Raw genomic sequence first — 72,089 nt, 5'->3', positions numbered from 1 at the left:
TGGGAAAAGAATACCAGAGAATGAGTTCAAAAGGAAAATACAAAACTTTGGTAAACAAAAAATTCAAATACAATACTTTACAAACATATAGAATAGAAAAAACTATTGGGAGATAGAGTGCATAAAGTTTTGTCATGGCAATTAAAGGCACTAGAGACATCAAGGATGATAAATACAATTCAAACAGAGCCTGACAAATTAAAATATTTTAATATTTTTAAACAAAGCTGTATGAATCAGATTTCAGAGGGGACTCTACTGAAATAGATGAATTTCTCTTGGTGATTGAACTGCCAAAATTGGAAGACAGAGATCAGATGCCCTCTTTACTAGAGAAGAGATCGAAAAAGCTTTGAATACATTACAGGCAAACAAGTCACCGGGAGAGGATGGTTTCCCACCCAAGTTTTATAGAAATTTAAAGATCTTTTGATACCTCTCATTGTGAAGGTATTGGGTCGAGCAGTGGAAACTAAGACTCTTCTGGAATCCTTCTCAACAGATATCATTACAGTACTACCAATAAAAAAAAACCGCATTAACTGTCTTCATACAGACCTATCTTGTTAAATGCAGATAACAATTTTGGCAAAAACGCTAGCCAAAAGACTAGAGGGATATCTACCTAAACTGATAAATTCGGACCAGGTGACCTTTGCTTAAAAAAAAGACAATCTGCCGATATTCTGAGAAGACTATTGAATATAATTCATTTGGATAAGTCTAAAGAAAATCAAAGTATAACTGCATCATTAAAGTAGAAAAGGGATTTGATTGATTACAGTGGCCATTCTTATTCAATGTACTAGAAGAGTTTGGAATGGGCTAAACACTCCATATCATAAACCACAAGCCAAAATTATAACTAATGGTCAAATGTATATCCAGTAGACAGGAGTGCCCACTGTCTCCAGGCCTCTTTGTCTTGGCAATTGAACCATTACCAGAAATTATAGGAGAGATCTGGATAGAAAGGGATTCCAAGTTGACCAGGAAGAACATAAAATTAATTTATTTGCAGATGACGTGCTGCTACACTTATCAGACCCAGCTGAGGCTTTGATCAAACTAAAGATCACACTGGAAAAATATGGGAGAGTTTCAGGATATAATTTGGACAAAAGTGAAATTATGCCATTAACAAATTATGACAATGAAAGATACCAAAAAGGAAGCCAGTTCAAATGGAAAATGGATGGTGTTAAATATTTAGGAATAATGGTAGATAATAATATACAAAATTTATACAAATGTAACTATCTCTCCTTGCTTGGTAAAAGTAGAGGAGGACTTACAAAGATGGAGAGATCTGCCTATTACTTTAATTGGAAGGGTTAATTTTGTGAAAATGAAAGTGATGTCAAGACAGCAAAACCTCTCTCAATCATTGCCGATTTCTTTGCCTGAAAACTTTTAAAAAAGATACTTAATGGTCACATAAGACAATTTAATTGGAATAACAAAGTGCCTAGGATTGCCATGGAAAATTTGATATAGTAATATAGGATGGGAGGATTAAGATTACCAGATTTTAAAAAAATATTATTTAGCACCCAGGGAAGGTTCCTCTCATCCTTTTTGGAGAACTCTCCCTCATGGATCCAAATGCAACCACGTACAATGAGAGAGGGGGTAGCGAAGGATTTCATTTATAAATGAAATGTCAAATTAATAACAAAAAACCCAGATAACTCCATTTTAATACATATGATTAAAATTTGGTATGAAATTAATTGGGAAAAAAGTGGGGATATAACCAAAGGAACCACTGTTCCAAAATGAACTATTGCCCAAGAACTTGGGCAATATAATTTTAATTATTTGGCATGAGAAAGGAATTAAATCTATTGACGATTGCTATAAAGAAGGGATTCTTATGCCCTTTGAACAATTAAAACAGAAATATAATGGGTCAAATAGAACCTTCCACTGCTTTATTCAGTTGAGGTTCTTCCTGTCAGAAATGGGGTTCCACAATAACCCCACCTTCAAGTAACTAAGTGGAGGGGATGCATCGACTGGGAAACACACATAAATTCATAACCAGGACGTATTCTGTTCTCCAAGGCGAAAGTGTTAAACCAGGCCTACAAAGGTCGAGGGAGAGGTGGGAGTCGGATCTAATGTTACAATACCAGAGGAATGCTGGTCTGACTGGTGTTTAATGTGAGATATGGATTGGTTCAATACAAATTTTACATCAAGTATATCTTATGCCACAAAAATTACATGAATCAAAATTTGAAATATCTGAAATGTGCTTTAGATGTGGCATTGCAATTGGAACCTATATTCATTCTACATGGTCATGTGTGAAGGTAAGACCATTCTGGCATGATATCACTGAAACACTAACAAGAATAACAGGGGTGACCTCCACATATGACCCAGATCTGTACCTTTTGGGCAACCTTATGGTCGTGAGCAACAAACTGACTACATTTCAAATCTGTTTTGTTAAGGTGCCCCTGGCTGTGGCCAAGATGTGTATAACAATCACCTGGAGATCTGACTCTCCCCTATTTATTGGGTTGGGAGATGCATAGTTGTATATCCATGGAGAAAATTACATATAACTTAAAAAATAAATACGACACTTTTAATAAGATATGGCTACCACACCTAGATTATATCCAAATGTAAACCTGACCCTTCAAGGTATGTAAAGATGTGATATCCTAGAAAAAAGGATTATGAAAGAAATGAGAGCTCTGACAGTGCCCAATGTTATATTCTTATATTGGGGGGTAGGGGGAGGGAAAAAGAGGGGAAATGTTTCTGTTTTCTCGTGATTGTAAATATTTTATATATATTTGAAATGTATAAAAGTTTAAAGACTATTTATGGGAAAATAATGAAAAAAAAGTACCTAAAAAAAATACAGGGAAAGGTTAAACAGGTTCGGACTTTATTCCCTGGAGCATAGAAGAATGAGGGGAGATTTGATAGAGGTGTTTAAAATTATGAGGGCGATTGACAGAGTAAATGTAGATAAGCTTTTTCCACTGAGGTTTGGTGAGATACAAACCAGAGGACATGGGTTAAAAGTGAAAGGGGAAAAGTTTAGGGGTAACTTCTTCACATAAAGGGTGGTGAGAGTGTGGAACGAGCTGCCAGGTGAAGTTGTGAATGCAAGCTCATTTTTAACATTTAAGAAGAATTTGGACAGGGGGATGGGTGGGAGAGGCATGGAAGGCTATGGACTGGGTGAAGGTCAGAGGGACGACACAAAAAAATGGTTTGGCACAGACTAGAAGAGCGGAAGGTGCCTGATTCTGTGCTATAATGTTCTAGGAGGACCTCTTCCACCCTGCACACAGCATCTTTCAGCCGTTCCCATCAGGGAAGAGATACAGGAGGATCAGAGCCAGCACCACCAGACTGAGGAACAGTTTCTTCCCACGGACAATGAGAACGCTGAACGACCAAAAGAACTGCTCTCACTAACCATCTGAGACTCTCCTATGTACAAAACAAATATTTATGAATTTATTTGTATTGATAAAATGGTTTTGTATTGTGTTTTGTGTGTGTGTTCATTTTTAATTTTTTAATTTAATTTTCATTTAGACATATAGCACATTTACAGGCCATTTTGGCCCACGAGTCCGTGCTGTCAATTTATACCCCATTAACCTAAGCCCCCCCCCCCAAGTACATTTTGAACAGAGGGAGGAAATGGGAGCCTCCTGAGAAAACCTATGCAGACACAGGGAGACAGTACAAACTCCTTACAGCGCAGGATTTGAACCCGTCTGGTCCCGATTGGTGTAAAGGCATTGGGCTAACTGCTACACCAATTGAGCTGCCCACGGTCCTGTCTGGTTGTGTGTCTGCATGTTTTGCATTGAGGACTGAACAGATAACGCTGTTTTGTCGGGTTGTACGTGTACAATGCAATAACACATCTACCACCCTACCTTCATCAATTTCTTTTGTTACCTCCAGAAAAACACTCAATCAGGCTTGGGAAGTACAACCTTCCCCTCATAAAGCTCTGCTGACTGTCCCGGAAAAAACGACTGTTCTCTAAATACTCATAAATGCTGTCCTTTAGAATCCTCTCCAATGGTTTGCACACACCCCTATTACCTTTTCTAAACAAGAGGACCACGTTTTCCATTCTCCAGTCGTCTGACACTTCCCGTGGCCAAGGAGGATGCATAGATCATTACCAATGCCCCAGCCATCCCTCCCTTTGAAGGGAAAACTGGGGTATATCACATTCGGCCCCAGGGACTTATTAATCTTAATGTTCTTAAGCAGATGCAGCACTTCCTCTTTCCTAATCTCAACGTGGTCCAGCACACAAGCTTGTTCTATTCCAACCTCACCTTGATCAAGGCCCATTCCTCTGGTGAATACTGAAACAAAGTATTCATTTAGTCCCAGCATGCCAAGGCCCACTAGTGGCAATGACTAAGCAATATTTTCAAGTCACAGGCGGCTCTGTAAGAAACACATCTTTATCTGATATATTTTATTTAACATTTTTAAAGACCCACATGAAAAACATTTGAGGCCCACTGCTGAAACTCAGTTATCTAGGACCCACCTCCCACCCCACCATTCGGGTTCCCAAACAATCCTTTCAAGAGAAGTAACACTTCCAGTGGCCAAACGCTTCCATTCCACGCCACACTCTCATGCTGACATGTCCGTTCATGGCCTCATGTACTGTCTCACCAAGACCATCTGTAAATTGGAGGTGCAACACAATTTTCTGTCTGGGCATTCTTCAAACAGATAGCATTTATATCAACTTCTCCAGTTTATCCCAGCCTTCTGCTCCCCTTCCCTTTCCATCCCCTTTATCTTCTTTCCTCCAGCTCTCCATTCACAGGCCATCCCTCCTCCCCCTGCTTCCTGGTGTGCCCTCCCTCCCTTACCATCTGCCTCTGGGACTGTGCTCCTTCCTTACCCCTCCTCCCACCATTTTGTTCAGGCCCTTGTCTACATTACAACCTATATTATTATTGAATAATTGTATCAAAATTGTTAGCTAAAAGATTAATTGGATTGTTGCCAAAATTAATATATTTATATCAAACTGATTTTATTAAAAATAGAAAAGCAGCAGATAATAGTTAAATTTTTAAGTTTGATAAATATAGAACAAAATAGGAAGATTCCCGTGGTAGCGGTAGCATTAGATGCAGAGAAAGCATTTGATCGATTGGAATTGGATTTTCTATTTGAGACACAATGCTTTTGGGATTCCAAATACTTTTATAAATTGGATAAAGACATTGTATGATCAACCAAAAGCAAAAGTGATTATGAATAAACAAATCTCACAACCCTTTTTGCTTGAAAGGTCTTCTAGACAAGGATGCCCCTTTTTATTTGCATTAGTGATTGAGCCATTGGCAGAAGTAATTAGAACTGACAATGAAATTTTAGGATTTTTAAAAAACTTTTGATCAATTAAAAGATTTACATATTTCTTCTTCTTTGGCTTTGCTTCGCGGATGAAGATTTATGGAGGGGTATGTCCACGTCTGCTGCAGGCTCGTTGGTGACTGACAAGTCCGATGCGGGACAGGCAGGCACAGTTGTAGCGGTTGCAAGGGAAAATTGGTTGGTTGGGGTTGGGTGTTGGGTTTTTCCCTCCTTTGTCTTTTGTCAGTGAGGTGGGCTCTGCGGTCTTCTTCAAAGGAGGTTGCTGCCTGCCGAACTGAGAGGCGCCAAGATGCACAGTTGGAGGTGATATCAGCCCACTGGCGGTGGTCAATGTGGCAGGCACCAAGAGATTTCTTTAAGCAGTCCTTGTACCTCTTCTTTGGTGCACCTCTGTCTCGGTGGCCAGTGGAGAGCTCGCCATATAACACAATCTTAGGAAGGCGATGGTCCTCCATTCTAGAGACATGACCCACCCAGTGCAGTTGGGTCTTCAGCAGCGTGGATTCGATGCTTGCGGACTCTGTCAGCTCGAGTACTTCGATGTTGGTGATGAAGTCATTCCAATGAATGTTGAGGATGGAGCGGAGACAACACTGATGGAAGCGTTCTAGGAGCCGTAGGTGATGCCAGTAGAGGACCCAAGATTCGGCGCCGAACAGGAGCGTGGGTATGACAATGGCTCTGTACACGCTGATCTTTGTGTGTTTCTTCAGGTGGTTGTTTTTCCAGACTCTTTTGCGTAGTCTTCCAAAGGCGCTATTTGCCTTGGCGAGTCTGTTGTCTATCTCTTTGTCGATCCTTGCATCAGATGAAATGGTGCAGCCGAGGTAGGTAAACTGGTTGACTGTTTTGAGTTCTGTGTACCCGATGGAGATGTGGGAGGGCTGGTAGTCATGGTAGGGAGCTGGCTGATGGAGGACCTCAGTTTTCTTCAGGCTGACTTCCAGGCCAAACATTTTGGCAGTTTCCGCAAAACAGGACGTCATGCGCTGGAGAGCTGGCTCTGAATGGGCAACTGAAGCGGCATCATCTGCAAAGAGTAGTTCACGGACAAGTTGCTCTTGTGTCTTGGTGTGAGCTTGCAGGCGCCTCAGATTGAGGTACCGGATGTAAACAGCGTCTTCATTGTTCAGGTCTTTCATGGCTTGTTTCAGCATCATGCTGAAGAAGATAGTAAAGAGGGTTGGTGCGAGGACGCAGCCTTGCTTCACACCGTTGTCAATGGAGAAGGGTTCGGAGAGCTCATTGCTGTATCTGACCCGACCTTGTTAGTTTTCGTGCAGTTGGATAACCATGTTGAGGAACTTGGGGGGGCATCCGAGGTGCTCTAGTATTTGCCAAAGCCCTTTCCTGCTCACGGTGTCAAAGGCTTTGGTGAGGTCAACAAAGGTGATGTAAAGTCCTTTGTTTTGTTCTCTGCTCTTTTCTTGGAGCTGTCTGAGGGCAAAGACCATGTCAGTAGTTCCTCTGTTTGCGCAAAAGCCACACTGATTCTGGAAGGACATTTTCAGTGACACTAGGTATTAGTCTATGAAGGAGAATCCTAGCGAAGATTTTGCCTGCAATGGAGAGCAGCGTGATTCCCCTGTAGTTTGAGCAGTCTGATTTTTCGCCTTTGTTTTTGTACAGTTGTACAGGGTGATGATGATTTACATATATATATATACACACATAATAATACAATTTTTGCTTATTATCAATTAAAATGTATTTGAAAAAGAGACTGGGAACAGATTTGAGACTCGCTAAACAAATCAATTTGAAGATATAATGACAGATACATTTGTTGTTAAGAAATTTATTACGAACATGTATATAAAATTACAAGAAACTACAAAGAAAAAAGATTTGTATAAATCAAAAATGTGAAGGGAGAAAGATTTAAATATTCAAATTCAGGAGAAGATTTGGTCAAAATTATATCATGAAAGTGTTACAAATACAGTGAATGTTAGATATCAAATGGTTCAATATAATTCTCTTCATCAATTATATTAAACTCCATACAAGTTAAATATTCAAATAAGTGTTTTCGATGTGTGAAAGAAATAGGGACTTTTTTTGCATTCAGTGTGGTCTTGTGAAAAAGTGGAAATGTTTTGGAATGAACTGAGTTTATTATTATGGCAAATTATGAAGATAAAGAGACCAAAGGATCCAAAAATATTTTTACTTGGGAATATTTATGAAAAGGATACAAAATCAAAATTGGATAAATATCAAGAAAAATTTTTAAGTACTGCAATAGCAACTGCAAAGAAATGTATAGCGAAAACATGCAAAGGTGATGGAGAAGTGTTATTAACTAGATGGTATAATGAGATGTGAAATTGTAGACCTTTGAAAAAAAATACGCATAGTTTAAAGAATCGAGTTGAAAATTTTTGTAGTATTTGGAAACCATATATGAATTTTATGAATAATTTTCCATCCACCTCTTCTACCTTATTGACTCCTCATAATCAGTAATTTTAATAATAATTAATGACTGTATATGCTCGCATTATTGTGTATTAAATGGTAGGTGTTTTCTTCTTTTCTTCCTATTGGGTGGGAAGGGGGTTGGGGAGAAAAAAATATAAAAGTTCTTTTGTATCATTGGATTTAGATATTTGATTAATGTTTGATTTATTAGGTTTTTTTCTGTAATAATAAAATTACAGTGGGCGTACACCGCCACCATCAGTTCACAGAGTTACCTGGCACATCGCGGGCTAGCAGTGCAGCGAGTCGATCAGAAGAAGCCCCTGCCCAAAGGCGCGGGGCGCTAATGGCTCATAGCTTTAACCTGCTGGTCCACAGCTCTTCACTAACGAGCTCATTAACAGGCAGGGAATAAAAGGTCTGTGTACGTCTGCAATAGACCAGTCTTGAGTTGACCACCTTTGTGTGTGTTTGCCTTTATTTAGTAGCATCTACCGTAGTAGCCGCTACAAAATTAAAAAAGTTTAGTTGGTTTCTTCTGTACTTCTCTCCTAGTGATCACATAAAATATATTTTATGATTTCAATTGATGGACCCCCTGAAATGTGTTATGACCCCTGCTGAGAATGGCTGGCTCCCTAAATCCCTGCCCTCTTTTTGCCGAGCTTTTCTTGCCGGTTTTGGCTGCGATATCTGCCCCTGCACCCTCTCCCTTCAGAAAGCCCTGCCACTGGTCCTCTAAACAGCTCTGGCCCTGGTCTCAGGGAGGGGAAACAGGCGACGCTGGGTTCTCATCAATGGCCATCACACTCAGTAACCAGAAATGCTCTTCATCTCTGGCTTCTCACCACAGTGCCCCCCCCCCCCCCCCCCCACCCCAAGTTCCGAGCTGCGGCGTCTGGTAGCACTGAGAATGCTTGTGCGCATGCGGGGAGCCAGCAGCACGCCCACATGCTCGGCGCAGACACGGGCCGAAAGGGGCTGTTCCACTCCCACCCTATTGGCCGAGCCGGAGGGGGGGGGGGGGGGGCTGCGCTGGCGGGCACGCGGCCGCCACTCAGTTCCGTGATCCCCGGTGGCCAGTCTACCTGATACTTCAGCTTGGCCCAGTGGTTGGTCGTCGGGTGCGGGTACACGGCGGGCTCGCTCCTCTCCCACACCGATATGCTGCAAGTGAATTGAAACAAGGACAGGGATGAGCGACGGTCAGCGGGCGGGCGAGGCCGGGCCGGGGCCGGGGGGAGGCCGTCGCAACTTGCCATGTCCTCGGAGACGGGCCGCCACGGCGATCCCTCCTCTGCATCGCTAACTTCAGTGACGCCGCTGGCCGGACCGTCTCAGCCCCGGCCGCGGGAACCAGGGCCATAGTGACGCGGGCCGACGTCAGGGAAGAGCCTGAGAGGCGAGGGGGCCAAGGCGGAACAGAGCCGCGACACCCTCCCCAACCCAGGCATCCAGCCCGCTCGGTGGTCCACGCTGAGTCAGAATGTCATTGCCCTTAACGTGTCCCGAAATTCCTTGCATTGAGGCCAGCATCACAGGGGCAAACGTTGCACCAAATGGCACTAAAAATGAGTGCAAAGAGAGAGTGAAATAATGTCTGTGGTTCATTGTCCATTCAGAAACCTGATGGCAGAGCTCTCCTGTCCCTCCTTCCTGATGGTGGTGGTGAGAAGAGGGGGTGAGGGTCCTTGAGTATGCAGGCCTGTTGGTCTTCTTAATGGAGTGATTCACAACTGTCGTCTCTTCCTGTCCTGTGCGTTGGCCCCTCCAGACCAGACAGCGATGCGACCAGTCAGAATGCTTTCCACGGTTCGCCTGCGGAAAGTTGCCAACTAAACCTGAAATATGGCCACTGATTCATGATTGCATCCTCAGAAGTCCCAGGAGAGATCTTCAGTTGGCACAGATTCTCGTTGGTCTTAGAACTTCCTAATTATTCATATTGGGCTTTAATAGGTGCACGAGAAATGTTTGACTGAACAAGATGAATGTATTTACATCACTGGGAAGGGGGAGAGCTTGCAGCTTGCGTCCCTACTAACTAACCAGGTACCCCGCATATGCACGGTACACCGCTATAAATATGGAGGCTGCAGCGTGATTGCAGCAGGAGTAGAACAGCCGTAACGACAGCTGCTTGCATCCTCTTTCTTCAGCTGGCCCCACACATATCGTACTCCACATCTACATATATCAAACCAACAGCAATTAATCAAAATATATATACACTTCCTGCTCAGTCCTGATATCATGGATTAGGCCTGCAAACACGCATCTTACAGAATCCTTCAGAAGTTGAGGCTTGCGGCAGCTTCATCGGAAAATCACCCTCGTTTGCAGTTGTTGGGATGCTGTCTGCGTCGCTCATGACTTCCTCTGGAACATATTCCTCTCTATATTCATCCGAAAATATTGGTTCTTTGACCAGGAGGATGTGCCTTCTAATCCTCTGCTATGTTTCTCCCCCTGACTTAATGAAGAATGACCTCGGCTCATCGCAACTCGGTTGCACAACGTCTTGGCAGTCGTACCCTTCTGGAGTCTGGAGTCGAACCACCTGGCCTTCAGCAAGGGGTGTCAGTGGCCTGGTAGACCTATCGTAACATTTTTTCTGTGTGAGGCATTTGCAGAGCATTAATATCCTGAGGGTCCTTGACGTGAGGCTCCATGTGCTTCTTAGCTACCGGAAGAGTCATCCTGGTCTGGTGGGACATCAAACGCTGCGCCAGTGAGTCCAAGGTGTTATTCCGAGGGACATTTCTCAGGTTCAGCAAACAGGAAGATATCTGCTTTGTCTCCGTAACAGTGCTCCATGAGTTGCTTGGCGCTTCTTATAGCTCTTTCGGCAAGCCCATTGGACTGAGGATATTCCTGGCTGCTGGTATCGTCCTTAAAATCGCATGAGGCAAAATTGCGGAACTTCTGACTAGCGAACTGGCCACCGTTGTCGGACAGGAGTACGTGTGGAGCTCCATGTACTGAGAAATGGTGACTCAGTTTTGCAATGACAGAGTATGAGTCGGTCAATATCAGGTAGTGCTGTCCATGCCACTCGAAAATATCTGTTGCCACTGTGGACCATGATAAGGTGGGCACTGGGTGCAGTTGCAGTGGCTCCTTTTGCTGGTGTGGCCTGGTACAGTGGCAAACCACACATGACTGGACTTCCTCATCTATCTGGTCGGACATTCCTGGCCAAAAAGCTGTCCCTCACCCAGCGTTTTGTTGCATCCATGCCTGGGTGTCCTCTATGTAAGATTTCCACATACAATTTTTGTAGTGCAGCGGGGAGATATGGTTTGTCATGACATTAAAGGTGTCCTCTTCCTCAGCATGTTGGGAAGTGCACTTTCTAGGGGCTCGTGGAAGGGCATCAGCTAAGTGCATCTCTTTGCCAGATCTGTGGATCAGAGTGATGCTGTACTTTTGCTGAAGTCTCACTGGTGTGCATGGATAGGTTTGTTGATGATTGTTACCAAGGGCAAATGGTCAGTTCCGACAGTAATCGGATTTCCATATGTATAGTCATTAAATTTGGAGCAGGAAACACTATTGCTAAAAGCTCATTCTCATCACTCAGTGTGCCAAAGTCGCAGGTTTTGGCTTTAATTTTTAGGTCGCTCATGAATGAACTCACCAGGGTTCTGGTCCTTTATTTGTGTCTCTCCAATATACTCTTCTGAGGGTTGCACATCTCCCTGAACTTTCGTTTTAAGGCATTTGGGGTCCTCCCTCGTTTCGGCTGCACGGATCGAGATTCCCCTCACGCACTTCACCTGCGTAGACAAAGGACCTCTCCCTTTCAATGGCTTCCATCCCCACCAAGTTTAACAAGACGTGTGCTCTGATACTTGCAGGCTTATCACTGCGTGCTGCTGCTATAAAAATATAATATTCCTGTTCGAATATGCGCCAGTTCTCGGCCACGTTTCCTTTGAATACCATGGGGTCGGGCCGTCTAAACACGCCGGCCATTTTGAGGTTTCACAAATGTGGTTTGAATTACTCACTGTGGTACTTCTTCAGTTGTGAGGCTTTACTTCTGACACCATGTTCAATATTGTGCTTAATGAGAAGAGTCAGTAGATGCAGTGATCCACAAGATAAATGTGTTTACATTACTGGGAAGGGGGGAGAACTTGCAGCTTGTTTCCACAGCCTTCCGTATACTCCCTATTAACCAACCAGGTACCCCGCACATGCGCAGTACCCCACTGTAAATACGGAGGCTGCAGCAGGAGTAGAACAGCCATTATAACAGCTGCCTCCACTAACCTAGCAAGTAATCAGTGCTAGGTGCCAGGAGACTCAAGCTGACCAGATTGAATACAGAATCTGGTCAGAGCAATGTTGGATTCATTGCCGTTTCCATCCTCACCCGGAGAGAAATCGGTTAACTCTGCCCCACCCCATGTTCACTCTGGGATATTTTTGCCCTACACAACTCATTACCCATATCTCTTCCAACTCAACTATTTTGGTGAGTTCAACAGAATAATCCCCACACTTAGGTGACATATCACATTTGTCTTACTGTATGCAATATATTTTTAATGGCTTTTTTCAGCTTTTACAACAAAAAATACAAGAGCTCAGTGTGCTCTTATCACAGATGCAGTAACTAAAAAGCAAGTATTGTTTACAACAGAAGGGCGTCAAAAACGCATAGCAGGCTATATGTATGGAAGAGATCTACTTTCAACTGACTCACATGCTACCCAAAAGCGCTTCATGATCTCAGGATGGTTTGCAAAGGTGCACATCTTGCTGATAGTAATTTTGCCTTGGCCTTGAAAAATTGTCACTTACCCAAGAGTAGCTGTTGGGTCAAGGGAATGGTTGAGAGATAAAAACCAGCAAGCCCCAAGTAGAGATGGGGAGCTGCCTTCCTCCCAGATGAATTCTGTAACTCCTGCTCTTTCTCATCTACACAAATTATTTAACAAGCACCAAGTCACAAGGTTTACAGGCATGTCAAAACCAAAGTAATAAAGGTTAAATAGAGGAAGACAAACCTGTAGAATGGCACTAGAATTGACAAACGAACTTGAATATGGAACATTAGCACAACGTTATTAAAGCACCAGTGACCTGGGTTCCAATCCACCGCTATCTGTAAGGAGTTTGTACGTTCGCTCCGTGGGTTTCCTCCCACATTTCGAAACGTATGGGGTTGTAGGTTAATGGTGGCACAGGTTCGTGGGCTGGACATGCCTGTATGTATAAAGTTAAATTTTTTAATTTAACATGGTCAAGCGAGAGGTGAGGGGTGATCTTGTACAGAATCATGAGGAATAGATCGGTTGAAAGGGGTCTTTCGCCCACATCAGGGAAACCAGGTCATAAGCTTCATGAGGTCAAGAACCTGAGGGGTAACTTTTTTTCCCCTCCACACAGAGGGTGGTGGGTGAATGGAATGGGCTGCCAGAGGTGGTCGAGGCAGATACTGTTGCAACATTTAAGAAAAAAATTGGAGCAATACATGGATAGGACGGGTTTCAAGGAATATGGACCAAATGCAGACAGGTGACAGGTGGAACTAGTGTGGGTGGAACATTTTGGACAACATGGACAAGTTGTTTCCAGGCTGCATGCAAGACTATGACACATTTCGATCAGGTAGAAAGTAGAACTTTAAGCCTTGGAAAATAAGTTTCAAATAAAGTAGGGCAATTGGGAACAGACATAAAATCTCTACAAAAAGTAGTAACACATGGAAAAACCAAAGTAGAAATGAGAATACCTCAGGGGATTTCTGGAAGGTATAGAATTGAAAGGCAGCGAAAACACAAAAAAGCTGGAGGAACTCTGCAAGTCTCACAGCATTCATAGGAAGTTTCAAGGTATGAGTGAAAAGCAGGCAGTTGTGTGAATTAAAAGGCTGGGGAGAAGGAAAGAGAGCACAGAACAGCAAAAAAATGGTAATCGGAAAAAGAGAGGACAAGAGAAGAAAGGTGAGAATTGATGGGGGGGGGGAGGAAGAGAGGTGGCTCTGTGTATGTAGATCTGGAGAAGAGACAGAGAGAAAAGAAAGGAGAAAACAACAGCCAGGCTTTGGTCACTTTGACTAGTGGATTACTGCTCCATTTTGCAAAGTTAGATGGAGTTATCAGAAGTAGTAAAAAGAAAATCTACTGAGATGGCCCCCAAAACGCAAAGGTTACAACTGCGAGGAGAAACAGAAGAAAAGACTAAGGTGGCCTTTAAGTAGTGGTCTTTAAGGCTACAACAGAAGGGGGAAAATTGAAACCAGAAGATCAGCAATCATGTACTTTTAGAGGTTACGACACGTAGAACCATCTAGTAACATGGTCCATAGTCCAGCTCAGTACATAGAGCAACTGCAAGCTGAAAATTCAAGGTTAAATTGAGAAAGTATTTTCCTAGGGCTGCCATACATTGGACAGGGGCAATCTTGTGGATACAAGAAGGCTTCTGAGATGTTTATGCCCTCCGGCAACCACGGATTCTCCCCAAATAGTTGAGCTGCTGTTCCTGGCTCCTGATGAGCCTTCTCCCGCACTGTCCATCCAGTCGCAGCAGCATGCTTAGTTCTCTCTTCATCCCTCTTCTGGCCACCCAGTTTTCCCATCGCTTCATCTCTGCTTTGTACCTTCACCATTTCCCTTGGCTACCATTCTTAGCATCATAGGCTGATTACTCTGCCAGGGACTCCAGCCAGTTCTGCTTTCTTCCACATTAAACTGTAAGCTGGCTTCTCGGACACCTGTGCTCGAGATCTGAACTTACTTCCACTGTTGTCTGACATTAGTTATGGGGCTGTTAAAGGCCCGAAATTCACTGAGTATTGTACTCACCTAAAGGTACAAGACGATTTTCACAACAGCAATTTAAAAATCATTTGGTCGAAGAATCAAGAAGAGAAAGAGAAGAAATGCAAAATATGCCAAATATAAAAATGGAGTAATTAATTAATCAGATGTTGTCTTGGAACTTAGTCTTTAGTTACATTAGACCGTCACTGCTCATACGATACATTTGAATAGAGTAGATCTGTTCATTCTATTCACCTCTACATTGCAGTTCATAATTTGCCCATGTACAATATACCAGCGTTATCCTAGAGTGAGGGAAGAAAGGAATGATGTCATCCTAAAGTCAGGTTATTTCCTCTCTGTTGAAGTCGCTGAAGATCTTTCAGGACCTGGGGTCGATCTTCTAGGTCATCGTGGAGCGATTTGGCAATCTCTAGGCTTTTGTAATCCTCCTGCTTCACAAGGCTGCGCACCACTTGCAGACACCTCTCCTTCAGTGTATAAACTGAACAAAAAGGAAGAAATCATCTGAGCTTTCCAACAATTTCACCCAGATTACTGACAATTTTTATTTAAATAAAACTACCAAGTTTAAACCAGACACACCCTTATTATACCACAAATCTTTTCAGTTCATTTGTAAGTTGCAGCAAATGAGGCAAGCCACATTATGGTGGCAATGTGGGAAATCCAGCAGCTAATCTGTGCACAGTAAAGTCCCACAAACAGCAAATTGATGAGGCGTAGATTGCCTGTAAGTCTCTGTTGAAGGAACATGATGAAACTGCTTCATGGTTTAAATGAGGCTTAAACTGCTAACTTCTTGACTTGGAAGTGTGGGAAGTGATCATGTTCCCCCCGAATCACAGTTGTCCTGGTTCAGTTAAACACCATGGCCCTCACTTCTGCTTGTCCCAATGATATCACACATGGGAAGGTTCAATTCTATTGGATAACGGAACAAGACCCAAAACATTGATTGACCATTCTCACCTATGGATACTGTCTGACCTGCAGAATTTCTGCACCGTCTTTGCTCGTGATTCCAGCAAGTGCAGGGTTTGTGTTTTTTTTATAATTATACTATGTCCAATTCTGATGAATGGCTTTTGACTCAACTGTTTTTTCACTGCCTGAATTAAGAGGAGCACGAAATACCAATGGCAAGTAGCATCAAACAAAATCCCCAAATAGTTAACGAGTGAAAGAGAGGGTTCATTAACGACCAAAGGGGCAATCATGTGTGGATCAAAGATATTGTTGGACATTTCTGTTGGGATTATGAAATTCTAAAGGACATTAATCTTACAAATGAAATATTAGATACTACAGTGGACATAAAGATGAATAAATCCCGAGGGCCTCATGAGATATGTGCTGGGCTGTAATGGAGATTTCCAGGGGCCTGACAGAGATATTTAAATCTCTGCTGTCCATAAATGAAGCACCAGAAAACAGGAATATAAAATTATTTGTGGATGATGTGTTGATCCATTTGTCACAACCTAAGAAGTCTTTAGAACCCCTACAGGACTTATTGAAATATTATGGATCAATGTCGGGCAATAAGGTAAACTGGGACAAAAGTGAAATATTACCAATATCAGATGGAGATTATTCGGATTGTATGCAAATTACTAAATTTAAATGGTCTGATAAGATTAAGTATTTGGGTGTAATTGTAGATATGGAGTATCAAAATTTATATGGTCTGAATTACTTACCATTGTTAAATAAGATTAAGTTTGATTTGGATAGATGGAAAGATTTGCTATTAACATTAATTGGCCAGGTAAATTGTGTTAAAATGAATATATATCCACGTATTAAATATTGGTTCCAATCTATTCCAAGTCCCATACCAGGGAAGTTTGTTAAGGAATTAAATAAAGTAGTATGTTTGTTTTTGTGGAAAGGTAAGTTAGCTAGAGTATCTATGTGAAAATTGACATGGAAGTATGATTTGGGTGGCCTTCAACTGCCACATTTTCAAAATTACTATCAAGATGCACAGTTGAAATTCATATAAAAAGGTTGTTTGATATTGATGAACCGTCGATGTGGGCTAATGTAGAAATGGATCAGGTACAAGAAAGTTCAGTTCAGCATTTTATATATAAATGGAATTCATTACTTTTACCTGTGTTGAATCATTTGTTGAGGGTGTGGAATAAATGGAATCAATGTATAGGGGCGAAGGATGTATTTTCAGTTAAAACTCTGTTATTTCAGAATCAATTAATTCCATTTTCTACGCATAATCATTATTTGAAGGACTGGGATTCAAAGGGATTGTATTAGTGGAAGATTGTTTTGAAGCAGGTTTATTTCTTTCGTTTGATAGACTTAGAGAGAAGTTTGGTATATTACAGAACACATTATTTGCTTATTATCAAGTACGTGATTTATTAATGAAGTGTTTTGGGCGAGAGTTAATATTACCTAGTTTGTCAAAGTTTGAGAAATTAGTTACGGATAAAGGGAAGAAAAGGTTTGTTTCATAAATGTATTTGTTGTTACAAGCAAATATGAAAAAGGTAGATGTTTTTAGAGTAAGGGATAAATGGGAGCAAGAGTTATCTATTCCTATTTCTGAACAAGAATGGTCTGAATTGTGTTTGGAGAGAGTTACAAAATTAATTAATGTACATTATAGTTTAGTTAATTATAATTTTCTACATCAGTTATATTTAACTCCTGAAAAGTTAGAGAGATAAGGTTTTAGTGAGTCTGATTTGTGTTTCCGATGTGGGGATCAGTCTGGTATGTTTGTGCATTTGGTATGGGAATGTATTAAGGTTAAGCCTTTTTGGGAGAAAGTTATTAAATTTTTACAAGATTTATTCCAAACAGAATTATATGTGGATCCATGGATGTGTTTATTGGGCTATATGAATCTAATTACAGTACGCATAGAAAAACCTCAAATCACATTTATTCGATTGGGCTTGGCGGTAGCCAGAAAATATATAGCAATAACTTGGAAAAATGATGTTGAGTCAAGTATACAAAGATGGCATAAAGAAATTCTATCTTGTTTGTACTTAGAGAAGATAACATATAATTTATGAAATAATTACTCTTTTTTTGTTAAAATGTGGTCTTTGTATTTGGAATGTATGGATTTAAATGTAGATACTTTATTTATGTTTAAAGATGTCGATTGGTAACTTAACCTATTTTGATTTTGTATAAATGTTTTTTATATATAAACTCCAAGGGGGGGGTGGGATAGTTGGGAGGGGGGGTAGGAGAGGGTTATAGGGGGTAGATTTAGTTTTATTTTGTGTTTTATTTTTGTTTTTTTTTAACTTTAAATTAAATTTTAAAAAAAATCTAGTACCCACTGGCCTGTTAGCCTAATATTAATGGTAGGGAAATTATAGGAACAAAATCTGGAAGGTCAGGATTAATCAACGCTTAATTAATCTATGGTCAGGATAATCAGGAATTGTCATCATGGATTTATGAATGGGAGATCCTATGCGACTAATTTAATTGTTTATATTAAAAAAGGTAACATAGTATATTGATTAAGGCAGTGCTGTTGATGTTGACTTCAGCGAGCACTTTGATAAGGTCCTAATTGGAAGGCTTGTCCTTGTGCGGGTGGCACAGCGGTTAGCACAATGTCTTTGCAGAGTCAGTGATCAGGACCGGAAATGGGTTCGAATCCCGCACTGTCTGTAAGGAGTTTGTACGATCTCCTCATCTCTACGTGGGTTTTCTCCAGGGGCTCCAGTTTCCTCCCACCATTCAAAAAAAAATAGTAGGGGGGGGTGGGGAGAAGAGGGGGTGTATATTAATAGGTGTAAATTGGGTGGCACAAACTCATAGGGCTAAATTGGCCCGTTACAGTGCAGTGTCTAAATATTTTTTTTTAAATTACTCCGGTTTCCTTACCACCTTTCAAAAATGTTCGGGGGTTGTAGGCTAATTGGGTATGGTTTGGATGGCACAGGCTCATGGGCCGAAGGGCTGGGAAATGGGATTGGTGTTTGATGGCTGGCATGGACTTGATGGACCAAAAGGCCTATTTTTGCACTGTTTGAATCTGTGATTCCAATTAGGATCAAAAACAATTCTGGCTTTCTGCAGCTGATTACCTGGAATGGTGATGTTAATCATGATGTACTGAGGTTGGCCAGTCTCATTAACCCGGCCGGGAGGGGAGACAAACACTTCATGACCATTGACAAGGAGACGGTCATCAGAAGCAGCGTCACGGAACATCCATGGGTGACCTAGAAAATAAACAGAGCTGTACTTTGAAGGTTCACTGTTTCCAAATGGAGGGAAGAGTCACATCCTCTTGAAACTGATCTAAATAACCCCAATAAATAAATATTAGGCTATTAATTAATCTGGCAAATAATATGCATCCAGTAAGGGAAAGGTTAAACCTTGAACTCAGGCCCATTGACTAACCCACATCTGACCCCAGACCCACTTGCAAATCAAGTCAGCTTTATTTATCCTTCATACCATGCTCACATCATAAAGTGTTTCTCCAGGACCATGGAACATATTTACATTAAATACAAGTTAAAATAGAAATTAAACACATTAAAATATTAAGATGTATACAATAAAAGCCCACGGTTCATTATCCACATGTTCTTGGAATTCAGACACCTGATGGCTTGAGGGACAAAACTGTTGCTCAATCTGGACCTAATAACCTGAGTACTAAGGTACCTCTTACCAAAGGCAGAACAGTTTACGTGAAGGGTTGTGTGGAGTCCTTTACAATGTTTATTACCTTTGTACCCCCACCCCCACAATGATCTTTTCCGCTGATTTTACTATCCTTGGCAGGGTGTTGCGGTCCAAGATGATACAGCTTCCAAACCAGGCAGTGATGCAGTTGCACAGGATGCTCTCGATACATCCTCTGTTGAATGTAGTGAGGTTGGAGGGTGGCGGATGAACTTCCCTCAGCCTTCGCAGGAAGTAGAGACGCTGCTGGGCTTTCTTGGCTATGGAGCTTATGTTAAGGGCCCAGGTGAGATTCTCCACTAAGTGCACTCCAAGGAACTTGATAGTCTTGATGACCTGAACAGTCGAGTCGTTATCAGAGAAAAGTCCCCCAGCCCTCCTGATGTCGACAACCATCGCTGCACAAATCCGTTAGCGATGGCACCTCATCTCTCTACGCTGACTCCTCATTCTTACTAACTAGGCCCACCACAGTCATGTCATCAGCAAACTTGATGATGTAGTTCGAGCTGTGTTTAGCCTCACAGTTCAGGGTCATCAGAGTGAACAGACCCACTTGCTAACCCCAGACCTGCCTGCAAGCCCCAGTCCCACCTGCTGGCCCAAAATGCAATCATCTCCTGACCCCAGACCTGCCACCGATGACCCCAGACCCGCCTCCGATGACCCCAGACTCGCCTCCGATGACCCCAGACTCGCCTGCTGGCCCCAGACCCGCCTCCAATGACCCCAGACCAGCCTGCTGGCCCCATAACCACCTGCAGGCCTCAGAAACATCTGCAGACCGCAGACCCGCCTCCGATGATCCCAAACCCACCTCCGATGACCCCAGAACCACCTGCTGGCCCCAGAACCACTCCGATGGCACCAGACCCAATTCTGTTAACTTGAGACCTGCCTGCTGGACCCAGACCCGCCTCCGATGACCCTAGAACCACCTGCTGACCCCAGACACACCAACAATGACCCCAGACCCATCTGCTGACCCCAGACCTGCCTCTGATGACCCCAGACCTGCCTCTGATGACCCCAGACCTGCCTCTGATGACCCCAGACGCCTGCTGGCCCCAGACCCGCCTCCAATTACCCCAGACCAGCCTGCTGGCCCCATAAGCACCTGCAGGCCTCAGAAACATCTGCAGACCCCAGCCCCGCCTCCGATGACCCCAGAAACACCTGATGGCCCCAGAACCACTCCGATGGCCCCAGACCCAATTCTGTTAACTTGAGACCCGCCTGCTGGACCTAGACCCGCCTCCAATGACCCTAGAACCACCTGCTGACCAGACCCACCACCTGCTGACCCCAGACCCATCTGCTGACCCCAGACACAACTCTGCTGACCCCAGACCTGCCTCCGATGATCCCAGACTTGCCTGCTGGCCCTAGGCCCGCCTCTAATGACCCCAGACCAGCCTGCTGGCCCCATAACCACCTGCAGGCCTCAGAAACATCTGCAGACCCCAGCCCCGCCTCCGATGACCACAGAACCACCTGCTGGCCCCAGAACCACTCCAATGGCCCCAGACCCAATTCCGTTAACTTGAGACCCGCCTGCTGGACCCAGACCCGCCTCCGATGACCCTAGAACCACCTGCTGGCCCCAGACCCACCAACGATGACCCCAGACCCATCTGCTGACCCCAGACACAACTCCGCTGACCCCAGACCAATCTGCTGACCTCAGACCCATCTCCGATGTCTCCAGACCTACGTGCTGACCCTAGACCCAACTCCGCTGACCCCAGACCCTCCTGCCGGCCCCTGACCCGCCTCCAATGACCCCAGACCAGCCTGCTGGCCCCAGAACTGCCTGCAGGACCCAGATCCAACCACAGACCCCAGATCCACCTCCGATGACCCCAGACCCAGCCCAGGGGGCCCTAGAACCACCTGCTGACCCTAGACCCAACTCTGATGACCCCAGACTCGCCTCCGCTGGCCGATCCCAAACCCCTTCACGAACCCTATTTTCAGTCGTCAGTAGCTGCTCCCGGGGATCGGGCGCCCGCCGCTCACCCATGTAGGTGTTCACCCTGCGGCCGGTCTTCGCGGCCAACTCGGCGTAGGAGACTGGCTGCCCGCTGTAATTGAGCCAGACCGGCCTGACGCGCCGGCCCGTGCAGTTACAGAAGGTGACGAAGGAGCTCTGGCGGCTGTCGTGCGAGCGGAGCCGGCCCACGCCAACTCCCGCCTCCGGGTTTCCGATTTCGGGCATCGCTCTCAAGCCAGCGCCGGGCCTCGGGCCTGGTTCCCCCGTCACCCACAAGGCGGGACCCCCTGATCGGGCGACTCCTCCAATCGGGTGGGGCGGACGAGTTCGAAGCCGTGATTGGCCAACTCCACCGTCCATCACAAGATGGCGGGGGCGGGGGCGGGGGGAGGGTTTGGGGAACCAATCACGGCGGTCCTTTCGCTGGGGCATTGCCGGCGTGAGGTTGCAGGGCAGATGTCCTTGGGAGCCGGAGTGGGGCTGGGGACGTGGGCGCGAGCAGCTGATGCACGCCCCCGGCCGGGGCATCGGTGGAGGGCGAGGAGGAAGGATCGCCCAGCCGGAATGTCAGCAATCCAGCCAACACCGGTTTCTGCAGCAGTCAGTTCTGGAACATCAGCTCGCTCCAAGACCACCCATCACCAGATGGCCCCAGACCCAACCCAGAGGGCCCTAGACCCACCTACGATGGCCCCAGACCTACTTACGATGACCCAGACCCATCTCCAATGACTCCAGACCTACATGCTGACCCCAGACCTATCTGCAGGCCCCCGACCCGCCTCCAATGACCCCAGACCAGCCTGCTGGCCCCAGAACTGCCTGCAGGTCCCAGATCCAACTACAGACCCCAGATCCACCTCCGAGGACCCCAGACCCAGCCCAGAGGGCCCTAGAACCACCTGCTGACCCCAGACCCACCTGCGAGTTTGGAATTTGGTGGTGCCAATGAAGCAGATTTTCCAGTCTATTGGATCTTATGCAATACCCCCACATCATTTTAATTATTCTGTTCAGATGTTATACAGTAGAATAATATTTTCAAGTAAACCTGGTAAGATTTAAAGGAGGTATAAAGACTATCTGTGCAGCCAGATGAAGGGTCAAGACCCTGCCTGAAACAGGCAGCATGGAAAAAAGGCACCAGTGGGTTTCAAGGGAGCACAGGAAATTAAAGCAGTGAACTGAGAGGAGCACAGAAACGGCCTGTTGGAAGTGTGGATATAACAGCTAGTGAACCCAGTGCCAACCATTAATATTTTCAAATAATCAGACAGCAGCCACCCTTGACCTACACTCGTTTCCATTCTGCTAAAACAGATCCATAGCAGGTCCATGGCCCTGAATCACCTGGATGACAAAGGTCACCTATTTTTTTCAACCACTTTCAACACAACAGCTCCAAAAAGAATTCTGGTGCATTTTACAACGTTCAATGACAATAAACTCAGATTACATTACAAACTAATTCCTAAGACCCCTAGATCCGTGACTTTCAATTCCACTGGCCACAGTCAGTGAGGATTGGGGGCAGCACCTTCCTTCATGATTATCCTCAACACTGAGGTACCAGAAGGTTGTACGCTCAGTCCTCGACTGTAATCCATGTACATCCATGATTGCTTGACCAAGCACAGCTCCAACTCCATCTATAAATTGGGGGATGATACCACTTTTCTGGGCAGGATTTCTAACAATAACAAAATGGAATACAGGGTCTCCTAACCTCTCCCTCAATGTTCGACCAAAGAGCCTGTAATAAACCCCCAGAGGAAGGGAAAAGCTCACTCCCCACTCCATATCAATGGGGCTGAGGTGGTGAAAGTTGACAGCTTTAAGTTCCTGCAGGTAAATATCTCCAGTGACCTATCCAGGTTCACTCAACAAAAAAGCACACCAGCACTTCCATTTTCTCAGAGCCCGTCATCAAATATTCAGCATCCCTTAACTTCTACAGGTGCGCCATTAAAAGCATCCTGTCAAGGTGCATCACTGCATGGGACTGCCCAGGACTCCAAGGAACTGCACAGGGTTGTGAATGCGGCTCAGTCCATCATATACATTCCTCCCCTCTATTGATTCCGTTCATAACTCCCGCTGTCTTGGAAAAGCAACCAATATATTAAAAGATTCATCCTAACCTGACCACACCCTATTCACTCCCTTCCTGTCACAAAGATATATGAATGAGATCACGCACTGTCAGATGCAAGGACAGTATCTTTTCTGTTGTCATTCTCCTGAATGAATATAGTTAAATTATGTTGCCTTTTACTCCAAACCAATCAATCTCTCTCTGTAATTCTGCATTTTATATTGTTTTATTTCTTATACTATGTCAGCTGGTCTGCTTGTGAAATACCATCTTTCATTGCATTTTTGTTAAATGTGACAATAAACCTGAACAGATTTTCAGAGTTTTGCTATACATGAGCAAGACTATAATTTTATTCTCCATCCCAATTTTCCCTTGAACCATTGTAGTCCTTCCATGAAGTTCTCCAAAGGATTTGGAAAGGAAGGCCCAGGATTTAGACCCTGCAATGACAATGAAATCTGAGAAATTAATTGAGTTTAAATTTGTCCCCATGCTGTGGAAAACGCCACTGAAGAGGCAAATGTCATTTCATTTCATTTTACACCCAATGACCCTGCTTGACTACCTCAAATACTGCACTGAAGCATCAACTGAATCAATTCTCTGGATGAGAACTTGAACCCATAACTTGATTTATAGGCACCGCTGAAAAATATTTGATATTTAGTGGCTAACATAGAGCAACAATTAGGAGGCCACACTTGTACAAAAGATTTGACAACTTGAGGCATTAGCTAAGGAAACCAGGTGTTTGCACAGCAGGAACATTCCTCTACTGGCTGCACTTACTGTGTTGAAAATCTCAAACTACAGTCCCACTTGCCCTTTAATTATGTCTCCAAGAACAGTACTTATCAACTAACACCTTAACAACAGTCCAATCCTGATTCAGTTGATGCTGAAGCCATTCACAACAGCACATTTAAGTAAAAGCCTTGTTTTCTTTTCACCTCACATAACATTTGTTTTTTTTTAATGTAGTCAGTAAGACAGAAGCAAGGAAGAAAACAAATCTTGACTGCTTCACAGGGAAGGAGCCCATAAACTTTGAGCAGAGTTCTAAGGGGACCGTAGCCAAAAAAGATTGAGAATGACTTGTCTAAGTGACAATTATTATTGGGGCCAGCAGTGATAAATGAGATGGACAAACCTCCTGGAATCATATCCAAACTTTTATTCTAAAATGTAAATGTTCAAATAATACGTTTTACTTGTGCATCTTTTAACCAATCCCTCTCAGCATATCAAAACAATGCAAATTCTCACTTTGGGTGACATCCAAATACATTTGAGTGCACCATATAGCACAGAACTAGGCCATTTCTAGGCAGGTAAGTGCCATGAATGTTCAGGTTGATGCTTTCACAGACAGGGTTATTACAGCCAAATATTTTCAAAGGATAGTGCGTATTGGGGGAGCAGGGGAGGAGGGAGGGGAAGTAATCTTGGTGAAATATTCAATAGTCAAGGAGAGACTAAATAAACATTCAGTAAAGAAGGATAAATGTTTTTCCAGGGATCGCATTCCATATTAAATTTTTGGGGTGTGATTTTACCATGTAATGTTTAATATCATAGGAAACACTACATATTGGATTTGTTTCAGAGTATGGAAGTAACTAAACAGAGAGGAGAGGGTGGGAGTTATCATGCAATCTTATGAAGGTTTTCAACTGTTTTAATTGCTCTCTCCCCCTTCTTTGATGTCTTTGTCCCTTGCAACACCACTCTGGTCCATAGAGAGTGGTGTATAGAGACTGGAAATGTTATTCAGTCAGCTGACCAAAGAGAGCACAACTTTCTTCCATCATTAAATTGAGCTGTTTTGCTTTCATTTTGTACAAGGAGCAAACGCATCTCTTACCAAACAAGGCTCATGTTTATCCCCATGGGAGTGTACATTTGTTTCTCCTCTTATTCTGATGTCCCTTCCTTGCAGGGAACATCCTTGTTGTGAGCAGAATCTTGAAATCTATTAAATAACTCATTAAACGAAAGACTGGTGCGTTTCAGCAGGTAGACAGCAGCATGCAGCCCGCCAACGTTCACCCAGACAGTATGGGACTTCCTCCAGAGGTGACCCATTCTTGACATGGCCTGCAGTAAAAGAACATGAGAGCAATTCTGGAGTGCGAGGAAGGTATTGACCCTGTAACACATGCTGTGCACTACAACTGATTAGATGTATGGAAATATTGCTCAAGGCCAGAACAGTTTTCATTCCGGCGCTGTATAACGTAGTGGTCATTCACATTTTGAGTTCTTGGCCGAATGGTACACACTGTACACCAGTGCTGGGTTTCGCATGATGCTGCTTACCTCAACACTTGAGGACACCTACACTCCCAGTGCTTTGTAAAATAAATGCAGCTCGGGTTGTGCTAGGAACCACTGCCTTCTCTAGGTGCCCTCACAGCTTGATGTGGAGAAGCAAGTAAATCGGGGCGAGAGGTGTAGCCAGTCAGCATGATGTGAAGTGCAGGTCTGCACCCTGGCTGGCACGGTGAGCGTGGCCGTTATTAGAGATTAGTAGTACATGGTCCAGGTGTTGATATATTGCCTGGGGCCTAAGGTCTCCCTGAACACAGTGCTGGAAGTTGCTGTCTCCTCTACATTTGGTTGCACAGATCTCCACCAAAGCAATGATTTCTTCATAATGAAGAATTACAATCCAAAGTCTGAATCATATCAAAGAATTTTCAAATGGCTGCCTGACTGTCACTGCAGGGAACCTGTAATTGTTAACCTACAATTCTCAATTAAGTAAGCTGGACCCAATTCCAGTGTGCAACACAGCAAGTTCTGTGAGCCAGTTGTCAGGGCAACCTCAGTGATACAGACAGTCTTACCTTCACAAAGCACTTCTTGTCTTGTGTCAGGAGAGCAGCTCTCCCTGTTTCAGGTCTGCACACACGTCCCATCTCCTTCAGACAGGCTGGATACAGGTCCCAGTTTTTCCTCTTTGAACCTATCCTAGTGTTATTAAACATATAGTTCAGAAAATAAAGCATATATTTATTCAGTATTTCACTATAAGAAACAAGAGCAGAAATATGCTATTCATCCCAAAGTCTGCACTGCCATTTAATCATGAGCTGATCCATTTTCCCACTCAGCCCCACTGCCCAGCAATTTCCCCCACAACCTTTGATGCCCTGGCAAATCAAGAAACTATCAATCTCTCCCTTATATACACCCAATGACTTCATCACCACGATTTCCTGTAGCAAAAAATTCCACAGATTGGCATAAGAAATTGCCTCTGGCTTAAGTAATTCCTCTGCATCTCTGTTCTAAGTGATGCCCTACAATCCTGAAGTTGTGCCCTCTTGTCCTCGACTCTCCCATCATGGGAACAACCTTTCTTCCTCTACACTGTCCATACCTTTCAACTTTCAAAATGTTTCAATTAGATCCCCCTCATTCTCCAAAATTCCAATGAGTACAGGCCAAAATCTGTCAAAAGCTCCTCATTTGATAACCTTCTTTCCCAGAACCTCCTTTGAACCGTCTCCAATATCAGCACATCTTTCTTAAATGAGGAGCCCTAAACTGCTCATGAATGAGGTCTCACCAGTCCCTTATAAAGTCTCAAATTCACATTCCTGCAGGCTGCTTTTTTTTAATTTGAGAGACACACATAGGCCCAATATTAGTATTGTGTTTGGAAACAGGCGATATGAGAATCAAGTTCTCAGCTAATCTGGCTGTGAAAATCCTAGTTGCATTACCTTTCACTAAACTATGGGTTACCATACCAGCTGACATGAGTTAAATTCAGAAGAGATGCGCTGACCCTATTTCAGGTTGCACCCAGCTGATCCCCTGGTTACACGTCTTCCACTTTCTCCAAAACAGAAGGTACTGGGAAAAATGTAGCCATGAAGGAGCATGACATGAAAAGAAACTGGCAGCACCGCCAGCGATGCTAGTGTGGGACTTGGGAAGCGGAGACATAGCACTCTTCCAGTCAGCAGATAATGCCGCAGGATTGATTAGCTTAACCCATTTTGCTCAGAAAAGGGGGAAATTTAAGGCTGGCGGTAGGCTTGGATGCAGAAAAGGCATTTGATAGATTTGAATGGAACTTTTTGTTTAAATTCTTGGTTAAATTTGGTCTGGGACTGATCTTTATAAATTGGGTTAAGGCATTATATAAAAACCCCAGCGCACACAAGTTGTGACAAATGGATGTTTTTGCCCCTTTTCAATTAACTAAGTCAAGTAGACAAGGCTGCCCTTTATTGCCAGCTTTATTTATTTTAGCAATAGAACTCTTAGATGAATTAATATGGTCAGAGCCTGATATTAAGGGTATTTAAATTAATCTATCTGGCAGCCATATCCGGATCACATAAGGGCTCAGATACAGTAATAGAAAGAAAAAAAGATAAAAGTAACTATTATACATAAAAAATGTAGTTTCCATAACTGTATATATTTAAAGTATGTGTAAGCTCTGACAGTGAACAGATCTGTATGTACAAGGGGGGAGGGAGAGACTTTTGTTTTTGTTTTGTTTGTTAGAAAAAGTTTAATATATTGTATATTTAAAATGTTACTATGTATATTTTTGAAAAGTATCAAAAATAAGATATAAAAGAAACCAAGATATATTTGACTGATGCCTTGAATTCCTTACATCAATTACATTTAAGGTTGGAGGAATATGATGAAGTATCAGGTTATAAAATTAATTGAGATAACTCTGAAATTATGTCCTTAGTAAGTGGAAATTATACACAGTGTAAAACAGTTACTCAGTTTAATTGGCCAGATACAGGAATTAAGTACTTAGCTATTTGACTTGTCAAAGATTTAAATAATTTGTACAAGTTAAATTATTTACCATTACTTAAGAAAATTATAGATGATTTGAATAGATGGAGCATGTTAGCAATAACTTTAATTGGTGGAGTAAACTGTATTAAGATGAATATTTTTCCTAGATAGCAATACCTTTTTCAAACAATTCCAAATCCTTAAAAAATGCTAAGGATTTATATGTGAATGTAGGGAATTTTTTTATGGAATGGTAAGCAGGCAAGGATTTCTTTGGAAAAATTAAGTTGAAAGTTTGATTTGGGAGGCTTGCAGCTTCCTAATTTTAAAAATTATTATAGGGCTGCCCAGTTGAGATTTATTAATGTATGGTTTGACTTGGAGGAAAAATCTGCTTGGGTAGATATTAAGAGAAGTAAATAGGAGAAATGAATTCACAAGATTTTATTTATAAATGGAATTCTAAATTGTTGACTGGGGTTAGAGATACCCCTATTTTGAAACATTTGATTGAGATCTGGAGTAAGATTGATAAAGAAATAGATTCAAGAGGTTCATTGTCAAGGAAGACACCTTTAGGACAGAATTGACTTATTCCATTTTCTATAGATAACCAATCTTTAAGGATTTGGTCATGTCAGGGTAATAGAAATATTGAAGATTGTTTTGAAAGAGGTCAATTTTTGACCTTTGAACAAATGAAGAATAAATTTAATACATCTAATAATACCTTTTTATGTTACTATCAAGTAAAAGCCTTTCTGAATGAAAAACTGGGAACAAAATTGACATTACAAAATTGTAGAGAGGCTGAATTGTTGATTGATAACAGTAAAATACATAAATTTATCTCTGCAATGTATGTTTCGTTACAAAAGGTATCTTCTACGGAAGGGATGCATAAGTCAAGAGAGGGATGGGAAGTTGATTTGAATAGGCAAATAGATGAGCGAAATTGGATGGAGTTGTGTAGGAATAGTATGACAAATACAATTAATGTAAGAAACTGATTGGTACAATATAACTTTTTAACATCAGTTATACCTTACTCTGAAAAAGTTACTAGATTGAACTATACATTACCAGATTTTTTTGTTTTAGATGTGGACAAGAGGTTGGTACATTTTTGCATTCTACTTGACAGTGTCCTAAAGTAAAACCTTTCTGGCTTGATATGAGTAACTTATTAGAACAAAAAACAGGGATCAAATTCCCGCAGGATCCAAAGCTATTTCTGTTAGGTAATATTAAAGGTATTACACCTAAATTAAAATTAAATGTATCAAATAAAGTTTGTAAAAACTGCCTTAGTAGTATCTAGGAAATGTATTGGTGTAACTTAGAAATCAGATACAGACTTAGGAATGGAGAGATGGAATGCGGAAATTCGTAGTTTTATATCACTTGAGCTTTAGGAATAGATACCATATATTTTGGAAAATGTGGTGCCCATATTTGCAGAGTGTTGGAATGAATGTTTAATCATTTCTTTGATAACCTCAATCCTTGGTGACTTCCTTTATTTGATGGTCAATATGATTTCTGGAATAGGACTGTCTGAACAATCTCCGGTCTTTCTTCTTTTTATCTTTTCTTGGGCTGTGTGTGTGTGTGTGTGTGTGTGTGTGTGTGTGTGTGTGTGTGTGTGTGTGTGTTTGTGTGTGTGTGTGTCCACACTCCCACACATGTATAATGGATCAGACCATCTTAAACATTGGTAAATTTTATCTGATGGTTAAAACTTTTTAATTTTTTTTAAAAAAAGAGAACCCTAAAGCTGAGACCCCATTTACCCTTTCTAAATGATCCTGCAGCATTATTTCAAAAGATGTTCCAAAGTCCCGGCCAATAGTTATTCCGATACCAACATCATTCAAGTATATTTGTCTGGGTCATTGTGAAGTGTGGATTCCAATAGTGGCTATATTTCAAATGACCTAATTGGCTCTAAAGTGCATTGGGGATGTCCTGGGGTTGTGAAATCTTTCTCTTTACTTCAATTATTTTAGATAGCAGTTATAATTATAGTGAAAGTGCAAGATGTTTCACTCTCTGTTTCGTTTAAAATCAAAAATATTCTAAAAATACTCTAAAAACTCAATGAAAAGAATAAATGTTTTCAAAGATGGAGAGTTGGAAGAACCAACTCTCCTCAAACACCAGAGAAATACAGTATAAGATAAACTAAGGGTATATCATCTAATCACAAACCTTTTCTAAACTAATTACTTTGAACTGAATGACAGTGTTAAATAAGCAGATGGGAAAAACCACTCCAACACACAAGGTCCCATGAACAAAATAGAAACATAGAAGATAGGAGCAGGTCATTCGACCCTTCGAGCCTGCTCCGCCATTCAACGAGATCATGGCTGATCTTAAAGCAGTAGTCGTTGTTCAGGTTCTTGTGCATGATAATCCCACAGTTCAGATAGCAGGGTCTTACCTCTTTCCGAAAGGCATATCTGATATAACTACATCCACAGAACTAGTCTTGAGTGGAAGGTTACAGATGTCCCACTGTGCAACATCTAATGGTAAGCCCCAGTTTACTCTGCAAAGTGCAACAAAGCAAAATTAAGAAAAAAAGCAAGAGACCTTGGTTAGCCTTTACCAGCTTATTCCTCTCCCCTTCTAGTCTTTCCATGAAACTGCTGCCCATATTGCGTTATATTTCCACACGGTACAGTGCTCAACGGTGCCTTAAATGTGAGGCAGACAGTGAATATTGGCAGGTTACCCATGTATTGGGGCTAATGTTCAGACATGATCGGAAGGCCTGACTGATTTTCCTCTTCTAACCCCCTGCTGATAGGGCACAGTGTACTGTCCCTGATAGAGATCTGGGAAGCTGTTGACTTGTGTTATATCTGGCTGGAAATTCCGATAAAACACTGCATCTGCCAACCTGACCAAGCACGGGAGGATTTGCTTAATGTTACTGATGTGTTCTTAGTCAATTATCTGTATTTTGTGATTCACCGGCAAACAGTCCAATAGCAGGTTTGAGTTTATTACCAGTTCTGCAATGGGTTGCCAAATGGGAGGTGGAATTTAATGCGGACAAGTGAGAAACGATCTGCCAGCTGAAGTGATCAACGTAGCTCAATTTCGACATTTAGATACGCACATTGATTGGATGGGTATGGCCCATGATGGTCAATGGGGCTAGGAAGAATGGCACAGACTAAATGGGTTGAAGGGCCTGTTTCTGTACTGTAATGATCTATAGTTCTATGGGTTAGGAAAGGAAAAAAATAAGTATTCTGGCTTGGATTGGTCATGTGTTATTTTTGACATATTATCCACACTAATTATGATTATGACCTGTCAGTGAGTGTTGGCATCTTATCCATTCATCGTTTCATTAAACCACCATATAGGCAGAGATGTGTAATTGGAATTAAAACCCAGGACTCAACAAAGGTAAAACACCTGGCTAACAATCCCATACTTTCAGCATTTAATAAACAAGCCCTCTCCAGCCAATTCTTTTGTGCTTTAGATAAATCTAATCTTGTGTATGTCAAGGAATGCTTTACGAGGTTGGCAATGGCCATAATTAACTTGTACCTAACTAAAGACCTGGACCCACAGCATTTTGCCAACCACCACAACCGCTCCACAGCGGATGCAATCTCACTGGCTCTCCACTCAGCCCAGGATTACCTGGACAACAATGTGTACATCAGGCTGCTTTTAATCCATTACAGCTCAGCTTTCAACACCATCATCTCAGTACCGGTCAGCAAGCTCCAAAACCTGGGCCTCTGCACCTCCCTCTGCAACTGGATCCTGGACTTCCTCATGGGAAGACCACAGTCAGTGTGAATTGGTAACAACATCTCCCCCTTACTGCCACTCAACATAGGTGCACCTCGAAGATGCATGCTTAGCCTACTGCTCTACTCGCTCTACACCCATGACTGTGTGGCCAGGCACAATTCAAATGTCATCTACAAATTTGCAAAGGTCACCAATCGTTGGCAGAATCACAGATGGCAATGAGGAAATGTACAAGAGTGAGATAGATCAGGTGGTTGAGTGGTGTTATAACAACAACCTTGCACTAAACATTAGCAAAGCCAAGTAACTGCTTGTGGACTTCAAGAAGAGGAATCCCAGTTCTCATCAGATGGACACCGGGGGGGGGGGGGGGGGGGGGAGATTCCCGGGCATTGACTCCCCCCCTCCCCCACAATGAGGTATTGTGACCCACAGCCTAGCATCACTAGCATCTCAGCGAGATCAATGGCTGGAAGTGCTCTGCCATTGCCAGGGAAACGTGCATGCCCGTTGCCCGCAATGCATCATGGCAAGGTTGACGATACAAAGATGGAGAAATCCCCAGGGGCCACAGGTGAGGAGCATGGGGCGGGAAGGGTCCGTGTAGCGGCTCCGTATCCATCCTGTGTGATGCCAAGGGCCTGTCAAACTTGGTCTCCACGTTGATATAAGCTGTTCCCCTGCGCTGCCTTCCTACCTGCTGTCTCTTGGGGAGGCACATGGAGGAGGTTCATGGTAGGCGGGTAGGCAGCTGATAGCTCTGTATTTTTACTTTAATATATTTTTTGTATGTGTGATTATTGTGTACGTATGTGCACGTTTGTGTGCTTGTATGTGTGTCTGTGTGGGTATGCATACTGTAGTCTGGAGAAATGCTGTTTCGTCTGGTTGTAGATGTATCTCTTCAGCGCTTGACGTCCTGCTTTGCGGAAACTGCCAAAATGTTTGGCCTGGAAGTCAGCCTGAAGAAAACTGAGGTCCTCCATCAGCCAGCTCCCCACCATGACTACCAGCCCCCCCACATCTCCATCGGGCACACAAAACTCAAAACGGTCAACCAGTTTACCTATCTCGGCTGCACCATTTCATCAGATGCAAGGATCGACAATGAGATAGACAACAGACTCGCCAAGGCAAATAGCGCCTTTGGAAGACTACACAAAAGAGTCTGGAAAAACAACCAACTGAAAAACCTCACAAAGATAAGCGTATACAGAGCCGTTGTCATACCCACACTCCTGTTCGGCTCCGAATCATGGGTCCTCTACCGGCACCACCTACGGCTCCTAGAACGCTTCCACCAGCGTTGTCTCCGCTCCATCCTCAACATCCATTGGAGCGCTCACACCCCTAACGTCGAGGTACTCGAGATGGCAGAGGTCGACAGCATCGAGTCCACGCTGCTGAAGATCCAGCTGCGCTGGATGGGTCACGTCTCCAGAATGGAGGACCATCGCCTTCCCAAGATCGTATTATATGGCGAGCTCTCCACTGGCCACCGTGACAGAGGTGCACCAAAGAAAAGGTACAAGGACTGCCTAAAGAAATCTCTTGGTGCCTGCCACATTGACCACCGCCAGTGGGCTGATAACGCCTCAAACCGTGCATCTTGGCGCCTCACAGTTTGGCGGGCAGCAGCCTCCTTTGAAGAAGACCGCAGAGCCCACCTCACTGACAAAAGGCAAAGGAGGAAAAACCCAACACCCAACCCCAACCCACCAATTTTCCCTTGCAACCGCTGCAATCGTGTCTGCCTGTCCCGCATCGGACTGGTCAGCCACAAACGAGCCTGCAGCTGACGTGGACTTTTTACCCCCTCCATAAATCTTCGTCCGCGAAGCCAAGCCAAAGAAAGAGATGTATCTCTTCTCTTTGGCTTGGCTTCGCGGACGAAGATTTATGGAGGGGGTAAATGTCCACGTCAGCTGCAGGCTCATTTGTGGCTGACAAGTCCGATGCGGGACAGGCAGACACGGTTGCAGCGGTTGCAGGGGAAAATTGGTGGGTTGGGGTTGGGTGTTGGGTTTTTCCTCCTTTGCCTTTTGTCAGTGAGGTGGGCTCTGCGGTCTTCTTCAAAGGAGGCTGCTGCCCGCCAAACTGTGAGGCGCCAAGATGCACGGTTTGAGGCGATATCAGCCCACTGGCGGTGGTCAATGTGGCAGGTACCAAGAGATTTCTTTAGGCAGTCCTTGTACCTTTTCTTTGGTGCACCTCTGTCACGGTGGCCAGTGGAGAGCTCGCCATATAACACGATCTTGGGAAGGCGATGGTCCTCCATTCTGGAGACGTGACCCACCCAGCGCAGCTGGATCTTCAGCAGCGTGGACTCGATGCTGTCGACCTCTGCCATCTCGAGTACTTCGACGTTAGGGATGAAAGCGCTCCAATGAATGTTGAGGATGGAGCGGAGACAACGCTGGTGGAAGCGTATAGACTGATGATAATGAACTGAACTTTAATTACAGTGTAGAGAAAGAAGAAAGTCTTGCTTCTGGGAATGTTTATCGCAGACTACCACACAACGATAATGGGGGTCATAGAAACCCTCGGATGCACTCCGTGAAGCTACTCCTCGGACAGCGCTGGGACCCTGCGGACATCTGAGAGCTCTTGAAGGAGACCAGGGTGCATGATCCGAGGCTGGAAGGGAGCTCCCAGGCACGAGCAGGGCAGCACCATCAACCCATCACACCCACCCCATTCCCCCAAGATGAGCAAATTCTCATGAGGAATTTGAGGAGAATCGATTATGTCACCAAAGACTCTTGCAAATTTCTACAGGTGTGTTGGAGAAAGGATTCGGACTGGTTGCATCCCTGTCTGGAGTGGAGGTGCCAATGCACAGGGCAGCAAGAGGCTACAGAGAGTTCCGATTGTGGCCAGCACCATCATTAGTCTTCACTCCCTCAAGTACATCTACAAGAGGCGGTGTCTCAAGAAAGCAGCCACTATCCTCAAGGACCCTCACCACCCAGGCCATGTCCTCTTCACATCAGGTAGGAGTTGGATCCTAAAGACAAATAACCAGTGGCACAAGGACAGCTTCTTCCCCTCTGCCATCAGATTTCTGAATGGACAATGAACCAATCATGACCTTACTTTTTCTCTTCTCCTGCACTAATTGACTTATTTTTCCAAAATTTAATTTATAGTAATTTTTACACCTGCGACGCTGCCACAAAACAATGAATACCGTGAAACATGTTCATGACAATAAATTCTGATTCTGACCTAATTTTTCTATGCAAGGTTGTAAATAGACCGAACACCAGATGCTGGTGAAGTTGCTGACCTTTGGTATGTACAATTCTGTGGGCACCTCCAAGGGAACTCCATAAACAGTTGACAGGCTACTTGATTGTATAGGCATCGAAACTGAACATTAACCTTTGCTAAATAGGAAATGCAGCTTTCTAAATGGGGTCAAAGGTCTGTAATCTCATGTGATTTATTGCCCCTCTCTCCTTGATTAAGCCTTACTGAGAAAATACAGTTAGAAAACCTCAATTCCCCAGTGCTGGATATTTAAAAATGGATTCAGCACTCTTATTAACATTCATGTTAACATCTCACTCCCTCTCTGAGAAGTAGAACTCAGCAATAACTGGGCAGTAAAATGAATTCTTACCTTCCACTATCGAGTCTCTTCTTCTGTAAGGAGTTGATGTTATTGATGGATCTGTTCACGGCCAGTTCATTGTTGTCGCCACCAAGAAAGTAAGAGTGTGTGAATTCCAAAGCTCCCTAGGAGAGTATTTAATTTAGACATACAGTGCATTAGCAGGCCCTACCGGACCACGAGCCTGAGTCGCCCAAGTACCCCAATTAACCCATCATCCCTGTACATTTTTGAAAGGTGGGAGGAAACCAGAGCACCCAGAGGAAACCCACGCAGACACGGGGAGAGCGTACAAACTCCTTACAGACAGCACTGGATTCGAACCCAAGTTGCTGGCGCTGTAGTAGTGTTGTGCTAACTGGTATACTAACCATGCACCCTTATTTAAAAGAGATAGGGATTCACAACTTCAGGCACAGCCCACAATGTTTTATGATCAAAATAATTTTACATATAGTAATTACAAAAGGACCCTTATGAATAACTTGCTGCTGCAGGGAATCTTTTCTCTCTATGTTGCAGAAACTTTGCTAAAGTGAAGGGAGGAGAGGGCAACTGACTCAGGCTCGTGGTCCGGTAGGGCCTGCTAATGCACTGTATGTCTAAATTAAATACCGATAACATTTGTGACAATTTATAAGCAATTAGTTTTAAATATTTAATTGATTTCTCATATTTCCTAAAATGCACATATTATGAATTGTTTTGTTATCCAGGCAACTCAATCTACACCACCTAGAGCAGGTATTGCAAGAATAAGAACAAAAGTGCAGGGAATAATGTTAAAGTACACAGTGCAAAGTGTCGTCTTTTACTAATAGGAGATCCTTTGAGGAAATGAAATTGTGTTTTTAAATTTGCTTATATCCCACTTGATTGGGAGTGGGGAGAAGAGAGTGACTTGGGGTGGGATGTGTCCCTTAACATGTTGGCTGCTTTCCCAAGGCACTGGAGGTGAAGGTAAAGTTATTGGAAGGGAGATGGGTTTGCATGCATTCGCAACTTTCTGTAGTTTCTTGTAGTCTTGGGCAGAGCAGTTGCCATACTAAGCTGTTAATGCAGCCAGACTGGTTACTTCCTATCATGTATCTAGAGAAATTTTTTTTTAAGGGATAATGGTGACATGCCAAATTTACTTCGGCTTCTGTCGAAGTACAGGGCGAACCGTAAAATGATGAGTATCTTGTGTGCAAGAGGGATGCCTTGCACAGCCCCATCAGGTGGAGAAGCCTAACCAGATCTGCAAAATCAAGTTTTAACTCTGAAAATGGTTTTAATTTATTGTTTGCAAGTTTAGTAAAGCAAGTAGTAAAAAGGAAGCATAATGAACAAAATCTTAGCAGCCAACATTAGCATGAATGGTAGGCTTGCATTTCAGTGCGGGTCTAATGTCCCTTTGCTGTTACTTTGGGCTCCTCATGATGTCCAAATTTCCACACTCCCTTCTTAACCTGTACTGTGTTAATACCGACTCAAGGAAAGAAGTCTTATTCCAATGAATGGAAGAAAGTTAAATGGAGATTTTATTTAATAAAGTTGAAATAAAGTAACTGGTAGGATGCCTTCCAACTCAGAGGGGGACCAACATCTTTGAGGAAAGTTTTGCTCGTGCTGCCCCAGGAGGGGTGGGGTTTAAACTTGAGTTGCGGGGGATGGGAACCACAGCACCAGCACAGATAGTGGAGTGTTTATGGGAAAAGATGTTGCTAGACCTGCAGATAATGACAGAAATAGAAAGGTTGAGTGCGGAGGGAATAATTTTCCTGAGTTACGGATATTTCAATGCAAGGAAAGGCAGCTGAGCTTACAAGCATGGATCTGCTTTGAGGCCATTAGCGAGACTGGGCTGCAGGAGGGGCAGGACTGGCAGCATTGTTCTGTTCTTTTAGATATGAAAGAAACGGAGGGGTGACATTGCTACTCAGGGAAAATGTTGCAGCAGTGCTCGGGCAGGACAGATTAGAGGGCTCGTCTACTGAAGTACGGGTGGAACTGAGGAATGAGAAAGGATTAGATATGTACAACAGGACGGCATCGCAATAGCCCAATCTTATTACAGCACCTGCGACCGGGGTTTGATTCCGGTGCTACATGTAAGAAATTTGTACATTCTCCCTGTGGGTGCTCCAGTTTCCTCTCACCCTCCAAAACATACGGGGGTTATCAGGTTAATTGGACTGCATGAGTTTCATGGGCCTGAAGGGTTAAAATTTAAAATATTCCTGAATGCTCTTGTCTATCCACGTCAAATGATCCCAGTACAAGTAATTTATCACACCCATTTCCAGGCACTACACAAAGGGCCACGAATGATGCAGTTTGTGCTAATATTAATTCCCTTTCACAACCTAAATTCTTTGTGGAGTGACTTTGGCTACATAAAGGAATATAGTTTGTTTAAATAAAAATTTTAAAAAGGGGAAAGCAAAATGTGAAAGGAAGCAGAGGAGGGGAAAACAATGCAAACATGGGAGATGGAGAGAGAGAGAGAAATAGAACATCTCTAAAGTGTTGAGGAGAGGGATGTATAAAATTACATTAGGCAGTACAAGCCAAACATTATACAGTACAAGCCAAACCTAAATATAGGGGGCATGGGGTCAAACCTGGCATAGGGTCAACTGAAATTTGTGTGCACAAGATCCAATACAAAAGCTGAACAATGCAGCCACATCTCTCAGTACTCGATCTATTCCCCTCAGTGATTTTACCTCAATTGGTATAGCTCCAGTTCCACACATTGGATCAACGATGACATCGGTTAACTGAGGACTGCAGAGCCTGCAAGGCAACATTTTTAAAAAAGCTGTCATGAAGACAAGAAAGTAATTACATTTCCATTTGTGGAAGCTTTGTGGTAGACCAGATCTGTCATCTCATGTCTTAACACCTCCTGAGGAATTCAAATGCTATTATAAGTGGAGATTGGAGGGTTAATATCATGTGATTCAGTCAATAGCAGTTCCAAAGAGCTGGGTGCAGCATATCAGGCTGCTTGCTGTTAGCTAAGAGGCTAACATCTGTTTTGTCCAATCCACTGGAATCCCTGCACAAAAAAAATTCTCAAGTGGGAACTGAATAAAAAAATTTATTTCTAATCCAGCCCCATGGTAATGCTACAATATTCAGTAGGCAATTGTTTTAATCAACATCCTTAATTTAAGGTAAAGTAATTCTAAATACTATAATCAATTGTTCAGCAAGGCTATGTTCAGTGAGCAAGTACTGTAATACTCATGTAATTAAACTATATCAGGAAGATACTATATGTGCATTTAGATCAAGATCTTTCACAAGAGGATTGTTGGAAAAATATTAAGATCATAGTTTTACAGGGATTGTAGCTGCAGGAGGTAATTGATGGACAGGAGTCAAAGGTCAAGACTGGGACTTAGATAGGATTGTTGCCCTCCATGCAGCCCTAGTGCTGGGCCATTAGTCGTCATTGAATGGTGATTATCTGAATCTAAGGACAAGTTGTACATCGTAAAAGATCATAAAGTGCAGAAGTTAAAGGTAAAAGAAAAGAACAAAGTTTAATGGTACAGGTTAATGAGGTAAACAAATGGATTTAAGCAGGATTTGGATACTGTGAACAGGAAACACTATCAGTTGTAATTGGTCACCAAGAGAGAAAAGATCGGTGGAAATTTAACCTCCTTTACATAGTTTGGTTTACAGTCATCTCCATTCACTTTCTCCATCATAAAAGTGCAGCTATGGGGAACTACATGGGCCCACACTATGAACATCTCTTTGTTGGGTCTTTGGAACAGTCCACAGGCCTCAGCTCCTTTCCTGTTACAATAATATCTGCACTTGTTTAGAATTAGAAAATTGTATGGCCTTAGCTGCCACTATTTTCATTTTTACCTGGTCCATAATCTTCTTAACATTTCTATCTCCGTGAATAGGTCAACCATCATTATCTATTATAAATCCACACTTTCTCCCATTGACCATTGTATCTGATCTGATGTCAAGTTTTTCCACACCAGTACCTTTAAGATCTTTTATCTTTCTCTGCTTTATGCAGAACAAACTCAACTTTCATTATTTACCAACATAATTGTAACCCCTTATCCCAGGGAAACATTATACCATGGAAACAAATCCCTTTTCCCATACAATCATTCTCGAAATCTTTTAGTATCCACTTAAAAGCACTCATGTCTTTTCTTAGTACCTAAAAATAGATGTCCTGCTCCAGCTGAGGTGAAGCTAATATTTATTTGGTAATATGTGAAATGACTTCTCACTGTTCCCTAACTGAATAATTTTGTAAAGATAAAGTATCAACAGTGATCTCAGTTCCTCAAAGTAGCAAATTACATTCAAACTATCTACTGACAACATCAACAGACTTTTTCATTGAATTCTGCAATTTCATTTCAAGCTTTTCTTTATACAAGTTTTATGATATGAAGGAAAGCTAGGAAGAATGCTACTTTCGGTATTTTTACACTGCCATAAGAATATATGAAATTCTTCAATTTTCTCAATGAAATTTATGATTTAGTTAAGAATAATAAGAAATCTAAATCCATTTCCTCCTATAAAGCTGCATCATCCAATATTCTCCCTCTTTACACAATGCGATAAAAGTTCCAGAATGGTCAACATCAAGTACGTTATTGAGATGGTCATTCTTACATCATAACCTTGTCCACATACCATGATGCATTGGGAGATAAGTATGGGAAGGCGGCTCTGACAATTCAAAACAACTCTCAATGCCACTTTCCTGGCCTGACCTCATTACCTTTTGATTCCCTACATTTCAAAGAAAATCAAATGATTTTTGTATATTATATATTTCTGACTTTGCCTTCACTATATAACCATATAACCGTTTACAGCACGGAAACAGGCCATGTCGGCCCTTCAAGTCCGTACCGGTTCACTTGAACAACTCCACTAGCTCCTCCGCAAACTCCTGAGGAAGTAGAGGCTTTCTTCATGATGTGGCATTCTTCTCCCGCACGTTATGCGGACCTGAACGTAAACATCCTCGAGCTGGTGCAGATAAAGGTAAATAACCAACATTTCGGGCCTGAGCCCTTCTTCAAGATATTACTGAATGTTCTTGTACAACTACGTGTCAAATAAGCCCAGTACAACTAATTTATCATGTCCATTTCGAGGTACTATACAACTATACTTCTTCATGGTTCAGGCCCTCTTTACCTCCAGATCTTTATATCATACAATCAGGGGAAAATGCAAACTTCACATTAGAGAGTTAGAATTTTGTTATGTGTTTAATAAGATTGCCTCTCCATGTGAGGTTACAGGTTCAGTCTGATTATCTCTCCTCCATATGACACCAACAAATCAATCTAGTGAACCTTTTACAAGTAAAAACATCTTTCCTTAGATAAGGGAAACAGACCACAATGTGGTCTCACTCATGGCCTCAAATAATTGAAGCATAATCTCTCTACTTTTGTCCTCAATTCTCCTAACACTAAACAATAATTTTCTGTTACTTTTCCTAATCACTTGCAGTACAGATACAATTTATTGTCATGTAATAAAACAGAAATGTCATATTACACGAAATTGCCTTTAGTCTGCCATAAGGAAGACAAAAATTCACCGTGAGCATTGCCTTAAATTTATTGACATTTCTTCACTGTGTTCGACATTCTCTTAATCAGTTCAGCGGACTTACATGGCTAAAGACAAATTATCCCGTACATTTCCTGATCTAAATCCCCAATGTGACAGATGTAACAATGGGAAAACAACCTTGATACATATGTTCTGGTCTTGTCAAGCTCTTAAACCTTATTGGTGGGAGATTTTTCGTGTTTTGTCAGTGATATTACGGGTTTATCTCGAACCTAATCCTTTAACAGCTTTGCTTGGAGTTTTAGATGATATGAACGAGCTATTTTCTTCATCTGATCATCAAGTCATACTATTTACAACTCTCATGGCACGAAGAGCTATCCTACTTAGATGGAAAGATCCTGTTCCAACCACTAGCACTCAGTGGTCATGGCATGTCTTAATTTAGAAAAGATCAGGTGTTCCATATTATATGCTAACACTAATTTTCATGAATTTTGGAGTTCTTTTATGGACTATTTTCATGCTCATTACATCAGTTTGTCTTGATCATTGAAAGTATATGGGTTTTCCTCTTGCTGAATGTTTTACAGATTTAGCAAAACCATACTACCTTTAATTTTATGTCAAAACATCCCAGTTCTTTTTGGTAGGGGGTTAGAGTTCTTTTTTTAATTTTTTTTCTCATTCTGACAAGATTGTATGGGGAAGTGGTATATAATTTTTGTTTTATTTTTGGAAATGTAGTTATATTCTTCATATTTGGTAACCTTCTGTTATAACCATATAACCATTTACGGAGCGGAAACAGGCCATGTTGGCCTTTCGAGTCCGCACCGGTTCACTGATTTTGTGTGCTCTCTTCAGGCATTGGTCCCGGTAGATCTTGGGTAATATTTCACGTTCTCTGTACAATGTGTGCTTGTTCTATAAAACTCACTAAAAAGATTGAAAGAGGGCTCTGTCCAACGCCCCTTACAGTCAGAAAGTGAAGCAGGAATCCCCCAGAATCACTGAGTGTTCGTGGATTCGCCTCCAGTGCTCCTGTGGTCTATGCAACTACACAAGACTCCAGTTCTGTTCAAACTATCAGCAACCTGAGCCCAGATCCAAATCTCCAACATGATGAGGAAACAATCAGTTCCCATGACCGTTCAGGAGCCCTCCTTTTCCCCCAGCACCCTCTTAAATCCTGGTTCAGATGCCGGATTCTCATAAATCAGTCTCAAGCACCCCGCAGCCTGGAATGAGTTCTTTGACCTCGTCGCCAGCACCAGACAGCCTGTAGGGGTTCCTTGCCCACGTCACAACAGCTCTCCACCAGTGTGTGTCCTTCAGCTCCAGAGTCCCTCACTGATCTGTCACAGTCCTCACCATCTTTGGGGTCATCTCTTCTGCTTCTCCTTTTCAATAGGTGGGAGGGGTGGAGGGAATATATATTCCCCATTACTGATGCCCTGCGCCAGTCTGCTGCTCTTGCAGAGTCTGCAACCTCTCTTGGCCGCCGCCATACAATGACACCATTATCTTGGGCCCAGACCCCAATGACACAGAATTTTGCATAAAACCCCATCAGCATCTTTTAACAGGTTATTTAAAGCCTGTAAGGAAGGAGCTGTTGACAGTCAGACTGGGTGGTAGGGCCCTTTGGAGTGCACTGCGTCTCTACTCCCTGTTCTCCCCGGGTTCGCACCAGTGGTAGGGCTGCCATAACAGAAGCAACTGCACACCAACCTTTTGAGAATTATACACTGGGATAACTCGATTTCTCCGCACTATCACTAGTTGGATAACATGCTTCTTACATTTCATTTCTTGTCAAAACTGACAATCTCACATTTTCCCACTTTATACTCCATTTTCCTACCTGTATTTCTATCTTGTCTCCTTATGCCCTCCTTACAATTTACTTTCCTACCAACCTTCATTCAAGTTTTTCCCTTGAATGATTTATTATTTATGAAAAGAAAGCATAAGAGACAATATCAGTATTCAAGTTTGTCAAAGACACCAAAATAGGATGATGATATTGTGACTGCAGTAAAATTCAGATATACTGAGTGAGTGGAAAAGAACATGGCAAATGGAATTTATTGTGGTCATACACTTCAGTAACCGGAATCAAAAGAAAGATTACCTTCATGAAAAGAAACTGCAAATGAGTGAAATACAGACAGATCTAAGTGTTGTGCATGAATCAAAAGAAACTGGGCAGGTGATTAACAAGGCAAAGGGCATATATCGGCCTTTGTTGCAGAAATTGGAATTTGGAAATAGGGGAGTTTTGTTACACATGCATCCTGCATTGGACAGACGATATCTGGGGTGTTTGCAGTTTTGGTCGCCTTATCTCATAAAGGAAAAAGTAGCACGGGAGTCAGTTCAAAATAAATTCACTAGGTGAATTCCTGAGATGAGAGGATATTATATCAAGAGAGGCTAAACAGGTTGATTCTATGCTCTTTGTAATTTCGATGATCTTATGGAGAAACAAAGGTTCCAAGTCATGTCTAGAATTAGTAGGAGAATCTCAACTGAGGAAACATAGCTTTGACCTAAGGAGCCAGAAATTGAGGCAAGTTAAAATTTCTTCATGCATCGGGTGGTGCAGCTCTGCAACTCTCTGCCCCAGGAAGTTGTGGAGACTCTTATTAGAAGTGTTTAAGGTGGAGGTGGACATATTTTTTTAAAATAAGGTGATTGAGGGCAAGGGGGATCTGGCACGGAGAGATGAGATGAGGCCTGGAGCAGATCATCCACGATCGTATTGAATGGCAGAGTAGATAAAAGATGCCTGGTGGCCTACCCCTGCTTTTATTTCAAATTTAGATCTCCAGATGTCTAAAAAAGACCAAGCAAATAAAACATCATACCTTAACATCCCATATGCCAAAGTAGATCGAAGCGTTGTAGGCCCAAAGTGCACTATGTTTCGCCTGTGCAGACTTTCCTCTGTAAGAGCGATACCAATAACTACTTCATTATCATGAATGTTAAGTAAGATCTGCAATCAAAATGTGAGAATGGATCAAAGGGGACAAAAATAAGATGATTAATCACAGGAGCACAACAGTGTCATTTTCTTCCCATAGGTAACAAAATACTTCTCAGCATTACCATGGTTACTTTCCAGCACAGTGAATGATACCAACAAAACCAATGACCACCTGCTGTACCTAGAGACGTCCTGCCTGTAGGCCCGTATGCCCATAACATTTCAGGACATTGCACAAAATACAACACTTAACGCATCATCTGTAGTCAGACTTGGACAGTCATTGGGCAATCATTAAAGTGCCATGTTATAAGTCATGATTTAACAATTCCAGTGATGCTTTGAACTGGACTATAATGCACATTCATTTTAACACATTAATATGAAGTGAGAAAAGGCAATCAGATCATGAATTCTTTCAATAAATTCCAATTCTCATGATTCATAATTCAAGCCAAGACCATATCACTTATTGGTCTTAATAGTCCAGAATATATCCTTTTCAATATTCACCTTTGGCCTGCAATGCTTCCAAGAGTCACTGTACCCCAAATGTCTGACCACCTGAGAACACACCTGCATGTGTAATTTGAAAGCCCACAACATAATAGATACTTTTTAATGCTTTATTGTTTTCAAATGAATAGTGAAGTAGTTTCTTTAACTGTATTACTCAATTTTAATATTGTGAAGCTCGAACTAATAACCTTTAATTACAACCCCAGGTTGGGATGGATGAAAATAAATGAAAATGAACTAAACAGAAACACAGGGATGAGATTTCTTTTTCTGTGCTAAGACCCAATAATGATATCTACAAGTATGAAAAAAACCCAGAAAATGCGAGAATACTCTGCAGGTCAGGCAGCATCCATAGAGGGGAAAGCAGTTTCATGTTGAATAGCTTTCATCGGAAGTTAGAAAAAATTCACTTTCAAAATGAAGAGATTGTGGGGGAGGAATGTATGGGAGGGACGAAGGGAATATCTCTGATAGATAAAATCCGGGAGGGCGCGAGGGATTGAGGGCGGGGGGGGGGGGGGGGAGGGACGCAGCAACCGGCAGGGGGAGGGGTGGGGTTGGGGAACCCGGCCGGGGGGGTGGGGAGTGGGGGAGACTGGCAGTCACGTGGTCGGGGATGGCCAGCGGTGAGGCAGGGGGCATGGTGGGTGGGCAAGCAGTGGGTGGGTGGGGAGGCAGGGGATCGAGCAGGAGTGTTGGCAGGGGAAGGGGGCGGCAGAGAACAAGCAAAGAGACATGTAAAAGTTGTAAAATACAGATCAGCATTGTTGCAGAGAACAAAAACCAAAAAAAAATGGTGGAAATGACCAGCAGATCAGGCAGTTTGAGGAGAAAGGAAAACTCTATTCATATTACAGATGGATATCCTTAGTGTGCTGAAGATTGCAACATGCCCAGCTAGAAGATGAGGCATTATTGGCAGACTGAGAAGTCAGCGTGGAAATAGGATTCTCCATATAGATCCATAGAACATTACAGCACAGAAACAGGTCCCTTAGGCCCTTCTAGTCTGTGCCAAGCCATTTTTCTGTCTCGTCCCACTGACCTGTTCCAAGACCATTGCTCCCCATGCCTCTCCCATCCTTGTACTTGGCCAAATTCTTCTTAAGTGTCAAAATTGAACCTGCATTCACCACTTCAGCTGGCAGCTTGTTCCACACTCCCACCACTCTCTGTGTGAAGAAGTTCCCTCAAAAGTTTTCCACTTTCACCCTTCACCCATGTCCTCTGCTCTGTATTTCACCTACTCTCAGAGGAAAATGCCAACCTACATTTATCCCCCTCATAATTTTAAACACCTCTATCAAATCTCCCCTCGTTCTTCTACGCTCCAGGGAATAAAGTCCTAACCTGTTTAACCTTTCCCTGTAACTCAGTTCCTGAAGTCCTAGCAACATCCCAGTCAATTTTCTATGCACTTTTTCTATCTTATTGATATCCTTCCTGTAGTTCGGTGACCAAAACTGCACACAATACTCTACATTTGGCCTCACTAATATCTTATACAACTTTAACATAACATACCAACTCCTGTGCTCAATAATTTATGATGGCCAATATGCCAAAAGCTCTCTTCACAACCCTATCTGCCTGCGATACTGCTTTCAGGGAATTATGTACCACATTTGACAGCATATCAGTGGTGCATACATTTTTAGGCAAAATTTGTTTTAGTATATTTACAGTTAAGTTGGCAAACAGGTTCCTCCTGCAAGGCTCCATTTAGATTACACGTGCATGTGTGCCTTCACTCACCTCGATGAAAACTCTCCAGCCTTGCATGGCTGAGATGCCAAAGCTTTGGTGGGGGGGGGGGGGGCAGTGGGTGGGTGTGAATGAGCAGCCTGTCCTCATGCCTCATTCAATTTGCTCAGGGGGCCATGCTCATCAAACAAAGGCTCAGTGTGGGGCCTGATCATCGAGGGCCAGCGCTCCCCTCAAAGCAAGCAATCGATCGTACCACTGGCGTGTACTACAAACATGGTCGTTGTGTTGGTGGCAGGGGCCACCATGGTTGGCTTTCTCACGGGAGAAATGAGTGGTGGCGGCAGCAGTTCCTGAAGGCACAGACTACCCAGGGGAAGGTGATCCGCGAAGCTGCGGGCTCACTTCCTGGACAGCTGCAGCACCTCCACGGGCTTCTTGAAGCTGGGTAAGTAGTTTAAGTGCTTTGTATTTTGGTGACTAAAATGGTGGCACCAAAATGTCACCTTCGAGTATAGGACCCAGGGTGGTTTTTGAGGCAATTTTTGGGGAATGGGGGGGGGGAAATCCTATATGCCAATAGGGTATCTACATCCAAGTTCCTCTGTTCTACTGCACTCCTCAGTGCTCTACCATTTACCGTGTATGTCCTTCCTTGGTTTGACCTTCCAAAATGCGACACCTCACACTTGTCCACATCGGCCATTTTTCATCCCATTTTTCCAGCTGGTCCAGATCACTCTGCAAGCTTTGAAAACCACCTTCACCGTCCACAAAGCCTCCAAACTTTATGTCGTCTGCAAACCTGCTGATCCAATTGACCATATTATCATCCAGATCATCGATATAGATGACCAACAACAATGATCCCAACACAGATCCCTGAGGCCCACCACTCGTCACAGGGCTCAAGTCTGAGAATCAATCTTCCACCAATCTCCTGTCCAAACATTGTCGAATCCAGTTTCACTTGATTCACTTCTCTGAGCAACTGAAAACTCAGGGTCACCGCTACACGTACTTGTACCTTTCTCACATGGATAAAGTACTGATTATTTTTACCTTCAGATTTTAAAAAAATGACAAATAAAAACACTGCTAGGCAGGAAAGTTTCCTCTATCCGTGTTCAAAATAGCCCAGCCTGTACACTTCCATGAACAATTCTATTTCAAATGTGGCTTCTTTTTATATATATATATGTATCTATATATAAAAGGAACTATTCTAATGGATGTCAGACCAGACTTCAAGTTAAAAAGAATTATGTCACTACCAGAAAATATTCTAGGGTGTTGGAAATTTCCTTCACTCTTTAGATTAATTAGGTAGATTTTTTTGAGCACTTGCTTGCAACTTGCTCCATTCTTCTCTGTGCCTTCAGATACAACTTGCTCCACCAAGAGCAGTGTAAACACCTAACAGTGGTACATGGCAATGCATTTTATGCATATGCAGAATCCAAGAGTGAGAGCTGACTGCACGCCTGCCTGTGATCCTCTGGTAAGATTGACAAGCAGCTCTTTTTGTGCAATGCTGGAGGGCTCTCCTTGTAGTTGGCAGCTTCAAAAGATCAAAGAAGAAACAGGGCAGGAGGATGAGAAGGGAGCAATAATTTGAGTACCTCAATATCAAATTTAGTCATATCCGCCTTCCATTTGAACAGATCCTGCAAGGCACCTCCAAACTCTCTGGCTGCCTCCATTGAGGTAAAGGTATGTTTCTCCCCAGCTCTGTTACAGGTAACTCGAAATTTGAGTAGTCCACTGCCCTTCCCTTCTTTTTCATTTTTGGCAGCCAAATGTCCCTCAAGTGAAACCTGATCAATGACCTCATCATTAGAGATGAAAGGGGACTCCTTGACTTCAGAAAGTTGGTCACCACTTGGCCCAGATTCACAGACAGACAATCCTGTTCCATTATGTAGTTGATCTCCACAAGGTAAATGGGCACAGCTCATGGCTACATCATTCTTGTCACTCTCGTGCAGTGTTCCTGAAACCAGGCTACTTCCTGGATTGGTTTTCCTGCGCTGGAACTTCCTCTTCTTGAGACTATTGTTCAACTCCCATACTTCAAGGGGATTTGTCCAGGGAAGTTGGCCAGCCAGTCGCCTAAAGTCCTCCAGAATACTCTCCTGTTAAAGAAATAAGGAAACTTGAGCATAAAAACTCAGCTGATATGGCCAGTGTAATACTGCAGATGTGCTCCATTGTTAAAGGTGGGATCTTTCAAAGAGATATTAAACCAAAGCTGCATCTAAACCAGTGGTTTTCAAACTGCCCCGCTAAACTCACACTCCACCTGAAGCAATCCCTATGCCATAGGTGCTCTGTAATTAGTAAGGGATTGCTTCAGGTGGTATGTGAGTGGGAAGAAAAAGGTTTGAAAAGCACTGTTTTAATTGTACCTAATTGACTTGTTATGTTCAAAACTCCAAAGGAAGTGGGCAAATGACAATTTTTCTCCAGCAAAATATTTCAGTAACAATTGGGGTTCTCAACCTTCCTTTCGCACTCATATATACAAAACAAATTAAAAGAGCTAAAGCCAATAAATCTTCTCGTAATGATGTAAACACCCTGGCTCCTCGTGGTTATCAAGCACGAAAGCAAGCCTGCACCATCAAACACAGATTTACGTACATCCTACACTCATCTTATTCTCCCCATATTCCAATCAGTTGCCAATTAGTCTACTAGGCTCCGCCCTTTGATGTGAGATGGTGCCCCCACATCCAAAGGATCCAAAGGAAGCCTACGCTGTCACAAAGAGAAGATGAAGGTTCCTTAGAGACACAACTGGGTATCAGGATAGAACTTGGGTTGCTGGAGCTACAAGGCAGCGGCTCTTCTAGCTGCATCACTGAGAGACACATGTTTTTTCCCCCCCAAAAAATCCCTATTTTCCATAAATTATTTACAAAAGAGAAAACTGTTCAGTTTTTTTCACATCCTTGGTCTCATATCCACACATTTCCATCACTGTACATTGTTACATTCATTCTCTATTTACACCATTGCCACGACTGTGGCACCTTGCCGTTACTCCCCCCTGCTGTATGAGGGATTTCCCCTTGGTCTCAGCCCCTCAATGCCTGGTAATGGAAGACTAGACTGTGGTCCTTTCCCATGCCCTTGCATTGGTTAAACCAAACCTCAGTGCATGTACTACTGTAGCCTGGAACGTGCCAGTCGGCAGCACACCTTCATCGACATCTCACTGAGCTGGAAAACCAACAAGTTTTGGGCAGACTAAAGTTGATGACATTCCAGCAGCTCTGCATGTTTGTCTCTCCATGCATCCTGGGAACAGCCCGTAAATCAGAGAGTCCTCTGTCAGAGAGCGTGGCCAATTGGCTGTGATACCTCCCAAAACTCAAATCCCTACTTCTATTATTTTATCTTTTGATACATTAGTGCAAGGCACTTACCTTGGATTTGTCAAACTGGTAATGAGGAAACTCCTGGACCACAACAAATAAATTATCAACTGATCTCAAGAGATGAACCTGAAGGAGAAAGGACAGGATGTTTTACAAAATCTTAAATTTGCATAAATTAGCCATTGAAAGGAAAATTAGCAAATGTGAAAATAATTTGAGAGCCGTCCCTCGGTTATTTGGTTCACATTGCCCAGAATATATCAAGGACAAATCAAACAGTATTCAGACAATGCTTTTTATATCTCAATGACAACTATTACATTTTTAAAAATTGGTTGAGGAACAATCACTATTCTAACACAGGAAACATGACATTCAATGAGTATGCTGTAGTGGGCCGAATGGCACAGCATAGACGAAGTGGCTTGTGGAAGCCTAGCAGCGTCAAACTTGCTGTCAATTATCCCGGAGGACGTCACTTATGGGCTGAGCAGCGCAGAGGTCGTCGAGTGTGCAGGTGCTTTAAAAGCACACGCCAGAGTTGAGTAAGAGAATTGATCCTGGTTGGCATTTTATTTGTCTCTCAACAACTACAGTGGTGACTTCGATGTGTCCAATCGGTGATTTGGACCCAGCACGAGTGGAGTAAACATCTAAAACGCGGTAGCGCTCGAACTGCCTATCTTTTGGACCTCACAGCCGGTGGTCTGCTTTCAGCAGGCAGAAGCCCAGTTCCACGTTCACAGAATCACTTTGGACTACACCAAATACTATTACACGGTTGGCTCATTGGACCAGGACATAACAGGAAGGATTGTCGATTTCCTGAGTCAACCCTCCGAGAATAACAGGTGAAATGCCATTATGGCACTACTAATTCGTACATTTGCGCTGTCCCACTGCAACCGGGCTGCAAGGCTGTTAAAAATAGATGGCTTGGACAACTGAACACCGTCTGCTCTTATGAATGAAATGCTTGCACTAATGGATGGCCTTTGAACAGCTGTTCCACAAGCAGATGCTGGATGAAATTCGCCTACTCCTGGTGAAGGAAGATTTTAGCAACCTGGGAACTGGCAGGTCATGCTGATATCCCCTGGCATGCAAAACAACATAGTGGAGCCATCATGGATTCAGTTGCTATGCCACGCCAGAGTGTTCGTCGACTCAGTGCTCCAGGACGCAAGGCAGTCAGAACATCTACAGATGATATTCCAAATAAAGATTGCTGCTGCTATTACCATCAGACTTGCTATAGCCACCTCCCTTGCTCATAGCAGGGAAATGCCCAGGCCAGTCGTCGTTAATGTTTTCAACGGCTGGTCATCGAGACAACCTCCTCAACCTATGGGACCAGCATTCGGGTCGGAGTTTCACGATGGACACAGGCGCGGAGGTCAGTGTTTTGCCTCTCTGGGTTCAGCCACCCATAATGTAAAGTCTGGAATATCCCTTTCAACTGCTCACAAAAGCAATATCAGAACATATGGGGTGCGAACTATTACCCTCGAATTCAACCCTCGTCAATTCGTTTGGACATTCATGTTGGCTGATGTTTTGCAACCTCTGTTAGGCGCAGATTTTATGCGATCTAACTCGCTATTGATGGGCCTAAAAGGAAGCGGTTGGTGAACTCCATAACATTCAAATTGCTCGCCTTACTTCATGCAGGGTCTCTGGGCATAGGCTATGCAGCTCTTGCCACAACACAGCAGGAGGACGGCGTAGCAGCTGACCATACTACAGTATCCAGCCTCAAGTAGGAAGACTTGAGTTTTGGACCTTCAATGGCTACCATCCTGTGTGACATGTCTACAAGCCAACCCCGATCAATCATACCCGTGGATTGGAGACACCGAGTATTTGATGGAATACATGGCCTGCCGCACCTCTCCATTCAAGTCACCATGTGGTTGGTAGCAGGAAAATTCATATGGCACGGCTTACAGAAAAAGGTCGCACAATGGGCCATAATTTGTGTACAATGTCAGACCTTGAAAACACAGCAGCATGTAAAAGCACTGCTTCAATCGTTTCCTCTGGTACACAAGCATTTTGACCACGTAAATATAGACATCGTGGGACCACTGCCACCATCGTGAGATGCCAGGTTCCTTCTGACTGGTTCATCAGGTGCCAGAAGCTGTCCCACTCTCAGACATGTGCACTGCATCGTGTGCAGCATATCTACCATGAATTGGGTGGCTTGTTTCAGGTCACCTGCAGACATAACCTCAGACAGAGGAGTGCAGTTTACATCAACAGTGTTGGTAGCAACTAGCCCAGCTACTCGGCACACATTTACATCATACAACGGCATACCATCCGCAATCAAACAACCTCGTGGAGAGATTTCACCGCCATTTGAAGTCGGCCCCTTATGATGCGCCTCAAAGGTCCTGATTGGATGGATGAGTTGCCTTAGGTGATGCTGGGCATTTGTACGGCACCAACAATGGATCTGGCCACGTCTTCTGCTGAGCAGGTGAACGGCATGCTGCTCACAGTTCCAGGGGAATTCGTACCAGTGGCAAGAGGACAGACAAAGGCACCCTCAGCACTTCTAACACGGCTGCGTGAGAAAGTCGGCACGATGGCACTGGTTCCTACCTCAAGGCACGGTACAAACACTTCATATATCCCGAAGGACTTCAGGACTGAATATAGTGGGGCATGCATCGTGCCCCTCTTCCGTGCCTGTATGAGGGCCCATTCAGAGTAATTCAGTACAACAGTGCAATGTTTATGGTAGACATGGGAGGCAGGCCAGAGACAATCATGGTTGACCGCCTCAAGCCAGTAGATGTGGATTTACAGCAGCCAGTGAAGGTTGCATGCCCGCCACGAAGAGGTTGTGTCAGGCCCAGTGGACCCCTAAACCCAGCAGTAATAGAAATTCACCAAGACAAATGGTTACTTAAACAAAAGTTACTTTTAATTTACTTTAAACATAAAAACTGATCAAACTTTAACTTATTACTATTAACTTAACTCCCTTCTAATTCTAAGCGCACGTGTATGTAATGTGAGTATAAGTTGAGAAAAGTTATTTGATTCACAGTCCAATCTCACTCTTCCAAGTTCACCGGTATCAGGCAATTCTTATACTGTGCACAGAATTTAACATCTATGAATCTTCACCAGGCTTTGGTGCTTGAAAGGTAAATGGTTATCACTCAGGAAGGTTCTTGTTGGTTTTCAGAGAGAGATTTGTTGTTCGTTTGACACCCACAACTGATTCCTTCCAATCAGCCACGTCAGTGTCTTGCCAAAGAAACTTCCCCCATCAGGGTTTTCCAGATGATAACCTCTTTCTTTCAGGTCACCACAGAGTTCCATTACTATTTCCCTTATTCAGGCAAAACATTATACAGCCAGTCTTCTCCTCTTTTATGGACCACAAGGGCTTTGATCAGGCTGAACTAAGAACTCACAACCTGTCTTCAAAATGGGGTTTCAAACCAAAAGACATTGCAGAAAGGCAGCAGTCTCTCTTTCTCTCTGTGTCTTCAGGTGCATTCTTCGCTAAGAATGCGCGTGCAGAAGCGGACCTGTGAATTGTCGTTCAGGTCACAGCGCTAAAAGCGCAGCACTGTCCATTTGAAAAGGACAGCTGCATGGGAGGCACCTCAGAGCACACTCTGGCTCCTGTCACTTTGGGCTGTCGGCACTGGGGCGGCTGGCGCAGGCTGTCCCCATACTGATCCCACTTATGAGGGACAGATTAATTTGTTGCTTTCCAATGCAGGCACTGAGTACCAATTGTTTGTTGATAATCTGCCCATAGCCACGCCAAACTTTGAGTGTTCAGAGAGGAATCAGACCAGTAGAGAGTTTGAACTGGCAGAGGCATCGGGAGAAATATATAACCACACAGGTCTCGGTGGTGCAGAACAATTTACACATGAACCAGTTAGCAAAAGCCATCAAGGTGGCAAATAAAAACCCATAGCCCCATGTCAGTCCCCACACTGATCCCACTACTCTGTTCTTTCCCCATAGTCCTGTGTCAGTCTCCACACTGATCCCACTGCTCTCCCCATAGCCCTGTGTCGGTTCCCACACTGATCCCACAGCCCCATACTCTCCCCAGAGCCCTGTATCAGTCCCAACACTGTGGGGCGGTCGGTGAGGGCAGAGCAGTGGGATCAGTGTGGGGACTGACACAGGGCTACAGGGAGAGAGCAGAGCAATGGGATCAATGTGGGGACTGACACAGGGCTGTGGGGAGAGAGCAGAGCAGTGGGATCAGTGTGGGGACCGTCATGGGGCTAGTTTAATTGGGGGATAATATTTGGTGCAGACATTGTGGGCAAACGGGCTGTTCCTGTGTTGTTCTTTGTTTTAGATATTCATTATATTTGGTGTTTGCATTTCCCTCTGATAAATTCCCTTGGTTTTTATTTGCCACCCTCAAGGAATCATCACCTCCTAATGCTGGTTCTTGGGGGGGGGGGGGGGGAGGGGGGTCCTGTAGCGGCCTGAATGGCGCAGCATAGACAAACCAGTCATGATGGTCTGAGCCGGTAGCAACAGGAAGCCCAGTCAATCATCCTGGAGGACATCACTTCTAGGCTGAGCGGCACAAAGGCCATCGGGAGTGTGGATGCTTTAAAAGCACACATGAGAGTCAAGTAAGAGAGTTGATCCTACTCAACTCTGGCGACTGGTTGACATTTAGTTTGTCTCTAAACGACTACAATGCAGTGATACATTTCCTCACAGGAAATATTGATTTGTCAGGTAACTGGACAAAACCCCTTGCTCTCAATTGGCAACACCAGCATCCAATACAGCATTCCTTCCAAAGCCCTTGACAACTTAATTATGGATCTTCAACCAAAGACCTGCTTTCTCTGGCTGAGAAGTTTAGAACTAAGGCTCATGGTCTCAGAATAAAAGGTGGACCAGTTAGGAATGAAAAAGTGAGTCTCGGTCCTTGAGCTTTTCCAAATCGGAGATGAAAAGATTTTTGGCTATTTATGGAATCGAGCTATGGAAATAGTGCAGGAAAATGACGAGAAGGTGGAAGATCAGCGGCAGAGCAGACTCGAAGGGTCTGATAGCCTTCTCCTACCTCCTAGTCCCCTGGTTAACACTTAACTCCCTTTTAATTACATAACACCATGTAATTAGCTTGAACACGAGGCATAACTTTCCTGCTGTTCCTTGAAATACTGTCATGGCTAAATTCCCATTATCTGTGAAGAACGGCTGGGCTTCTTAGTTCAAAATCTCACTCGAAAACATTACCACTGATGGTGTGGCCCTCCACAAACAGAGCAGTGAAGTGGTGACTGCAATTACAACACTATTAAAGCATGTAACTATTTGCAATGCACTCTGGCAGCCAAAATAATATTTTAATGTGCTACAAAAATTCAGTTTTATCTTTCTGTGCTTTTAATGGTACCACGGCAGCAGACCAGGGAGGGGTCAGCGGCTGAGGGACCCACACAGGCAGCGGGCAACATGTTTGGGGGACCTGAATGGGCTGTAGTCTGCTGCAGACTGGCTCACGTGATTAAAAATATAAAAGTGCCAGAGGAACTCAGCAGGTCTCGCAGCGACAATAGGAGTTAAAGATATATAACCAATGTTTTTGGGCCTGAGCCCTTCTTCAAGACATTTACCATCCTTACTTGGTCATTGGAACCAGGAAGCAGAATCTGAGAGGGTGCTGAGGACAAGGGATCCCAAAGAGCTCTGGGCGCTGAAGGCTTCGATTGGGTCAGAGGTTCAGATCTGGAGCAAGAGTGCTGGAGGTGAATCCACAGATAATGAATCAGTGCTTTCAAGCCGCCTTGTAAAATGGGGTTAACCGTCAATTTGCCCGGTTAGCATCCCACTCACAAGGCAGCTTGAAAGGGTCTGACCCAGTCAGTGTCGTTCAAAGTTAACCTACCCTGGAGGTCATCAGGGAACCCAGTTAAACTTACCTAGGCTTTGTCCACCGGTGGCTTGAAAACAAAAATGGCCGACCTGCTTCCACACAAGTATCACAGGGAAACCCCTGAAGTGTCTGCTGCAATTGGGGGGTGGGGGGGGGGGTAAGCAATGGGTGGCTGCCTTGGTGGGGAGAGATTGATGTTGCAGGGTGAGGGGGGGGGGGGTCGCTGCTGTGGGGGAAAGAGATTGGCTGGCTGCCGCGGGGTGGAGGGTGGAACGTAATTGATGGTGGGAGACTGACAGCTGGTGGGGGTGGGGGGGGGAGACTAGTTTGAGTGACACCTCACTTTCTGTGTCATCGCGGGGGCGGGATCCCCCTTAAATCACCAGGTTGTTGATTTACTGGGGCTATTTCCCACCCCCCCCAGCTTAAAAGGTGTTGGAGGCACCTTTGCCCCACTAATCGCACCTGGGTCCTAGGAGGGCTATCCGGGTGCTACAGCTTAAAAGCACCTAGTGTCTGAAGGGACTCACTTTTGCTTTTCTTTTTACTCTTACTGAAAGGAGCACCAGGCAACACTAATGGTGACTCTTTGCCTGCCTTACAGCAGGCGAAGGCAATTTCATGCAATATTACATGTTCTGTATTATTACATGACAATAAGGAAATCTTCAATAATATCTTATACCAACTTCAGGGCAAACAAATCCTCCGTTTCACATTTCACACTTAAAGAGTCAGAAATAATTCTGCTCTCAATGTTTTTGTTGGGTTCAAACCACAACCTGTTCACACAGAGGTGAAAGTGTTAGCCCATGGCTAACTGAATCAGAAAAGAAATTTAATTAACAATCCACGGTAATTACCAGAGTTCTACGTATGAATATTTTTAATGACTTCCCATCTTTGAGATCAGGACTAACAAAGAAACTGCTTCCCAGCTCTTAATATTTTTAAATAAATGAAAAAGCTTCAACCAAACCAACCTGATAAAGATTTTCTGTGGGAACGTCAAAATAGATTCTTCCTCGATCCTTGCTAATTCTGCTCTCAGATCCAATTTTCTCCTGGACTTCAGAGGCAGCAGTTTTCTCGAAACCAGTAGGAACAGTGGCTCCAACAGTGGCACAAGATGTGTGCTTACTTGCCATATCTTTATTTTCAGTGTGCCTACCATCCACCTCAGACACAGTCAGTGCTGCCTTTGGTCCATCAGCATCTCCGTTGAGTGAAGACATTGCTTCAACATTTAAAAGAATAAAGGTCTGCATTTATTGAGCAGTTTTGAAATCAGGATATCACAAGCAAAGGTTATTGAAGTATACTCCCTATGGTAATATGGGAAAGTTAACAACTAATTTAACTAGTTAACTAACTGCAGAATTTCAAACACAACAATGTTCACTAACCTATTTCTTTTGGGGAGGGGGGTTAAAATCAGGATACAATTGCATGCCAGGAAGAACTTTGTTACTCTTCAAAAGCACCATTAACGGCTTCACCTAAAGACACCTTACCATCACAGCATTCGAACAGTACAGCATGGGCTTGGATACTAATTTAAGTCTCTAGAATGGTATGTCAATATCAATGCAATTATGAAGGCATGCCAGCGGCTATATTTCATTAAGAGTTGAGAAGATATGGTATGTCATCAGATTCTTATGAAATGTTAGTGATGCAACCATTCAGAATGCTCTCCACAATACACTATCTACATTGGAGGTGCCAATGCACAGGATAGGAAAAGTACAAAAGGTGCCACCGATGCGGACCCGCAGGGAGCGAGGAGTGGAGATAAAGGGCCTTTGAGCAGCAGTAGCCAAGAGGGGTTGCAGATGCCAGGGGAGGAGAGGATTGGTGCAGGGCACCAGAAAACGGGGTCATCGTTTCCCCCGTCTGAGAAGGAAAAGCAGAGGAAATGACCCACCGGAAGGTGACCATGGCGGCGGGCCAGTGAGGGACTCTTCGTCTGAAAGACCCACACGTGGTAGCCTGGTGGCGACTCAAGGCAGGGAACACACAGAGGATGGGGGCTGCTAGAAACTGCTGTTGGGGGACTCGCGTCAGACTGCAGACTGCTGGCGACTGGCTAAAGGGGTACGAAGTATTGGAACAGGGATATGAGGGGGGTGCCCAAGGTGCTGAAGAGTTCCTGACCATATTCAGATCTGGAGCTTGGGCTGCCAATGGTTTGGACTGGACTCTGTGTGGCAGCAGAACTGCTGGAGGCAAATCTACAGACACTCGGTGACTCTGGGGAGACTCTCTTTTGCTTCTCCTTCTCTGCCTGTAAGAGGAAGTTCAGGCAATTTCTGCCCACAGCAAATCTGTTGCAGGAAAAAGCAATTTCTTGTAACATGACACCGTGGAGTGTGAATGAAAGCCCTCATGACTGAGGTAGAACATACACTGTTAGTAGCTTATAACTGAGGTCACGGTCTTCAGAAGGGCTCAAGGTTTAGGCAGGAAACCAGGGTTATATATGGGTAGATGGGGTCAGAGCCAGCCATCAGTAGTGAATCTCAGATCTCTACACACTGTTTTATTACAGTGACAATAAATTGAATCTTCATATAAACTCGGCCAGTAACATCATGGACATTAGTCTCCATTCCATTAAGGGCATCTTTAAGAAATGAGGCAGCCTCTACCATCAAGGACCCTCACCACCGAGGCCATGCCCTCTTCCATTACAAAAAAAGATACTGGAGCCTGAAGACAAAAACAGCTTCTTCCCCATCGCCACAAGATTTTTCAATGGACAATGAATCACAGACCCTACCTCAGCATTTTCTCTTCTTCTTGCACTGATTATTTATTTTTAAATGAGCATTGAAGGAAATATAATTTATCACAATTTTTGTCCCTGTAATGCATGCAACTGCTGCAGCTAAACAACAAGTTTCGTGACACACGCGTCCATAGCAATAACCTGATGGTGAGGCCACACCTTCACTGTGCTTGAGGCCAACGATGGTCATACCCGACCCCGAACTGCAGCTCCCAGAGACAGGGGGCACACAGACCAAGTTCACCCCTTCCCCCTCCCCCTTCCCTCTCTCCCCTTCCCTCTTCCTCCTCTTCCCCCCTTCCCTCTTCCTCCTCTCCCCTTCCCTCTTCCTCCTCTCCCCTTCCCTCTTCCTCCTCTTCCCCCTCTCCCCTTCCCCCTCTCTCCTTCCCTCTTCTCCCTCTCCCCTTCCCCCTTCCCCCTTTCCCCTTCCCCCTTCCCATTCCCTCCCCTCCCTTCCCTTCCACAGTGAATGAAGTCAGCCCCTTTGCAAGGGCTCAGGTCACCCCTGGCCCGGGACCCCGAGGTACCCACACAGCACCTCACCTATTCCGCAGGCCAAGCTGCCGTGCACTTCCGGCACCGAGACTCCGGCGGCTCCCGTCACCGGAAACGCTTGGCTGGAGCGCGCATGCGCCACGGTGGCGTCTAGCCGGGGAGGTGACTGAAGTCGTGAAGAGCTGAAAGGAGGACGAAGAATAGATGGGATCGGGGACAATTAGTGGATGGGAGAGGGTATGTAGGGGTGGGAGAAAGACATGCAGACCATCCCCATCTATGTAGGGGAGGGAGAGGGGCGTGGAGACCATCCCCATCCATGTAGAGGTGGGAGAAGGACGTGCAGACCATCCCCATCCATGTAGGGGTGGGAGAAGGACATGCAGACCATCCCCATCCATGTAGGGGTGGGAGAAGGACATGCAGACCATCCCCATCGATGTAGGTGAGGGAGATGGGCACATAGACCATACCCATCAATGTAGGGGATTGAGAGGGACATGCAGTCCATCCCCAGCTATGTCGGAGTGGGCGAGGGACCTACAGACCATCCCCATCTATGTAGGGGAGGGAGAGGGACATGCAGACCCTCCCAATCTATGTAGAGGTTGGAGAGGGACATGCAGACCATCTCCATCTATGTAAGGGAGAGAGAGGGACCTACACACCATCCCCATCTATGTAGGTGAGAGAGAGGGACATGCATCACATCCCAAACTATGTAGGGATGGGAGAGGGACATGCAGACCATTCCCATCTATGTAGGGGAGTGAGAGTGATATGCAGCCCATCCCCATCTATGTGGGAGAGGGACATGCAGACCATCCCCATCTATGTAGGGATGGGAGAGGGACATACAGACCATACCCAACTTTGTAGGGGTGGGATGTGGACATACAGACAATCCCCATCTTTGAATGGTTGGGAGAGGGACTTGCAGATCATCCCATTTATGTAGGGGTGGGAGAGGGACATGCAGACCATCCCCAGCTATGTCAGGGTGGGAGAGGGACATACAGACCATCCCCATCTATGTAGGGGTGTGATTGGGACATGTAGACCATCCCCATCTTTGTTGGGTTGTGAGACGGTTGTACAGACCCTCTATGTAGGATTGGTAGAGGGTAATACAGACAATTCCCATGTATGTAGGGGTGGGAGAGGGTAGTACAGACCATCCCCATCTATGTAAGACTGGTAGAGGGAAATAGAGATGATCCCCATCTATGTAGGTGTGGGAGAGGGACATGTAGACATTCCCCATCTATGTTAGGGAGGAAGAGGTACCTCTACACCATCCCCATTTATGTAGGCAAGGGAGGGGGACATGCATCACATTCCCATCTATGTGGGGGTGGGAGAGGGACATGCAGACCATCCCCATATATGTAGGGATTGGAGAGGGACATACAAACCATCCTCATTCATGTCGTGGTGGGAGAGTGGTGTACACTTTGTCCCCTGTATGTTGGATAAGGATGCACTCTCTCCAGTATTTGGGGGTGAAGGACATGACCCTATCCCCTGGTTTTAGTGTAAAGGATATGCACCCTATGCCCTGTATATGGGGGTTGGAGAGTCCATTCATGACATTGATACAATCCTGAGATTTTTTTTCCTGTTGGCCAAGAAGAATTTCCACCGATCTGTAACACTAAGACCAAAATCTAAGCAAAGAAGGAAATGTAATCAAACTGACTGTAAATACACAAATAAAAATTCAGTTATACATAATAAGTCTTATTAAGTTTCTTGTTTGGGAGTCTGAGCATGGAGGGTTAGCAGTTGTTCCTGAACCTGATGGTCCAAGTCTTTTGTCATCTATACCTCTTTCCTGATGTTAGCAGTGAGAACATAGCAGGCCCTGGGTGGTGTGGATCTTGGATGATTGCTGCTGGATCTCTGAGGGCACCGTTCCATGTAGATGTTCTCGATGGTGGGGAGAGTTTTGCCTGTGATGTACTGCACAGTATCCATTGCCTTTTACAGGTCTTTCTGCTCAGAAGTATTGGTGCACCGATACTAGACCATGATGTAGCCGGTCAGCACACTTTGCAAGATTTCTGTGGTCATACTAAATCTCCTCAAACTGCTGATGAGGTAGAGGCTTTCTTTGTGATGACATTGGTGTGTTGGGTCTCGGAAAGGTTCTCCAGGATCGTGACTCCCAGGAATTTAAATTTGCTCACCCTCTCCACCTGATTCCCCCAATGATCATTAGATTGTACACCTCTGGCTTTCCCTTCCTAAAGTCTACAATCTCCCTCCCCTCATTGACATGATCTACCGAGATTATTGTTTCAAGAGAGCTCACAAAATCATTGAATTCCGCTACCTCCCTGGACACGGCATCTTTCATGCACTCCAGTTGGGAAATAATGCATCAAACTGAGAAGCAGTTTCTTCCAACGGGCAGTGCGAATGCTGAATGACTGAATGAACTGCTCATACAAACCCTCTTTATTAAACAATATATTTTAATCTACATTTCCCTCCATAATATTTGGGATAAAGATACTTTTAGCCTTTAATTTTAAATTTGTAATCAAACAATTCATATGTAATTAAAGTGCACATTCCAGATTTTATTCAAGGTTATTTGTATACATTTTGGTCTGACCATGTATAACTTACAGCACTTTTTAAACATAGTTCCCCTCATTCCCAAATGTTTGGGACATTTGGCTTCACACGTTTGTGAGTATTCCGCTATGTTTAATTGCTTTTTTGGTGCAGGTATAACAGAGCTAGGCAAAGGTGGTTAGCTTTGAATCTTGGGCAATTCCTTTACACCTCCACACTTTGCTCTTGCCATCAATCTGATACAGGTTAATCTTGGACTCATTTGTCCACAGACCTTTTTTTCCAGAATTCTGCAGGCTCTTTTAAAATAGTAATGGCAAACAGTAATCTGGCCATCCTTTCTGTGGCTACCTAGGGGTTTGCATCTTGCACTTTTGCCTCTGTTCATGAAGTGCTCTTCAGATAGTAGCCTCATTAACAAATCCACCCTGCCTCCTGGAGAGTCTTTCTGATCTGTCAGACAGGCGTTTGGGGATTTTTCTTCATTATGATGAGAATTCTTCTGTCATAGGCAGTGGAGTCTTCCTTGGAAAACAAGTCCCTTTGTGATTACTGACCTCGTCAGAACACTCTTTCTTCTTAATGATGTTCCAAACTGTTAATTTTGGTAATCCAAAGGTTTGGGTGATGTCCCTTACTGTTTTATTCTTGTTTTTCAGCCACATAATGGCTTCTTTGACTCATTGGCACTTGTCTGGTCCTCGTGTTGAAAAATGGCAACTACAGACTGCATATGTAGCATTTGTATTGTTATGGCTGGCATGTGCTTGCATATATTTGCACCAAGGACCAGAGAACGCTGCTTGATCAGGTTATACTTGTACAATTGGATGATAATAAACTTGATGAACTTCAATCAGCTCCTTAGTTTTGGTGACAGTGAGCGAGAGGTTGTTTTTCATACACCATTTAGCCAGGTTTTCAATTTCTTTCCTGTATACTGATTCGTTGCCACTCTTTTTATACAGCCCACTATGGTGGTATCGTCAGCAAATTTGTAGATGGTGTCATACCTAGCCACGATGCCCTTAGGTGTAAAGTGAGTAGAGTGGGGGGGGGGGGGGGAGGTGAGAGGAATTTTATATGTTTCTATAAAATCCCCCTCAATCTTCTAAATTCCAGAGAATACAAGCCTAGTCAATCCAACCTTTCTTCATATCCAAGTCCGTCCATCCCTGGTATCAGTCTAGTGAATCTTCTCTGCAACCCCTCCATGGTGAGGATGTCCTTCCTCAGATAAGGTGACCAAAACTGCATGCAGTACTCCAGGTGTGGTCTCACCAAGGCCCTGTACAGATGTAGCAGGATCTCCCTACTCCTGGACTCAAATCCTCTCGCTATGAACACCAACATACCATTCGCCCTCCTTGCCGCCTGCTGCACCTGCGCGCCCACTTTCAACGACTGATGCACAGCAACACCCAAGACTCTCTGCATCTCCCCTTTTCCTAAACAGATACCATTTCGACAATAATCCTCTTTCTGTTTGTGAGAGATAATAGATTATAGGAAAAGTAAAGTTAGTATGAAAAAAATAAAGAATAATAGACTAGACTAGAGGAAGTTAAGTAAGTGCTGAATAGGGATGAATTCCGATAAGAGTGTGAGGAAGGGTTACGCAAGTATAATAGAATAAGGGTCTTATAGTGATAGAAAGAATTAGCAAGTTCTGCATATAGAATTAAGTAACTCCTGGGGGTTGAGATGTTTGAATAAGAACAAAGGCATATTCATGAATAAGGACAATGGCATGATGGGACCCAGACAGGATACCCCATGGTCTTTCAAGTTTACAAAGAAACTGTACATAGGCAGACAGATTACCAAATGCCAAACCAATCCAGGAGGCAGAAGAATGTTAAGGGGGGGGGTTATCTCTACACTGAAATGAACTGTATAAAAGTTGGGTGAGCCCCAGTGTGTGTGTGTATTCCCAGCGTAAGGGGAAGCACCCAACTTTGCACTATTGTACAATAAATGTTCTTTGTTCTCAATTTTTGTCTCGAGCGAAATCTGTGAAGGTACATCTGTTTCTCACAAATGGGGGCTCGTCCAGGATCCAGTAGCTATTCCTAGCGTGCTTCCTTAACGTCTTCCCGTCTTTTGTTCTCAATGCCTCTTCTCGGATATCACTCGCTTTGTCCACTGACCAGTCACCCTTCATCCGGGAGTCCAGCTGAATCATCCAGGGTGCACCTACCCACTTTGTCGGGCACTCTGTCAGTGGAGGGAGTGCGATCCCGGACGTTCCCCCATTTAAAGATTTTACCTTGGTAAAACAGCGTCTTATTAGTGCCCCAGTTTTGGCGTTACCTGACCTAAATAAGCCATTTGATCTATATACCAATGCGAAAGACGGTGTGGCCATGGGAGTATTAATGCAAGAGAGGGCAGGCTTTAGACAACCAGTTGCCTTTCTGTCAAAAATTTTAGATCCTGTTTGTCGTGGTTGGCCAGAATGTGTGCAAGCAATTGCAGCCACTACTATTTTAGTCGAAGAAGGACGAAAGATTACATTTGGTGCCCCGATGTTAGTTCATACCCCTCACACAATCCGCACCATTCTCTTACAACGTGACGGAAGGTGGCTTACTGATTCTAGAATTTTAAAGTATGAAGCGATTCTCATGGATAGGGATGATTTGACACTGATTATGAACAAAGAACAGAATCCAGCCGCCTTCTTGGTTTCTCCAGATTCTGATACTGTCCCCAATGATTTAGAGCATGTATGTTTAGAAGTGATAGATTTACAGACAAAAATTAGAGATGATTTAAGTGATGAACCTTTACGGGAGGGTGAAAGATGGTTTATTGATGGATCTTCCCGCTGCATTGACGGCATTCGTTATAGCGGGTATGGTATAGTGGATGGGAATGAAGGAGTTCTGATTGAAATCGGTTGTCTTCCCGGTCATTGGTCGGCACAATCCTGTGAATTATATGCCCTCTGCAGAGCTCTCCAGGGTTTAGAGGGAAAGGTGGGCACAATCTATACCGACTCAAAGTATGCTTTTGGTGTAGTGCACACCTTTGGAAAGATTTGGAAAGAGTGGGGAATGATAACTGGGAAAGGACAAAAGTTGATCCATGAAAACTTAATTGTTCAATCCTTAGATGCTCTTATGTTACCTGAGGAGATAGCTGTAGTTCATGTACGGGGCCATCAACTTATTGACAGTTCTGAAGCACAGGGGAACAGACGGGCAGATGAAGCTGCCAAACAGGCTGCACTCACAGAAAAAATAGACATGCAGCTGTTACTCCCCACCCCACATGAGGTTCAAAAGACTCCCATCTTTTCACGGGAAGAGGAGGTTTATATGAAAGACCAGGGAATGTCTCAAACTGCCGATGGGTTGTGGTGGACGGCAGAGGGACGCCAAGTACTCAACAAAGCCCTGGCTCGTCAGATTATTGATCAGCTCCACCAGCAGACACATTGGGGAACACAGGCACTTGTTGATGCTTTTGTACGGTCCTTTAATTACTCGGGAATATACACCATAGCCAAGCAAAGTACTCGGGGGTGCCCAATCTGTCAGCGAGTGAATAAGAAAGTCATGCGCCAGGTAACGTCTGGCGGTCGCGATATAGCCGTACGCCCGTTTCAACGACTACAGATTGACTTCACGGAATTACCTAAGATAGGGGTTTATAAATACCTCCTGGCGATGGTGGATCATTTTACTCGATGGGTTGAGGCTTTCCCGACCCCTAATGATCGTGCTAGCACCGTTATCCGGATATTACTAGAGTCTATTATTCCACATTATGGCATTATTCAAACCATTGACTCAGATCGAGGTACACATTTTACCTCTCAGGTACTCCAGGGTGTGTGTAAAATCCTGGGAATAGATTGGCAGTTACATACCCCATGGCACCCCCAGAGTTCAGGCCGTGTTGAACGGATGAATCAAACCCTGAAAGATCAACTCACTCGACTTCATGAGGAAACTGGCCTCTCCTGGATTAAATGCTTATCCTTAGCTTTAATTAGGACTCGCACAGCTCCTCGTAAGGATCTTTCTGTCTCACCATATGAAATGATGTTTGGTCTTCCTTACATGGGATTCCACACTGATACCCCTATCCCAGTACATATCTAAATATTTACAGGGACTTTCTACTTCTCTGTATGACTTACGACAGAAGGGTTTATTAGCTCAAAACCCACCCCTGGACTACCCTATTCATTCTGTTAAACCTGGTGATTGGGTATATGTAAAAGCGTGGCAAGACCATAAACTAAAACCGATATGGGACGGCCCTTATTGTGTACTTCTGATTACAGACACTGCAGTGCGAACAAAAGAAAAGGGGTGGACTCACATACAATGCATTAAACAAGCTAATCCACAGACTAAAGACGTTGATAATATACCCTCCACCTGGCGTGCAGTCTCACATCCTTCTAGTCTGAAAGTTACGCAACGCCGGGAAAAAGTGCTGTAATGTTATTTTTATTATTTGCTGTTTCTGCTGGTACCCAAATTTTGGGAAACCACCCAATTGTACACAATGTATTAAGTCCTCCTAGAATAGGGGCAACAGAGGTGATAATTACTTTGAGGAATGGACCAGTTTACCTTTAGAATGCAGACAGGGCACAGGTATAGACTCTATTCATAGTGGGGTACCTTATTTAGTATGGTTTAATTTAGGATCCCAACATGGACCAGGGAAACAGACCTGCCCTAGGGGAGTGTATTGGGTTGGCATCCTGGCCTCTACAGATATTAAAGAGATGAGTGCTAAAAATATGGTACAAAGAAGATGGTGGGAAAATGAAAGGCAGAACATTAGTCAGGGCTATGAGAAACAGAAGGACCTTCACAGAATTTGCTCGAGACAAAAATTGAGAACAAAGAACATTATTATACAACAATGCAAATTTGGGTGCTTCCCCATACCCTGGGAATACAGACATACACTGGGGCTCACCCAACTTTTATACAGTTTATTTCAGTATAGAAGTACCCTTCCCCTTACATTCTTCTGCCTCCTGGATGAGTTTTGCATTAGGCAATCCTGTCTACCTACGTGCTGTTTCTGTGAACTTGGAGGACCAGGGGGTATCCTGTCGGTGTCCCATCATGTCATTGTCCTTATTCACACCTTCCCGACTCTCAGGGCTTACTAACTTTTTATATGCAGAACTTGCTAATTCTGTCTAAAAGGCTAGAAGACCCTTATCTTATTCAGACTAACTTTACCTTCCTACATTCTATTATCTATCCTTATCCTATTCATACTGGCTTTATTCATTACACATTATATCCATACTAGTTTTCTTCATCTTTCATATTTTCATATTAGTTTTACTCATCTCTCACAATCCCCACTTTTTCTTTAGCTCTTTGGCTTGGCTTCGCGGACGAAGATTTATGGAGGGGGTAAAGAGTCCACGTCAGCTGCAGGCTCGTTTGTGGCTGACCAGTCCGATGCGGGACAGGCAGACACGGTTGCAGCGGTTGCAGGGGAAAATTGGTTGGTTGGGGTTGGGTGTTGGGTTTTTCCTCCTTTGCCTTTTGTCAGTGAGGTGGGCTCTGCGGTCTTCTTCAAAGGAGGTTGCTGCCCGCCAAACTGTGAGGCGCCAAGATGCACGGTTTGAGGCGTTATCAGCCCACTGGCGGTGGTCAATGTGGCAGGCACCAAGAGATTTCTTTAGGCAGTCCTTGTACCTTTTCTTTGGTGCACCTCTGTCACAGTGGCCAGTGGAGAGCTCGCCATATAACACGATCTTGGGAAGGCGATGGTCCTCCATTCTGGAGACGTGACCCATCCAGCGCAGCTGGATCTTCAGCAGCTAAAAATTCTCAACTGGAAACTTGGTCTTTTTCCCAGCGAGTCAGTAAATGAACTGCAGTCTCAGCATCATCAGACAGAATTTAGGAAACATACATCCTTTGGGTTATAGTGTTCTGACGAGGGGTCCGTTGAATTAAATACTGCACACAAGTCTTTAGGCAGGGGAGCACCATAATGGCCAGAATAGCGAGTCCAGCTGCTATAAGGGCTGTGGGTATCAGACTCCAGTTACCAATAAAAAGTCTAGTCCATCCCACACCGGACCAAGGTTGCCAAGTCTGAATCAGGGCATGGGAAGATTTTCGAACTCCTGAAGAAGTGTCTTTAACCGCCTGACCGTTGTGAGCATTGTCATTAACCAGTCTTTCACAAACGCTGCCTTTAGCAGCCAACGAGTAATCGAGAGCCAGGCGGTTTTGTTGAACTGTGGCTCGTATCTGTCATCTTTCCTCAGCCCATAAGTTCAGGGCCATCACTGTCTGTTCGGTGATGATCTCCAAGGCTGCCTGGAGTCTGATTAAACGATTTAAATGCCAAGCAGCTGTGGTGTTCTGGAGCAGCTTACGTCGTTTACAACTGGAACTCCCCTTACAGTGGTGGTTCTTAACATTCCGAATGTCTGTGTGACCCAAAGGATGATTTACAGGAGACCAAGTTGGGGAGGGGTCTTTCTTGTCACTTAACCTGTGAGTTGCAGCTTGTCTGCGAACATTAGCGTAAGTATCACTGAACCTGTGAGTTGCAGCCTGTCTGTGAACATTAGCATCTGTATTCACTCTATCTCTGCTACATGTACAATCCTGACTAACATTCTGTCTGTCATTGTCCCACCATCTTCTTTGAGCTATCCCTTTAAAACTCCTCTTTTTAATACCTGTAGAGGCCGAAATACAAATCAAATCTACTCCCCTACGGCCGTTCTGTTCCCCTGGTCCATGGTGGGATCCTATATTAACCCATACTAAATAAGGTACCCCACTATGACTATACTCTATACCTGCGCCCTGTCTGCATTCTAAAGGTAAATAATTGTCACCTCTGCTGCCCCTATTCCAGGAGGATTTAATACATTGTGAGCAATTTGGTGATTTCCCAAAAATTGGGAACCAACAAGTAAACAAAACAGCAAATGGTAAAAACAACATTACAGCACTTTTTCCTGGCGTAGTGTAACTTTCAGATCAGAAGGATGAAGGACTGCACGCCAGGTGGAGGGTAGATTATCAATGTCTTTAGTCCGTGGATCAGCAGCTTGTTTAATTCATTCTGTGTGAGTCCATCCCTTTTCTTTCATTCGCACTGGAGGGTCTGTAATCAAAAGTACACAATAGGGGCCGTCCCAGACACGTTTTAGTTGGTGATCTTGCCATGCTTTTACATATACCCAATCACCAGATTTAATAAAATGAATAGGATGCTCCAGGGGTGGGTTTGAGAGAGGCAGAAAGTCCCTTTAAATATTTGAATATGTACTGGTCGTTCACCTCAGGGGTAGGGGTATTACAAGGTTCGAGAATACCATCTTTCACCAACTGCTCAATTACTGGCTGCAGCCCCTTTCGGCCAGCCATCGGAATTGGATACTGCTTTCGTGTAATTACTTGCTCAGGATCTTTTAAAGTAACTTGCAAGGGAGGAATATCTAACACACCTCTATTGCTTCTTTTTGCCCATACTCCAGGATTTATTAGTTCCCGATCCTCCTCGGTTAATACATACAATTGAACCCCGATACCTGATTCCTGTAGTCTGGTGCCGATAGCCAATCGGTCCTGTAAATCTCGTCCTAACAAACAAACTCCAGCTTGGGGAACCAGTAGAATGTCCTCCGTTACTATCTTCTCTCCCATTTGTATTCTTACATCCCTTAATACAGGGACCGTAAAATCTCTTCCTCCTACTCCTGAAATCATCACAGTCCCTTCTATCTTAACACCCTCGGATGGTTGTAAAATACTAGACTGGGCTGCCCCAGAATCTACTAAAAAGGTCATCTTGTCACTGTGGGGTTCTATGCTTAAATTTACCATTGGTTCTCTGTGCAGCCCCACGGTGTGTATTGACTGAGAACCGTGAACCCCCCCCCCCCCTATTCATAATCTGCTTCCATCTGTCGGACTCTGGCTTTACCCTACCCTTAATTTAGTCTATGTGTCGTCTGAGTCCAGCATGTTCGTTAAATGAAGTGATAGGAAAAGGTATTCGGTTCAACAATCAGTTTATTACACAGCACAAGAATAAAGCTTAACAGAGCTCTGGTTCAGTCGTTAGTTCATAGGTCACCTGTACAGTGAGCTATTCCCCAAGACTGACCGCGACTGTCCAGTCTCTACAGTTTATATAGCTCAACCTTATCATACAGAACAAAAGTTGGCTTCCTTTGCTAGATTTCATTATCATACAGAACAAAAGTTGGCTTTCTTTGCTAGATTTCTTGCATAAGATTTATCACAAGTAATTTCCTGCTCTGCAGTTATCTGGGGTGTAGAGCTCCCATCTTAATCCTCAAGGTCAGAATATCCTGTTGTTTTGATCAGAAATCAATTCATATCCCAGATATTTCTACTTATTTCTTTGTTCTCATCTGGCCATATTCTTCTGTTCTACTAAACACCTCCTTCTGTTTTAGCTTCTTACTGATTCCATTCTCTTTGTTTCTGACAGTCTCTGTCAGATTCTTTTTGTTTGTGCTAATCAACACCTCCTTTTGCCTTAACCTTCCTACTAAATTGTTTCATACATATCCTCTCTTTTGTATTTGGGAGCAGACAATTCTAAACCTACTGTAATCAGCCAACTTTGCTACATACTGTGGCTGCCCCTTACTTACATTACTCTTTCCCTTCACCATGAGGTAAATATTAAATTGTTACATAGTACTGGATTCAAGTATACAAACTGAATAGTACATAAGCATATATTCTACATATTTTCTATGATTAATTAACCCCTATATTCCAACACATCAGTGCGTAAGATCGTGTCTCCCTGGCTCGCATTGGGCATTCTCTCTTAAAATGTCCCTCCTTTTTGTAATGGTAGCAAACTAATGCTCCTGTTTCCCAATTCCTACCGGGATTACCACGAGGTCCCGGGAACAGTCGTCGTCCCCGGAATTCCCCTCTACCCTTGCCCCTGCTCTGGTCTCTACTCTCCCATTCCTGAAGCTCCTCCCAATGTCCAGGAGCTGGCACACAGCCCCTACCCTTTCCTTGCTGTCCCTCCATGACTTCCTTGACTGCCTGCATCAAAATCTTAGCCTTTCCTTTCTGTTTATTGGGCATTCTCTTCTTAAAATTACGCACCTCCGTACTAGTCAGGGGCACATTTACAAAACCGAGACCCCCTCCCATGGGAACTTCCCGTAAAGGTCTCATCCAGTCAATTTCTGGCTTATCCTCTCCTTTATAATGTCTAGATTCCTGCTCTCCGGGAAATGAATCAAAGGGTTCTGCCCTTCGCTCCCAGAGGGTCTCACACTGTTTTGAATCAAAGTCTCCTCCCTGTCTTGTCAAATGAGGTGGTAATCTAGTCCTTTGTGAACAGGTCATCATACCACCCCTACTTTCTTCTCCTTTCTTTAGCTGTGGGGGAGGAGGGGAAGGTGAAGAAGGGTAGAGCATAGGAGAGAGGGGAAAGATAGGAGCCGGCATAGGAGGAGCATAAGGTGGAGGAAGGGAATGTAACACATCCCATCCTTGTGTTTCAGGGACAAAAGGTTCCTCATCCTTCTTGTCCTTACATTCCTTTTCATTCAAAACAAGTTGATCAACCGATCCACTGAGACAGCAGGCTGCATATTCTCTGCTCTCAATATTATCTCTTTGATTTTGAGAGAGCCAGGTGTTCAATGCCTGACACATCCAGTCCTCATCGGATCCGAACTTTGGCCAATATACCGAATTCCCTTTTATCGGGTTTTTTTAAACCAATTCCAGACAGCAATACCTGACCATGGTCTGTTTGTCTTTCCCACAGGTTTTCCCCGCACCTCAATCAGACAGCATTAATCCTAATGGACTTTGCTTAGTTATCTGATTGTCCCGTCCTTCCTTAGGACTATTTCCCTTGCTACTCACACCTCCCATACTAACAGGTAAGTAAAATTCCTCTTACCAGGATCCAGTAGCGCTTCCTTAACGTCCTCCCATCATTTGTTCTCAATGCCTCTTCTCGGATATCACTTGCTTCATCCACTGACCAGTCACCCGTCGTCCGTGAGTCCAGCTGAATCAGCTGGGGTGCACCTACCCTCGTCGTCGGGCACTCTGTCAGTGGAGGGAGTGGGATCCCGGACGAGCCCCCATTTGTGAGAAACAGAAGGACCTTCACAGAAATTGCTCGAGACAAAAATTGAGAACAAAGAACATTTATTATACAACAATGCAAAGTTGGGTGGTTCCCCTTACCCTGGGAATACAGACATACACTGGGGCTCACCCAACTTTTATACAGTTTATTTCAGTATAGAAGTACCCTCTCCCTTACATTCTTCTGCCTCCTGGATGAGTTTGGCATTAGGCAATCCTGTCTGCCTACGTGCTGTTTCTGTGAACTTGGAGGACCAGGGGGTATCCTGTCGGTGTCCCATCATGTCATTGTCCTTATACACACCTTCCCAACCCTCAGGGCTTACTAATTTCTTAAATACAGAACTTGCTAATTCTGTCTAAAAGGCTAGAAGACCCTTATCTTATTCAGACTAACTTTACTTCCTACATTCTATTATCTA

At 43.8% G+C, this 72,089-nt stretch overlaps 2 protein-coding genes across 5 annotated transcripts; both read right to left on the bottom strand.

The window, feature by feature from the left end:
- Positions 1-12,343: 12,343 nt before the first annotated feature.
- On the bottom strand, positions 12,344-21,621 carry vhl (von Hippel-Lindau tumor suppressor). Its single transcript, XM_069939909.1, has 3 exons — positions 21,345-21,621; positions 18,713-18,850; positions 12,344-15,111 (listed from the first exon to the last, which is right to left on the bottom strand). The coding sequence occupies exons 1-3, from the start codon at positions 21,541-21,543 to the stop codon at positions 14,939-14,941; spliced, it is 510 nt and encodes a 169-aa protein (XP_069796010.1). The 5' UTR covers positions 21,544-21,621; the 3' UTR covers positions 12,344-14,938.
- A 692-nt stretch (positions 21,622-22,313) lies between these two features.
- thumpd3 (THUMP domain containing 3) lies at positions 22,314-59,078 on the bottom strand. 4 transcript variants are annotated; one of them, XR_011358090.1, is made up of 11 exons: positions 59,009-59,078; positions 56,658-56,911; positions 49,830-49,907; positions 48,021-48,533; positions 44,051-44,181; positions 38,315-38,384; positions 35,613-35,728; positions 30,645-30,752; positions 26,266-26,389; positions 25,281-25,513; positions 22,314-23,874 (listed from the first exon to the last, which is right to left on the bottom strand). XR_011358090.1 is itself a non-coding variant. In XM_069939907.1 (10 exons), exons 2-10 carry the CDS (start codon positions 56,907-56,909, stop codon positions 25,331-25,333), a joined length of 1,575 nt encoding a protein of 524 aa, XP_069796008.1. In that variant the 5' UTR covers positions 56,910-56,911; positions 59,009-59,078; the 3' UTR covers positions 24,576-25,330. The 4 variants fall into 4 exon arrangements, 2 of the variants coding, with proteins under 2 accessions (XP_069796008.1, XP_069796009.1); XR_011358089.1 differs by having other exon boundaries at positions 22,314-23,856; XM_069939907.1 differs by lacking the exon at positions 22,314-23,874 and having other exon boundaries at positions 24,576-25,513.
- Between the last annotated feature and the right edge of the window lie 13,011 nt (positions 59,079-72,089).

This window comes from Narcine bancroftii, chromosome 5, assembly GCF_036971445.1.
Source record: "Narcine bancroftii isolate sNarBan1 chromosome 5, sNarBan1.hap1, whole genome shotgun sequence".
Lineage (NCBI taxonomy): Eukaryota > Metazoa > Chordata > Chondrichthyes > Torpediniformes > Narcinidae > Narcine > Narcine bancroftii.
This window is presented reverse-complemented; position numbering and strand designations above follow the sequence as displayed.

Coding starts and splice junctions, on each gene's coding strand:
- vhl (XM_069939909.1), bottom strand. CDS start 21,543: ATGCCCGAAATCGGAAACCCGGAGGCGGGAGTTGGCGTGGGCCGGCTC. Junction 18,851..21,344: donor CAGGGTGAACACCTACATGG/GTGAGCGGCGGG, acceptor TTTATTTTCTAG/GTCACCCATGGATGTTCCGT. Junction 15,112..18,712: donor GATTAACATCACCATTCCAG/GTAATCAGCTGC, acceptor CTTTTTGTTCAG/TTTATACACTGAAGGAGAGG.
- thumpd3 (XM_069939907.1), bottom strand. CDS start 56,909: ATGTCTTCACTCAACGGAGATGCTGATGGACCAAAGGCAGCACTGACT. Junction 35,729..38,314: donor CTGGAGCTATACCAATTGAG/GTAAAATCACTG, acceptor ATACTCTCCTAG/GGAGCTTTGGAATTCACACA. Junction 26,390..30,644: donor GATATGCCTTTCGGAAAGAG/GTAAGACCCTGC, acceptor TAATAACACTAG/GATAGGTTCAAAGAGGAAAA.